Raw genomic sequence first — 52,589 nt, 5'->3', positions numbered from 1 at the left:
GTTCCCTCAACTCCCTCCCGGCCGCCGCAGGGCCCGGCTAGGCCGAGAGGCGTCCCGGTCGCTATGGCGACCAGCGCACAGTCTCCCGCCCACCTCAGCTGCCCCCGCTTCTGATTGGCTCCGGCGTCCAGCCCCCGCCGCCTAATAACAGCAGACTGTGGGCAATGCCCCGCCCTCCGCGCTCTCCGATAGGCCCGTGGGCACGGCTGTAGTTCCTTCCGCGCGCGGTAGAACTATGGCTCCCAGGAGGCTCCGCGGCGCAGCCACCGCCTGTTTACCGGCCGTGCCGGTGCCGCTCCCCGCGTGCAGCCCCGCCACGTGACCGGCCGGGGGTCACGGCCGCCCGCCAGGAGCGGCCTCGTCCCGTCCGGTCCCGGGCGCTCCTGACGCGGCTCCCGGGCGCTCTCGCCCTGGCTGCGACAATGAGGGCGCTGCCCCCGCGCTGGGCTGCCCTGGCTGTGCGAGCGGCGGGCGGGCAGTGGGCGCCGCCCGTCCCCCGCCGCGGTCGCAGCGGCCCCGGTTCGCCCCCGCCGCAGGAGTGGGCGCTGTCGGTGAGCCCACGGGGGCGACTGCGGGTGCGGCTGCCGTGCCAGGTGAGCGTCCGCCCGCTGGACCCGCAGCGCTGCCCGGGCGCGGACCGGGTCCTGGTGGCCGTGAGCGGCGGCAGCCCCGGGCGCCGCGGGCGGGAGCGGGAGCCGGTGCGGGTGGAACACGACGAGGCGCTGGGGCAGGTGGCGATCCTGGCGGACGGCGTGGACAGCAAGACCGCCGTGGACGTCCGAACGCCGGTGAAGTTCGGTGAGTGCGAGGGAGGCGCACGGATCGCGGGGGTCCCACCGGGGGCTGGGCTGGGCTGGGCTGGCTCTGCTGGAAGCCGGTGTTGGGAATCGGCATCGCGCCCTCCCTAGTTCAGAGCGCCCCGTTGGGCGTCCTGCACTTCCTGGGTGTTTGGGTCCGTGATTTGTTGCTGACCCTTTTGCCAGCAGTAGTTCGTGCTAGAACTTGAGCTGGTGAGTGGCACTGGGAGCGCTCGCTGTCATTTGTGCTTGGCAGCTGCTGCTCCAGAGCAACTCGGCTCCGGGGCAGCATCCTCGGCGTGAGCCGGGCACGCCTGCCCTCCTGGGGCTGCTCCATGGAGCGGGGCTGCGGCATCCAGCAGCATCCTCAGCCTGAGCGGGGCACGCCTGCCCTCCTGGGGCTGCTCCGTGGAGCAGGGCTGCGGTATTATCCAGCACCATCCTCAGCCTGAGCCGGGCACGCTTGCTCTCCTGGGGCTGCTCCATGGAGCAGGGCTGCAGTATTATCCAGCATCATCCTCAGCCTGAGCCGGGCACGCCTGCCCTCCTGGGGCTGCTCCGTGGAGCAGGGCTGCAGTATTATCCAGCATCATCCTCAGCCTGAGCCGGGCACGCTTGCTCTCCTGGGGCTGCTCCATGGAGCAGATCTGCAGTATTATCCAGCATCATCCTCAGCCTGAGCCGGGCACGCTTGCTCTCCTGGGGCTGCTCCATGGAGCAGGGCTGCGGCATCCAGCAGCTCCGGCGGGGTTTGTGTGCGCAGTGGCTCTCCGCAAGATCGAAAGAGCCTGGAGGGTAACGGTGCACATGAAATACCAGGAAGGGCTCCCTTGTCCTCTACAAACGTTGCATTATATTTTTGGGCACAGGGCTATAATCTTGTGTGGGTTTCTTGTGTGGAGCACAGTATGGGAGAGCAGCTGTAGTGGCTGAAGCTAATAAACATCTCTGCTGAACTGACAGTAAAGTTCTGACGGTCACCCTGAGTTTAGAGAGCACAAACTCCGAGATCTGTGTTCAGTCACTAATGTGGTTTTTGGTTTTTCCTATGCATTTGGGCAATTTCCTGTGCAGTGCAGAATGTTTCATCAGGCTGGAAAAGCTTTTTGATGTACAATGCACCTGGTCTGTTGTTTTCTTAAAGTTATTGAAGACTGCTGCATTTTTTGATTTAATGCCCTGCTGCAGTTATGATACAAGAAATGATGAATAATCCCACTGTAGTTATTCTTCATACATGTAATCTATGACTTTTGTAGAATCTGATGTTACATACAGCAAAGACATTCTGCACCTTTTATCTTACTTTACTTTTTTCCCACCCTGTGTCTTAGGGAAAACTTCTGCAATGTGCTTTTTTTTCCCTTTGTTTTCTTTTAGAAGGATCTGAACTATATATAATTCAAAATGGAGAAGTCCTATGGGTTTGACATAACATCATTCTCACATTTTCCAGTCTTACTCATCCCTATAATTTAATTTTTTTTTAAAAACACTGCTTATAACTGAAGGGGTGTTTCTTAAATACGTTTATTACAACTTAGGGTCTGTTTTGTTTCCTAGCAACTAATATATGCACAAATATTCTATAACTAAATACAGAATATTTGTGCATATAATCTCACCCTTCCTGCCCTCAGTGTGCTTTGCTCTGTCAGAATGGCTGTACTGATTCCTGCCACGACTCCAGCAGCCACTGTCCTGTCTCTGGTCATAAACAGATGCTCAGGGAAGGGTAAGAACAGAACAAATGTATATGATATTTCATCTAAGCATTCTCTTAGCTGTTAACTGTTTTCATCACAGGATTTTCAGAGCCTGATGCAGCTCAATCCCTCAGTGGATCTCTGCTGAGTGTCCCTTTACACATGGGAGCAGTTTCAGGGTGAGAGCTTCCTGATCAGCTCTTGTCAGAGTCCCACAGTTTAATTTTCTGCTACTTTATCATTTGAGTATGTGGTATTCCAAGGTCCTCCTGCAATTTGTCAGTGAGTTTTAACTAGTCTGAATAATTTGGTGCCATTGATATAAGTTTTCAGCCTTGTAATTTGTGCTGATTTCCAGCTTTTTGTACTGTTGAAGGTGATGCACAGCTTATACCTGAAAGACAATATAGAACTGAGGATATTGTTAAAGACATTTGAAAATCCAAGTTGGTTCTCTTAGACAGATTAGCTGTTACCTCTTTCTTCATTGGCTCTGTCATTGAACTGTAGCTGGACTGTCTTCTCCAAGAGTCTTGTAGCCTTGACTCTTACCTGAGAATTTTCACTTGCTATTTTACAGCTCTTCCTTTTATTTTTTTTCCCTTCCCTTGCTTGACAAGCACAAAGATTACCTTGGCTTGTTTGTAGCACATTCACAGAGTCCATCCCATAATTACTGAGAATCAAACAAACCCAGTGTCTCATTTATTACCCTTCAATTCTCAGGTGTGTCTTGTTACTGTAGTCCTTTACTATTTCAGTTTCTCCAGGATCTCTGAGTGACTGTTACCAGTCACTCTAGAGCTGGTTATTCTCAAGGTGCAGAATTCATTGTGTTAAGATGTGAAGAATTTCAGCCTTCATAAAGGGTTTCAATGTGAGGAATCTTCCTGAAAGTCTTGATAATGAATCCTGATTGATGGAAAACAATAATTTCGGTTTTTTTCCTGTCTCTGAAATTCTTAGTGTATTCTGAATGTCAGCCAGCACTGCAGACAGTCTTAGGGGCTTTCTTCTTGAAACAGGTTTTCTTTTTTTGTTTCTAAGGTTTTGTTTCTAAGGTTCCAGGTTTCTAAGCTGTTCCACTTGGGTTTGTGGTAAGCTTGTGCAATTCAGGTTCCCTGGACCATCTGTGGATTGTAATGTCCTTCCACAAGTGGCTCTTTGTCACCCCATAATTAGCAGGATGTTAGTATTGCTGTCATCCAGGTGCATCTAGAGATATATTTACAAAAATGTAAGGGTATGGGGTTTTGGTGTTTTACGTTTCTACTCAGTGGAGCAGAATTTTTGCTTGCACTGAGATTCTACTTTTAAGTGTCCTTTCAGCTCTAGTTTGGTGTTTTTTTTTAGATCTTCTGAGTATTAGTTTGTGCTTGAGTTGCTCCATTTATTTATTTAGAAAAGAATTATCCATGAAATATCATTGCATAATCAAAAGATCTTATCCCTTGTAAAAACACATCTCAAACCAGAAAGGAGCTGTTGCTCTGCAAACACTTTGGCTTTTCTCTGCCTTTCCTTGGATGTGTGAGGAAGATAGCTCTGTTCTGCTCAGGTAGTTCTGCCTGAGCTCTCTCAGTCCCTTAGCTGCAAGAATTGAGAGGTTGATGTGAATCTCTTTTTCAGTGTTTTTCTTTTCTTCACTTTGGAAGTTAAGGCATTTCATAACAGCTTTTGCAATTTAGCTTGGAGTTTATCCAGGAAGCTGCAAGTTATCAAAGCTCCTTAGAGCCTGAATGAAGAGCATGTGTGGAAGATGCTGTGCTTAAATATGCATTTTAAACCAAAGGCAACCTCTAAGCAGCTTAGTAGGACAAGTACCAAAAGATCCTCTGTTTGTCTTAGTGTCTGTTTTTGAGCTCTGTATAGGATTTCAATACCATACATGATCTGATAATCTTCTCTGATACATCTAACCTTCATCGATGGCAGATGTCAAGGAATTTCTGTTTAATCAAGCTTATTTATTTTTTGCATGTGTTAATTAAACCTGAAACCAGCCCTTTGATTTCTGGAAACTGTACATTGACTGCATGAGTATGCAGAAGTAAGCTGTACTGAGGGCTTGCATAACCATAATTTGAGATAATTCTAGTTAGTCTAGGGCTGCTGAGTCATCTGAAAAGAAATCATTATCCAATCTATTTCAAGTATTATAGCTTAAGGCAGCTTAATAACTGGGGTGCTTAAATACCCTGGGGACCCCTGCTTACATTCTGATACCAAAGTGTTTCTGTTTTCCTAAATACCTTGATTTCTATTACAGTCTTTTACACCACAAAGATCTTCATGCATTCTTTGTGGCTTATTTGGCTAAAGTTGGCTTCAGCCCTTGTCTTTGCCAGGGAGGAATCAAACTGGCTATTTTTGGAGTTTTGGCACTGAAACAGATTGTATCTTGTTCCTCCTTGTTAAAATTTCACTGGCAATATTATCCAGCTTTCAGTCTGTGTCTTTATGGAGTTGTTTATCCTTGGTTTGGGAACTCAGAAGGAAAGAGGCAGAGGGGCTCAATCCCTTGTTCACTAATTTTTGCCATATATAGGCTACCACTGCAGAGGATCAAGGCACAAAGTGTATTCCAGAAGTCCCTGGTGTTTCTTAACGACTTGTTTATGAATTTCCAGATTTCTCTGTCCTCTTTGAGCACCCATCTTTGATAGCTAGGATTACACTACTAGCCTACCTTTTCAAATGATGGCAATAGTATGTTCTACAGGATCAAATGGTTTTTTATTAACCTTATTCTTGTAAAAGTCTTAGTGAGTTTGTATCATGACTAAACTGAGCACTCTCAAGCCTTTTCCTTGTCCCTTGTAAGAGCAGGAGGGTTTCAAGCTGATTGAATTCAAAGATTTGCACAAGCAAACTGGCTTTTGGGACTCTCTTCTCAGAAAGCAAAATAGCAGAAGTCTTGGTTGTAGACCTTGCCAAGCACTTGTGCAGTTGTCCAGTGGGTGAATTGAGAATCTGGGCAAGACAGCTTATTCAAAAACAGCATTTCTTTCCAGTTTACCTCTTATAGCCTTTTTTCTTAAGGAATTGTTAACCTTTGAATGGGGTCTACATCCTTCACCTCTTGGCTTACTGCAGCCATAAGGAGCATGCTTGCTGCAAAGATGTTGTGTTTTAGCTCTGTCTCTTGGAGTCTCCTCCTTTTGTCAGGTGACAAAACTTCCACTTGTTGTTAATTGGAGCTCTCAGTCTCTCATCTTCATGGTCTGCAAGCTTATTGTTGTCATGGTTCCAGGAAGCAGGACAGGAGGACACTGCTGTCCTGGGCAGCAGTGTGACAGTATTGATCTTCAGGCTCTGCTGGGTCTCAGGTCTGACTTGGGAATCTCCTCAGGCCAAAGCTTGTTTTGCACATTCTGATTATTGTTTTCATCTTTCTGATAACCTTAGCAGGCAGTGGCAGTGAAGGAAAGACTTTCACATGTGCTGAAATGAAGGTTTCTTTACCAAATAATCTCCTTTCCTTTAAGAAGTGATGGGGCTCACTATCTCATCCTGTCAGATCTTAGTTCTTCACTTGTGTCTTGCAGCAAACACTTCTGATTGCTGTTCAATTTTTCTTTTTCTTCTTTTTACCTTTTATTCTTAGAAGAACAAAATCACTTTTTTCCTCTCCTGCCTTTACCTTTTGCCAGTCATTGTGGTGGTCATTAATACAAATCATTAATAGCAATAATTATTAATATAGACAGAATTCCCAGACTGTACATTCTCAAACTTCTTCCCATTCCTTAAACCCAAGGTTGAGACAAGCAGCAGGAAAATGCTTTTCCTGCTCCTGTATCTTCTCTACAAGAACTGGTGATTTTTCCTTGTGGGAGTCTGTGAACAGTAGCAAGGTGAGGTGACTCAGACTAGAGGCAAACATGCTTCTTCTTGCCAGGGGAATGTCAGGCTCTGCAAAGGCTGGGGTTCAATGAGGCACACCAGCACTTCTCTGCCTGGTTTTGGCTAGTGCAGCAGCAAGGCCTGTGTATTTGTGCTGTTGAACCTTATCACTCTGCCTGTGGCCTCAGACATGTGCCAACCTTCCACCCCAAAGTGTGGGTCAGGGTGCCCAAGGGTCTGAGTAGAATTTCTAGTGGAATTGGTGGCTAGGGTGGATAGGAGATGGAGTTAAAAAGAAAAAAGAAGAGACTTCACTAAAGGTTCACAGCCTGCTGATTCCTTGCAACAGGTTACAGTAATTCTTCTTAATGTTCTCTCTTGGAGTTGGATGGCTCAAACACTGGCTTACTAAACTTTCAGCATCCCTAGCTGGTAGTGACTACTCTCACTGTTCAAGGTGTGTGGCCAGACACTGCAAGCAGGTTTTTGGTAACTAAGAGGCTGCTCTTTTTCCTTACTATGTTTGGTTACTGTGTAACAATATCAAATACTATGTCAAAGATATCTGACCTTTTTCTTTCTGTTGCTAATAAAACTCTTTTAATTCTAGATTTGGATATCAAAACATCTGGGACTGGCTGTGTGAAGGTTCAGAAAATAGAATGTGATAACTGCAGAATAGAAACAGAGAAGGGGACGAGTGTCTTGCAGTCAATAAAGGTACAAAGAGCCCTCCCCCACTGTTTGAGAAGGGATTGTGTGAAGGGATATAGTGTTAAAACTTATGAACCAGCTCTGGAGATGGGAAGTACTCTGGTATTTCCCATTGCAACACTCATATTGCTGTGTGTGCAGCACCTCACCTTTAATTATTGCATACAATTGCAGCACAAAGTCAAAACCAGTGAATAATGAGGAGTCAGAAGTCCATGTATCTGTGATAGCAAAGGCAGCAGGAACAGTGACAGCAGTAACCCTGATCCCTGTCTTCCCTACCCCTCAAAGAAAAAAAAAATAACCTGGGATTTCCTGTCTAGTAGGTTAATAGTTGTGCCTGCTCAATCAGGACTTTGCAGCTTGCTGCTGATATTTTTGTATGTGGGTGGGGTTTTTTTTGTTTTTTAATAATTGGTATATCAGTGCTATTGACAATCCCTTTAAGTTAATTTTCAATCAGAAGTTACACATTACATGTCCAAAATACCTGACTGAAATACATCTGATCTATACTGTATGTATCATAGGCATGAGGTTGTTTTTTCAGTCTTCAGGCTTCAAGTTTGCTGACAAAAGCTGTTGTAAAATTAATCACAGTTTATCTGACTTAGGTGCTATTTGGAATCAAATTCACTTGATTGGGATTGAACCTGCAGGAATTGGTATAAATTCAAAAGAAGGGTCTCATTTTTGAGATATGAAAAATTTTTTAACATTTTTCTCTATTGTGGTAAGAGATGATTTTTTAACAGGGAAAACTGAGCTTTGGGAGGAGCATGTAGTGTATAATAGAGCTAGATGTGCTCTACTGCTGGGGAACTATAGGCACCTTAAACCTTTCAGATTCTGTGTAATTGTATTTTTACTCTTCTAAAGGTACCTAAAATCTAACAGAAGTTAATAGCACTATGTGATGCCCGTCTAAACTTTTCATTAAAAATTATTATGTTATGTAATAATGACAGCAACAGTGCATGAGAAACTGCATAATATGAGAAAACAGGGTGGTTTTGGCCAGTAATAATGACAGTAATTATGGCATGCCATCACATCAAGAATTTTTTGTGGTATCATGGAAAATGATGGTTTTGAGGAAAGACCACTAACATATTTTCTGTGAATCTTGCCTCAAATACAATCCAAGGTGTGAAATATCTTGAATTTTAAAAATTAAGAGCTGGATTTTAGTCTAATCTTGTTTTTAAGTAGTAAGGTGAATGAACTATTTTTTTCTGATATAGCTTCAGGAATTGTATTCTGTATTATCAGAGAAACAGAATTATTTGGGAGAAACAGAAGTATTAGCCTTCAGGGTTTTCCAAAACTACTAAAAATGTTATGGACCAGATGCTCTAGTGAAGCATAAGAGCTGATTCCCTTTCTGGGAATTTGCTTTACTGAGCAAAGTGAAGTGACAGTGCCCTCCCCTGGATGGATTAAAGCTCTTTTAATATTGGTTTGCTGTTATTAACAGACCTCATTAACTAACAAAGCAGGAGAGCCTTTCTTTTCAGGAGAGAGAAAAGATTGTTGATAAATTATTTTAAATGAAAAAAATATGATCATGTAGGGATTATTCAAGAACACCAGCAAACAGCTCCACAACTGCAAATTTTCTTAACTTGCAAGAAGTTGTTAGTATAAATTGTAATTCAAAAAAACATGCTGGGTTTTTTTTATACCATCTATCTATAGTGTCTTTACAAAAGACTTAGGGATTTGACATCTACTTTGCTTAATCATGCATACTAGTAAGTGAACAGAGAGGAGGAGTCTCTGTGAGGCTTATTAATGGATTTTTTTGTGGCAGTAATGGGTTTTTTTGTGGCAGTTTTGCTGTGGTAGACATTACCCAGGCAGTGAGATTTGTTGAGGGTGGTTTTAGAGAATTGTTTTGTTTTGTTTGGATGGTGGTTGTTTTCTAGTTGGCTGAAGTCCAGTTTACCTTATCCCTTCCAAGTCTCTAGGTCATCTGATAGCAACAGTAATTCCAAAACACAGTTATGGCATTTTGGTCTTCTTCAGAGTATGAGACAGCAGTACTTCTTATTTTTAATTTTTATTTGGTTGTGCTTCTTATGATGACAATGCTACCAGGGAGACCCTTTAATTATGCTTCCATGTTCCTCAATTGCTCCTGACTCCTTCACTGTGCTGCTGATAACAAGAATTTCCAGGCATCTCACACTGGCAGAAGACCTGCTGTGCTTCCTCAGCACACATCTTGTCTGAGCCTAAATCATCCTGCACCAGTGTCCTTCTCTTCTTCTGAACAAATTTTTCTGGTTTTCCTCTGAGGTCTGTTGAGGTTTTGACAGCCTTTTGCCTCTTTCTTATTCAAACCTTTCTCCTTTGCTTAGAGAAGCCCTATGAAAAATTAGTGCTTTTTTTCTTTCAGCTGGTGGAATATTTCCCCTTAGTGAAAAAGCTGCTCCACTACTGTAACAGGTTTCTTCTCCCAGCAAATCCTTCTGTCTGTTAGGTTTCTCTAGAGATACCTACCTCTGACAGCCTGGTTGGGTTTTTTAGGGAGCTATTCTAATAATTTGGGATGGGGGAATTAGTGCCTGTGTTGGGTTTGGTTTGTTTTGGTTTTTTTTTTTTAATTTTTACTGAACTGTTAGTGGCCACACTGGTAAGCCCTTGCTACACACTGGTTTTTCCAATCTTTCAAGTTCCCATATTCTCCTCAAGTTACATATTTGGAGGATGTGCTGTTTAACCATTGTTCTGGTAACAAGCATGGTGTACCTGCCTCAAAGGAGCTGTGATGGCAGATTGAAACATTTAATTCATCATGTTACTGTATAAGGAGAGAAAAATCTATTTATTTAAATCTGATTTTTAAGTTTTTTTCTCTTTTACAGATGGCTGTATTTTATTCTCAAGACCTGGTGGGGTTTTTTGGTTTTTTTTGAGATTGTTTTTTGTGTGTTTCTGTACTTTTTTTTCTCTTGTTGGTATGCAGCAACAGCTTGAAGGTATAAGGGCTGTAGAGCAGTTGTTACTTGAAACCTGGCTAATTTGTTAAAAACTGGAGATTTGCCTTATGGAAAACAATTTTAATTAAAATTTCTGTGCAGTGAAACACTGTAGAATCTGGTTCTGCTTGCAGGACTAAGGCTGCCTTATTCCTGATTAATGTGGTACAACTTGAAAAACAAGATTGCCATAACTAGAGAACCAGTTATCCTAACTGTATGATTTTTAAACTTTTTTTCAGAGCCATAAAATTGATATAAGGACAAATGGTGGCAAAGTAATTGGTCTTGGAACACTTTATGGCAATACAGATATTTGTGCAACAGAAAAAGGGGTAAGTAGGAAGTAAAACTTTGTCTTCAATGTCTCATTCTCCTCATTTGTTGTTAAAGGACTAAATAAAATAAATGTGCCAAAGAATATGTAAATAACTCTCATTGTAACTTCACTGTTTCTTAGGTTTGTCTGTTAAATTATATTATCCTGTGCTTGATTTGGATTGATAAACAGACTGCACAGAAAGCAGGAATCAGTGTGTGATCATTCCATCAGTACAGAGATCATTCTACTGATACAAGCCATCAGCTTGAATTACATAGACCCCTCAGGACATTCTTAAACTTTCTCCTGGGCTGGTATGCAGGCATTTGGACTCTGCAGAAGGCTCAGGAGTTTTAGTGGATAGTGGCTTGATATTTGTAAATGCTGTACACTTCTGGTGTTATGTAAGAATGGAAGAGTAGAAGGTTTTGCAGCTGAGGAAATGTAATCACAGGTAATCTTGCTTTGAAATGCAGTGGGAAGAATCACAAACAGAACAGTTTTGCAGAGAACTAGCTTGGCTTTTTTCAGTAGATGGCAGTATGAGACTAACCACAAACTACTGTACTCTGGTTTTGTTTCTTGACATAAGTAGGCAATTCTCCTTTAGTTAAAATAATGCAGAGCTGAACTCCCTGCAGTTCTCATCCCCAGTCTTGTTTTTAGGTATTGTAATGGCCATGCCAGTGGTTGCATTAGGATTCATTGGCTCTGAGGCATTGCTGTGTGAACTTGTGGAGCCAAGCCAAGGCTGGGCTGTGTGCTCTGTCAGAGTCCATGGGCACCCTTGAAACCAGCAGCACTGGGAAGAATCAGAGTGGGGGTAACCCTCCCTTGCTGGGATAGATTTGAGACCAAACTAGTAAGTTCCAGGCATCCCAAGCCACCTCTGTGAAGGGCTGTGTGACACTGCTGTACACCTTGTGGGTTGGGTTCCCAGGTCAGTTCACTTTCCTAGAGCCAGCTGTGGGCTGTTCTTAATGCCCTGCTGTCAACTAGGCAACTTGCCATTGGATCCTCCAAAAACTGGCAGCATTAATTTATCTGTGTTTCTTTGGAAGTGGGTGTTAGACTGCCTTTTATGTAATAAGTGGAATAATTGTATCTGTATGGGAAAATAGAGTTCAGAAAATTGTTTTACTTTGAGCTTTTAAGTGCTTTTAAAAAATTAGCTCTTTTCAGAAACATCATTTTTCTGAAACAATAAAACAAATGTCATACAGATTAAGTTGAAGTCCTTCTTTGTGATCATAAATATTTGTATGTAGTATGTAATATTACAAGAAGACAATCTTAGAGTTGTAAAGCTGTAGTAACTTGAGCGAAGTGAATCATTGCAGCACGAATTCACAGCTACAGAACAATATTTTGGCTTATGTTATTGAACTTCTCACTAACAAACTCTGTAGTGTGGTTAGGAAGGACAGATTTCTTTTCTCAACTGGCCACTTCTGTTAATAATCAGTCAGCCTTATGTCTCCTCTGTGTGTTTGTATGAGATGTTTCTTCCATCAGTTGCAGTCATCATTATGTAATTATGGCTCTGTCAGCATTTCCAGCCCCCTCCTGGAGGTGGGGAGGGAGAGGATGTGGTGAAAGGCACTAAGCACTTGGAAAATTATTATTTTTTAAGGGGGAAAGTGGGAGAAGACACTAGTAAAACATTTGAGCAATGATAGCAGAAAAAGGCCAAGAGCAGGAATATGTGGAGAAGGAGCTGTATGTGTCTCATTGAAATATAGCAAGATGTTAGTTTTTATCTTGAAAATGTGTTCAGGTGTAAAACCTTCTCAGTCTGACTTATGCAGGTGAGACCAATGGAACTTGAGCATGTGCTCAGTTTCAGGAACTGCTACCCCCGAGGCTCTATGCCCAAGGGAGGGAATTTTTTCCAGAAGATCTGGTGGTTCAATGGACAAAAATAAAAAGATGTGTTTGCCTGGGGAGTTATTAGCTAATCTGTGCCATGGAGACTTTTCTATAACACTTGCTTTGTTGAGCCAGACATCTGTGTTCTGCCAAAACTCCACAAGAGTTAAAGAATTTGGGATTGAAAGCATATTTATTTTCATTGAAAAGCAATCCTATTTTTCCATGCTTTCCCCATCTAAAATACTTTTTTTATGCTTGTACTTGAGCAATCTGACTTCCCCTTCCTCCATGCCCCTACCCTGGTTTGGGTTATTCTGAAACAAAAGTTCTTTGTATTGGTAGTTTTTGTTTTATTGTTTATAGTAACTTCTTTTGATCTGGAGCTCAGACAACTCTTTTTATTGCTGTGCAATTTGAAGAAAGGCAGTTGAGGCTGGTAAAAGAGTTGGTATGTGAGATTATTTTAAAATTAAGTGCTTTATTGTAAACAAAGTAATATATCTAAATAGAGTTAAAACTTGCATTCTGTAGGAAGAGAGGTAGCTTTTTGAACTTCCCTTTGCCTGGTTAGGAATGCCACAAGGCAGCCAGCTTGTATCCAAACTATGCAGCTAGTTTTATTTTATTTCTCTCCTTGAAAGTGTCCTTTGCACTACTTTCATTGTGCTGATATCAGTGATGGCCTTCAAATGGGAAATGTTCTTTGCAAGTCGTTTAACTCTTAAAACAGGTGAGATCCTAGAGCCTAAAACAAGAGTGCCTTTCCCTGTCCTTGCTGCTGTGGCCATGTGTCACCCTAGGACAGATGCAATGTCAATTAGTGCTTAAGATCTGTGGTTATGAGGGTTTTGTTGCAAGCAATAGATGAAAAGTTAAATTGTCTGTTTCAGTAGTGACAAGCTGTGCCTTTGTTACTGGATTTTGTTTCTATCTGTAGCACAGTTCTAAGCAGCAACACCTGCATGATTGTAGGCATTGACTGTCACATATTTCTAATTCTGCCATAGGTTATGCATAGCATTTTGATTTTCTTAAAGTTTAATGGATCTTGCTAAATTATTGGAGATCTAATCAGTATTGTAGCATCATGGGAGAAGTCTCAAGCCAGTAGTCCATTCTGTAATCTTATCATTTAGTAGTTCAGTATGAATGGATGGCTAAGGCCACAGTATCATTTGGCTGTCATATAGTCCATACTAAACCAGCCTCTTCAGTCAGTTTTTGGGGTACAATGCAGCCCTGAGTTTGTGCAGCCCTAGCAGTTATTTGTCAGAATATCTCTTGCTTCATCCATAGCTTATTCTTTATATAGTATTAGACTGGAAGGGTTGACAGACTTATTTTTTTATATCAGGTTTTTTTGCACAAGATGGCAATGCTGAAATGGCAAGGAGGATTTCAAAATAATTTGAGTGAGGCGCAGTTTGATCTAGAAAGCCATGTATTGTTTCACATAATGAATAAGGATTTTGTGCAATTCACTGAAAGTCTGCATAAGCAAAATAAAAAAGAAATTGAGTGGGGGTTCAGGTATGAGCTATTGCATTCTTCAATCATAAATCAAATTTAACTGAGAATAGAATTCAGTTTCATATGGTTGCTGCACAAGCATGTGAATTGTTCTGTTTTGTTCAAATACATTGATGTTTTATCATGTGGCTCATCACTTTTGCATAGATAATCTCATCTGTCACCTTTTATTTTCCAAATCCATAGTGCAACTTTTCTATCCTTTATATTCTATCCTTTCTCTCTGTTTCTGTTGCAAAGAAGTAGAAATGGAGATCTTATCCCTGGTTTTTCAAGGCTCTGCATGTCTTGAGGCTTAAGTCCAAGAATAGAAGCCTGAGTAACCAAGGTAATAGGGAAATTATGCTGAGAAAAAGGGCAGCTGGGTGGGGCTTTTTTGCAAACCTTCACCAAAGATATATCTACAAAGTAAGCCAGTTAAAAATCTTCGTAAATAACTGTGTGTAACAAAGACAGAGGATGTTTCAATTTGTGGTGGCAGAAAATTGATCACCAATGCTCCAAGTGTCATAATGCTGAACGAAGATTCAGTCTTCATAATTAAAGTGAATAATTCATTTTGCTTTTCAAAATGAAGTGTTTAATTTTGAAAATTAAATTAAGCTTTTCTTTTATCTGTTTGTGACTACTTGGGTTCTTCACCTGAACTATGGATGTAATAACTCATAGGAATGTTGTGAAGAATCATTAACTCTTAAGTCAGAGCTCTCAGATGAAAAGGTTGTTTTGTCTTGTGTAGCTTTTAGCTAAAACCTGATTCCATTTTTCCTGCACCAACAACTGCTTTCTATTTGTTTTGTGTCTTAACAGTGTTACCTCCCACTGCTTTTTCAAACCGTGATGACAAATTGTTGATTGTGTTTATTTCTCCTAGAGTGTAAATATAGAGAAGCTGCAGGGGACAACCATCAATATATCTACAGAAGATGGGCTGCTGAAAACGAAATATCTCTATGCAGAATCAGCATCTCTCTCTTCAGAGTCTGGTGATATTATGCTGGGAAGTGTTCATGGTAAGAAGGAAGTCTGTCACAAATTAAGCTGCTTTGAAGGTGTTCAGTAATGTTCAGTAACAAATGGACTAATGCAGTGGACTGTCACTAAATCAGCTGTGCACAGTATGCAAGCAAAACAGTTCTATTTCTCTTAGAGACAATGGATTTTTTCCACCTAGCAGACTGTATTTTTGAAAACAGTTTCACAACCACACTTGTTAATAGCAAAAAGCATATATTATATGAAAGAAATGTCACACATACTAAGAACATCAAAATATTCTAAAATTCAGCAATGAAAATGATACTAAAAGTTGTCAGCAGGCTTTTCTTCCCCTCTCCCCATCCTTTTTCTTCACAGGAGAAGCAACTCTTAGAACACCTACTGAGAACTGTTGTAGGAGAGAGCCATAATTAGAAGTTTTTATTAGAAATAGCCTGTGTGTTTGCTGGCACCTTATATTAAGAGTGGTGACAGTTTCTGTTTTTAGAAGAAGTTCTTAGAACTTAGCAGTCTAAACCATCCACCCTTTGGTGTCATTCCTCTAGATCTAAAACTAATAAACTACAGAGTATTTTATTGAAGCAGCAGCCGAGGTTCAAATCTGGTGTGGTTTTCTAATTTGGCAAAACTCCCACTGAATTCAGACTGTGCTATAATGCATTTGTGGTGATTTAACATTGAGTAAAACAAACTGGAAGATGTACAAAGAAAATTACTCAGCTCTGTCAGAGTTCCAGATTTTCAGCTATATCCCCTAAAAAGAATTTGCTACAATTGCTAAGAAATTATGTTGTCATCTTGCTTGAGAAATTATTTCTTTCTTCCTTGAAGGAGCATCTCTTCTGTCCCTTTATATTAAATGTGAGAATGGTTTCTAAACCTGTTAGGTAGAGTTAATTTTAGCATTCACTGACAGGAATAAGCTGCTTTTTCTCCTGTTATTGTATTTTTCTAACATGTAGGTTTGTATTATTTCTGGGACTTCTGTCTCATAAGCTGTGCTGGTTTGGCTTTTTCTAACTTTATACAGTATAATGATATTGTGGAGTGATCAGTTTGTGAGCAGGTTCAGTCTTTGTGCACATTCAAGAGTTAATCTTTATTTTCTTGTTACAAAAATGAAATCATAGCTGCTGTAGTTAACTTACTTTCTGCAGTAATGCCTGTTGCCATTAAGCTGAAGAACAATGTGAAAACAAATAGAATTGTATCCAAATTATGCAGACATTTCTTATGTTACTTCAGGATTATTTTTATGACCTCTCTACTAAAAGGGCCTGGAACACCTAATGTTATTTTAGCTGTATGTTTTTTAAAAGATTTTACAGTAACATTTGCTTGGTAATTTTACCCTATTCTTTTTGAGAAAAAAAAAATTTCTGTTCAATATCATGTTCCCCAGTCATGTTTTAATAGCCAAGGCTTTTAAAGTACACAAACATGTATTAGCAGATGAGGTAACGCCTACTATAAATTTCTGCTAGGAAAAAATGGTGACTTTCACTTCTGATTTTTGCTCATGAGGTAGCTCAGTTGCAGTGGTTTTGTCTGTAAACACCTGGACAGATTGGTTTTTGGGCAATTGAAGTCACCATTTCCCTACAGCTGACACTGGAGGTGGCATCAAACCAGCACATCCTGCACAAAACTAAGCTAAATTCCATTTTGCACTGGGAAAATTGAAGTTAGGGCACCACAGACTTTACAAACCTGAGACAGATTTTGTGGTTGAAACTCAGGCTGTAATATCAGGACACTGGTAGAGCTGAAACTTTCACAACTGCTCATTTTAATGCTCCTCCTGCAAATGAGTGATGCATTGTTTTGAAAGGAGTTTGTTTTGGGTCATTTTCATCAGCTTCTGTACCAGGCATTAGAGATGTCGGGTGCTATTAAGCTTTTGAGTTGGCACCTGAAAAAGAAATTTGCTCCTGAGGAATTTCTTCTTTCCCTGAGAGCCAATAACATTACAGTGAGCCTTCTCTACCAATGGGCACATGGGAGGAACAGGAGACCCCTCTTTGCAGCAGTCCCAAAGTCTTCGGTTGAGTTGCATTAATTATTAATTTGTTTTATAAATCTAGTTTAAATTTGGATTAGATATCAAATTTCTTCCCAACTAGTGTTTAAAATAGGCTCAGTTAGACCAAGCTTGCTCAAGTCCTTGTCTAGTTGAGCTTTGAGTATTTTCAAGTTTTTCAGAGTTTGTATGACCTTTCTGGACATCTTAGTCTACTCCTGAATTATTTTTCTGGTGGGGAATAAAACCTTTTTCAATCATAATTTCCATTACAGCTTGTGTCCGTTATTGCTATTGCTTCCTTCTTCTTGCTGCATCACCATGAGAAGAATGTCTTTTTCTCTGTACCCTCCCACTGGGTAGTGAAGGCCACAAGAAGACTCCTTCTCAGCCTTCTCCTTTTAAAGCAAACCAGACATGCTCTCAGAGCATCTCTAGCTTGGTCTGGGTCCCTGATCTTCTCAGTAGCCTTCTCATGCCTTATTTAAGTGCACCAGTGTCATTCTTGACTTGAAAGCACAGAACTGGACACATTATTTTAAGTGCAGCCTCACAGAAGGTGTTGACATTGTGCAGCATTGGTGATTCTGCCATAGAAGTATGTATCTAAATGGAATTTGATTTCTACATGCTGAATATTTTTCAGGGCTCTACTTATCAAAACAGGTAAGAAAACCCCCAGAAAAACAAAGAACAGACTCAGGGCTGTGTGCTGACAGAATATGATCTACCTGCAGCTGCTCCATGGGAGCTGCTGGCTGACAAAACCCTAGGTCTTTTTGTAGGTTGTACCAAGCTAAGGGCCAGTCATGATAAAGTGAGGGGAAGGATGGGATAATTATAGCATGCCTTTTAAAACCAGCAAAGAGTGAAGCCAAACATCTTTTAAGGTCATTGAAAAATGCTTTTGTTTCTGCTCTGATTTTTGGTATTTTGTACAGTATGTGCTTGAAAAGATGAATTTAAGGCTGTTGATGATAGGCTGCTTTTCTAGCTTTCAGCCCATGAACCACTAAGAAAAATACAGGTCATATACAGTGGAATGCACTCTGCCCTAATGGTTTTTTACTTACAGTGTAAGTCTTTTTTACACAAGATAGGGTAGAGCTTAATCCATCTGCAAATTTTAAAGCCTCTTCTGAAAGATCTGAAAATGATGGCTACTGTGTATTGCTAAACTGCACTCAGTTTCTGTGATCAGCCTTAGTCTTCATTCTGTTTTTCTCTGGGGAGGATGAGAGAATGGCAGGGATGACATGAGGTGGTTTAGTTTTTAATTTAGAGCATTTTCTGTGACACATTTATGCATGGAAATGTAGAAGTTTCTGCAATTTAGTTAGACTGTTAGTAGTATAGATGTCTCTTCTTAGGAGGTACATCTGTTTTCCTTCCAGATTCTCTTGATGTTGTAGGTGAAAGGGCAGAATATGTATTTTAAAATTTTAAGGCTGGAACACCTGTGCCTGTTTAAAGTGATGCAAGCTCAGTAGAAGACCATTCTATACTTTGTCCCTTACTTTGTTTGATGTTCTCCACTTTGCTCAACACTCCAACTGAAGTCAGTGGAAATGTTGACAAGGGGGTGTCATGCACAAAACTCTTAGAAAATGTAAGAGTTTTTTGTGTTCTTACAAAAAAGTAAGTTTGGAGGGAGTAGATGTTCAGTGGGTCCAGGAAGCTGCCTTTGCAAATTTCACACAAGATTCCCTCCAGCAGAGATGGGGTATAGGTATATAAAAGAGGAAAATAGAAACTGTTTGTTATTCATGCAATTGAACTTAAATCATCAGTAGTGCTGTTGCAGGCATCAGAGCAATTAGCAAAAAATTGCCTAAAGTAAACTAAGGCAATATTGTGCATTAACCTTGCACATGCCTCTCTATATTTTTTTCTCCCTCAAATCCGGGTGGTGTCTTTGAATTCACCCAATGTTTTTTTTTTGTCTGGAATCACTTAATTGTTACCCACATGTGTTGAGACTTTTGTTTGTAAAGCAACAATATTAATAATAAATAAATATTGTTTCAATTATATGTTTTTAACATTTTTCCCCTTTTCATTATAGGTAATACCAACCTTCAGACCAAAAGAGGGAGTATCACAGTAGGTAAGTTCTGCCTTCTCTCTGTCTCTTTTGCTCTTCCTTTCTTTCTAAAGGCTAAATATTCAGGTATTTAAGTAAAGTAAAAAGGAGGTGATTTCACCTCCAGATGTTTCTGCCTCCTTTTCAGGAATAGCACTGATAAGTGTGGCTGAATAAGACCCTTTCCAAACTCAGCCTTTTATGATTGGGCAAGGCACATGATCTCCCTGGACTTTTCACAAGTGAGACTGAGTCTAGCTGTCCTCTTTTAGCTGTAGATGGGGTAAAAGGACATGAGAAAATGTTGAAGTCTACATCAAATGCAGTTGTGCCCTTACTGTAGTTCTCTCTCTTACATTTTTTGCTATCAGTGATTAGCTATGTTTAATTTTTATATCAGGAAGGTTATTATTGATGTATTACTTATTTGGGGAGGTGATGGGAAGGCCTGTGGTAATTTCAGTATTTTCAAACTATTATGCCAATGGTTTTCCCTTCAGGAATGAAAACAGCTCATAAACCTTTCATTGGGAACCTGGGCATTTATATGACAGGATAACTCAGAGCTATCAGTTATCGTGCACCTTATATCAGTGCATTTTATAGCACACAAACACCAAAGTGAGAAAATCAAATTCCATTCTTGGTATGGCAGGAAATTGAAGTAACAGAATCTTGGACAAGGCTCAGTGTATCTTTTGAATGTGGAAGGATTTCCTCAGGCCCAGATCTTGGAGATTCCTGCTGATGCTGTTAACTGCAGTCACTCTCTAAGCATGTTTCAGGGACCATCTCTAAGATGTGTTCAGGACTGTTAACAGCTCTTGTTATGTTTCTAAGAGCTCTGTATGAACATTCCTGGAAAATGAATGCAAGACACATTCTTATGAGTTAGTCATTAAACCACAGAATTAAATTCAACTTGCTAGGCTGTTTTTCCTTCTCTTAAATAAACTCATAGGGTATGAAGAGTGTTTAAATAAAGGTTTCTTAATATAGGAGGTAGCTTTTTCCATCAACAGATGATGATTATTTTCCTCAACTAACCAGGTTCAGCTTTAGCATTGAGACACTCTTACTGTTGAAGAAAGTATTTTTCAGATTTCAATTCTGACAGCACTAGATAGACTTCATCTTTTCCTAAAGAGCACTGAACATCCCTGGTATTTTAATTGATTTTTCTAAAGGTAAAAGACTTTGAAGATCCAGACTTTCAACTCTAAAAATGTGAGATTACCTCCTACTCAACCAGTTTGCTGAAGGCCTTATCCCTTATTTCAGTTGGAAGGGACCTACAGTGATCATCCAGTCCAAGAGCCTGGCCAAGAGTTGCAGTGTCTTGTTTAGGGGCTCTTAAACTCTAACAGGCTTGGGGCACAAGCCTCTCTGGGAACCCTGCTCCAGTGTTTGACCACTCTCTCTGTAAAAAAATCCTTCCTAAAAAAGAACCATTCCCATGCAACCTTTCACTGGGCACCCAGGAGAAAAGCTCAGCACCTCCTTGTGCCCTTCCCTTCCCCAGGAAGCTGCAGAGAGCAATGAGGTCACCCCCAGCTTCCTTTTCTCCAAACTAGGCAAGCCAGGTGGGTGGGTTGGTTGGGCTTTTTTGGAGCAGAGTAATTTATCAAAAAGAGACTGTGGCCTTTACAACTAATGGTTATAGTTTAGAATTGGGCTAGAAAATAGATCATTAATAGATAAAAATATAGCCTGGATAATTTAGGAAAGGAATTGTTTTCTGGAGAGTTTTTTTTGCTTTGTGTGTTGCATCATTTGTTCTGCCAGGTCCCATGGTGAGTATGGTCAGGACTGCTAAGGATTTTTTAGTTGTGGGTGCAGTTTAGTGAATTCTAAATAATAATAATGAAGTCTATTTGGTGAATACATTTCAGTTTCTTATAATACTTTTCATATGACAGTTTTAGAACAATGAACTGAACCAAGAATTTTTGCCAGTTTCCTATCAATAAGAAATAATAGATTGATTGAATTCCTGCTTAGCTATCTTCATCACACTTCAGATACCTTGGAATTTCATGTTCCCTCCAGTCTATAATCAAATAACAATAGATATTTAGTGTTCCTCTAGAGATTGATTTTTGTCACTGATTTTACCATAAACAAGGTCAGTCTTTAGGTGCTATTAAGAAAAGCATGTTTTTGCTTAGATTAAAGTAGAGATCACTTGTGTTGAATCCTTTCTTTAGTGCTAGGCTGATCAAGTGAAGGGAGAAGTGATGCTAAATGTTACCTTTGTAGGCCTTTCATTGCTCTTTTTGTGCAGTCAAATTATGTGACTTAGGTTTTATTCTTCAGGCTCTTTTTATTTCCATAAAACTTAACAGAGACTTTGTTCCTTCCAAGGACATCTTGCTTCACTGTGCCCTTTTATTTTATCTTTTTTTCGCTAGTACCAGTAAATTCTTAAATAGCTAAAGCTGCACAAGACTGACCATCTGTTCCATTTCCAGTAAGAGGCTTTGTCCTTGTTCTCCCCCTTGAAAAACCTGGAGCAAACCTTTTCCCTGTTGGTCCTTAGCAAACTCTGAATTCAAACTATACATTTTTTCCTTATTTTTACCTTCAGCTATTCACATTTATATCAGATAGCACTGATATAAATGTGAATATATTTATATCACTGGGTATATATTTGAAAGTATATTGCCTTAGGTTTGATCTGTCATAACCATAAAATATGTATTGTGTCCATTGCTATTTGTTATGTATTTTATGCTATCAGCCTCTGCTTTTTAGTATAGGGTAATTTTTCACTGTGGAAATATTTATTTATTTATATTTGGGCACAATGTTGTGCCTTATTTGGGGGGGGGGGGGGGTTAATCCATTTTCCTTTTATTCTCCTTTATTTGTTAAGAGTTAGAGACACAAAACAGAATTTTTATGGACTTTGCAGAAGTGATGAACTATTCCATGTTTCTTGGTATTCTCAATTGTATCTACACATTTGTATTTAATATCATACCTGTAACATTTATTAAATAAATCATATTAATTTGTTTCCATAAAATATCTTTCATGTTATTTCCATAGGTCAAAGCTTAGCAGTTGTTTACTGTCCAGTATTGTAGTGTCAGGTTTAGGGTTTGGGTAGTGCTGCCAAGATTCTTGGTGGTTTTGAAACTCTGCTGAAATTTCTTCAGCCATAGGAAACTTTGTATTAGTGAGCTACTCTGAGAGTCAAAATCTGGCAAGTTGTCCTCCCAAAACAGAGCTCCTCAATGGAAAAGTGTTCCATTTCCCTCAAGGTTGTTTTTGGCTTTCCTGGTAAATCTTGGTGCCTTGGTGAGCCTGTCCCTACTGGCCTCCTCCTGCATCCTTTATTTGTGTTGATGCCTTCTGCCAACACTACCCAGTCTCTCACAAAACAAGAATTCTTTTTATTTTAATATGTATTAATTGAAGATCTTGGAAAGAACACTTGGTTCAGTCTTGCAGATTGACATATTATCTTCCCACTGGGAAGAATCTCACAGGAGCTGCTTTTGCATTTGAGGAGTGGGAAGAAGAGAAAGGCTGTAGTGGATAAATGTTGTCCCTCTGAAGCACCATCAGCTGGTGATATGGGGACTGTTTGTAGTTGTTCTCCCTGGAGAGAGCTGCTGTTCTGTCACAGGAGACTCTTCTTCCTTCCTGGAATAGATAAAGGAACTTATTATAGGTTCTCTTTAAAGCAGAAGTCAAAGGCTGGATGTTTCCTGTATCTGTTGCCAGCAAAATCTCTGTCAAGGTTATGTGGAGTTGGTAATTGGCTGTTACTAAATTTGATGGGGAATATCTGCAAAAACAGCCTTTGCATGAAAACTTCTAGTGATCACTGCTTAAAATGTGCATTAAAAAGGTTGATACATGTCAAATTTTACACTTCTAATGACTTTACTTTTCAACTATTATGAACAACCTTTTAAAAAATCATCAGTTAAAATCAATATTTCATCTTCACTGAGACAAGCAAAACCCTTCATTATTAATGAAGAGTTCATTTTCATTTTTCAGATTTTGAACAGACCTTCTCTAGTACAGTCTTGAAATGGCAGAAGCATTCACATCCAGTTCTAGTTATTAATGTTTTCTTTTTAGCCAAAGCTCTTCTCAGTTTCTCAGCTGACTAAGTATGGATTAGCTGTGGTTTTTTGATTACTTTTCTCTCCAAAGAAATCTGCTTTAGCTGTGGGATAAAGATTCTTTTCTGTGTTTTTGCTGTTGTAAGCAATGCACTGATCTTTGGCATCTGTACTTGAAACCTGGGATCAGAAAAGCTCCCCATGAGTTTACTTAGAGCTGAAACTGTATGGCAAGCATAAAATGTTAATATGAGACATCCTTGTTAATGAATCAAGTTCATTCTCTCATTAATGCTTTTACTTTTTAAAAATCTTTCATTCAAGTTTTGGTTTTTAGCTACTTCTGACAGTTTGACTGTTGGGGTTTTTTATGCCTATTCAGAAACCAGTCTCTAGCAATGTCTCAGGGTTTCTTGCCAATACTTTAATTTCTAGCATTATCTCTAAAAATACCTCTCAGCAACTGCCTTTTGCTCATGTACCAAGGTAATTTTTTATGCTCTTCTAGATTTTATTTTTCATAATTTCTTTGCAATTATTTTTGGGTATAAGCTTGTTCAGTAGTTTGAAAGTAAACTCTTCAGGGCTTCACTCAATATTGTGGAAGTCTGTATTTAAAATTGGAATATATTGCAAATAAAGACTACTCAATTGTACACTTAAAGCTTCTTGAAGACTTTATTTGTAAAAATGCTTCTTTGCAAAGTTTTATGATCATAAATTTCTGCTAATAAGGTATAAAAAAGAAGTTAGGCCTCTCTATTCCAGGGCACAGAACAAATGCTGTTTTCTTGCACGTTAGGCATTTGTTGATAGTTCAGATGTAGTGAATCAGACTTTACAAAGCCTGTGCTCAGTTGTTCTGTGTAACAAGATGTTGCAGTGCACAGCTGCTTGGTTTGTGCATGGGGCAGCTTTCCTGGCTAAAGTTCTCCCTGCACAGGCTCTGAGCAAATGAACTCCTTTGGAAGCTAAAAGAGATCTTAGTGTTCAAGTTTCATGCTTGGCTTTCACACAGAGCTAAAGACATTGCTGTAGAAAGATGTGCACTGCAGCTGGGCCCTTGTAGAACAACTGCAGAGCTGCAGCCTGAGGACCAGAGTGTGCCCCAGGTCTGGAGTGGAGTGGGCAGATAAGGTTTTTTTCAGAAACCTGTTATTCTAAGTGAAGGCTGACAGTCTTTAAATTATTATGATACTTCTCAAAGGCAAAAGGATTGATAAAAATCAGTTTGGGGTAAAAAGGTTCTGGCAAATGTTTACTTAAAAAGAGTGAATGATACACAAGTTCTTTGCTTTTGTTTTTTAGATTCATCAGATGGAAGTCTAAAAGCTTCTACATATCATGGGACAATAGATGTTTATGTCAGTCAATTAAGAAAAGTGGATCTGAAATCCCAGAAAGGTTAGCAAACTAAATAAAATATTTTTTTTTCTGGCAGATTTTGATGTAAAAGAAAAGGAGATAAGGGTTTGTTTTGGGGTTTATCTATCTGTAAAAAATAGTTTGTGATTGTTGGTTATTTACTTCTTCTTTTTGCATCACTATTGGAAGATGTCTATAAATACTTAAAATACAATAAGCTCTGTAAGGGACAAGAATACTTAAGATGGATTAAATGTGTTTGTGTTTTTCAATGTTTTTCTTTTTTTTTTTTTTTTTTCCTGGCAATATGCCCAGCAGAATTCTGCAGAGTTGACTAGGGTTACAGTGTTCCTTTGCCTTGAGCACAATTTTCTCCACCATGCTGTATGTGCAGTGATCACTGACACACATACTTGTATTTTTCTTCCTTCTGACTGAAATGTCCTACTATGAAAATTTGAAGACAGAAAAACAAAGATGAGAGAGCCTTACATTACCATTTTTTCTTTATTTTCTCTCCTGCTTACTCACTACAATTTCTCTTCTTAGTTAAAAGCTCACACCTAAAGTTGAAAACTTTAAATTTTTGTTTGGTTTGTTGAAACCAAACAAAAATCTAAAATGCAAACAAAAAAATCCAAAACGAGCCAAAACACGCCACAGCCTTTCTATACTTGACTTTAATGTCATGTCAGACACTACAGGTGGTTTAAGCACTTCTGTCTCCTGTAAAACAAAGCCTGTGCTCTGTTAAAACAGAATGAGACTCATTGTGTCAATGAATTGAAATCACTTGTGCATCTTTCTGTACAATCTATTTTGGCTTCATTAGTGCAAAGAAGTTTATTTTTATATTATTTCTTGGTTACCTTTACTATCACTTATTTTGCTAAGATAACGTCTCTTTGAGCTAGAGGAAAAGAGGAATGTCTTTAATAAAAGCTAATTAATGTTATTTTCAAAATATTTTCTAACATCTCTTCTGGCAGCACAGTTTAGTAAAGGCAAAGTTGAAGCTCTGTTTCTGTTTACCCTGTAAATTCAGAGTAACTGCTGACAGCTGCAGTGTAGAAAATGTCCCACTTGTGCTAAATGAGCTGCATGTGTGCTGGTTTTTGTGAGTCATCACTGAGCAACTCTCCAAAGAGGACCCAAAGATGAAGACCTTTTCCCTTTCTTATTCTAAGGCTTTTGTGTATCCAGCAAAATGCAGGCCTAAATTATACTGGAAGTTATTTGTTCATCAGAGCTGTCACAGGAAGTGATTCTGCTGTGTGTATATTGCTCAGCTAGGGTTGCTTTCTGGTGCTTCTTAGATGTTATTCTTACCATGTTCTGCTGAAGCTTCTGGGATGGATGTCAAGAAAATGTTTTATATTTTTCTAAAGTAAATGTTGAAATTAAGCAAAAAATAAAGGAGCACATAAAGAGGAAGCATCTTCTGAATTTTTCAGGTTTTTGATCTAATGTGTAGGAGAGAGCTTTCAGACTTTGTGACTGAGTTATTCCAAAGGTGACTAATGTGGGCAGGCTGGGGGCCCAGTGTCTGCCTTTGGTCTGATGCATAGATGCCCATATTTAGGGGAAGCAGAAGTCAGACTTTCTGGTTTTAATCTCAAAGTAGAATTATTCAGGCCACCAAAGCTGTAATTGTGCTACTGGTTTACATTTTAGTGATGCATAGTCCAAACTGGTTAGTCAGTTCTGAGACTGCATCTCTTGGAGGGTGTGAACAGCTGGCTCTAAACAGTAGAGCAAAGACAATTGCCAGTGTTCACAGACAGCATCTCATCCTTCAGAGGAGCAATTCTTCCATCATGTGCCATGCAGTGACTGCATTGTTTGTCAAGTCTGATGCCCTGTCCTTGCTCTGGAATGTCAATATGCAACTAAAAGATGAACTTAGTCATAATACCTGTGAGATCTGTTATATTTGCTTCCCTTGATCATTCCTGTCATAAGATCTTCTACCAAAAGGCATTGCTAGAAGTGTATGTCACTATGAATTTTCATGGCTGTGAAGGAAATACTGTGATACCATTTTGACATACATGTGACATACTCTGTTTATGATAAATGAAGATACTTTCATTTATCCTTTCAATGACCAAAAAAAGAGGTTACTTTTCCTGGAGACTTAAAAAAAAAAACCCCAACCAAGCACAACCAAATGATGATTTTATTCAAGTTAGTGAAATAATGGACTATTTCATGCTTTGATCTCAGGGTTAAACTAACTAGCTTTCACTTAAATTTGTACCAGGTTCAATTACAGTCAAGGTGCCTGCATCTCTCAAAGCCTATTTAGAGCTGTCTGGAAAAAAAGTGGATGTGAGTTCAGAGATCCAGTTAAAAGAAACACAGAGTGCCTCCAAAGATGATCATGTAACTCTAAGTGGTAAGGCTTACTAATCTTGGCTTCCAATAAATGTCTGTCTGGCCTAAGTCAAAGGCATCTACATTTCTTTATTAGTTTATTGCCCTTGGCAGCTGCTTGTTTAATCTGCTCCACGTTCAGATGTTTGCTTGTGCTCTTGTACTCCCATGTTACTGGATGACTTTAAAATTTTATTTGGTAAATGACTTGTGAATGTAATCAACTTCTTCTAACAAAAGCCTTAGAGCCAAATTCCTCCTTAGTGTTAGTCCAGTGGATTTGTGGGAGATAATTCAGGGCTGAATTTGACCCATTGCTTTGTTGGCTTAGAAAGTCACATAGACTTTCCTAGGCAATCTGTTATATTAAAAATATAATAATAAAAATAAGTCTGTCTGTTTCTGAGTCAAAGGGGGAAATAAAAGGGGTAATGGCATATTTATAAATGTACAGTAGTGCAGGATAGGCTGAGAAATGATGGCTGGGAGATGAGAAGAGCAGAAGAAGCTGGAGCTGGAGGAATAGAGAATAGAGTACATGAAAAGGTACCTGCAACTACTGGAAGTATTCTTGTAAGGCATTTAAAACTGAACTTAGAATCCTGAGTTTTGCAGTTTCCTGCTTTAGAAAACAGTTGTACAATTCACTGTCAGGGTGTGTATTTCTCTCCCCCACTCCAGATGTTGCTATCTGGAAGTTAAGGCTGTTGCTTTTAGCAATTACAGTTTGCTCTAGAGAAAACATTAACTGCATGTGTCTGAGGGCTCCAGCTCTATGTTTGAATGTGTTATGTCAGAGTGACCTGCTGTGACAGCAGATTGGGTAAGTTTGAGTTTTAAACCTAAGAAAATATGCACAAAAACTCTTTTCCTCCCCCATGTAAGATGGGGATCTCAAAGTAAGGAAAACATTGGAAGTGTAATTTTATAATTTTAGTATGCAGCCTGCTTATATATCCCTTCCTGCCTAGGAACAGTAACTAGTACTTAAATTTAGTAGTGGTTATTAAGTACAGTTTCTACAAAAACCATAATTAGAGGTTGTCAGGCTAGAAATCTGTGGAAGGACCCCAGGTTCTAGCAGGACTTGGTGTAATGAGTCACCTCAGCAGTAAAACAAGACTTGTCAGTGAATGAGGACCACCAGCCAATCAATCATCTTGCTGCTTTGGCAGCATTAAGGATAAGAATGGTGGTTCAGATATCCACAGCTGAATGACTCCTCTGGTTTCACAACCCAGTCAGTGTTTGTGTGGGACAGTCATCACTGAAGCAGATGCAATTTTCCAACCCGCTGTTCTGTATGGAAATGATCTTGGCACTTGAGGCCAAAAGCAGAAACTCTGATTAGTTAACTCTCAAATATACACGTCCCAAAGGCACAGAGATCATCAAGAATTATGCAAAGGCAACAGCATCAGACCAATGATCATCAGTTATTTAAAGAAGTTGCAGCATTACATAGAAAGGGAAATACTTCCTCCTTCTATTTCTCTTTACCTTACAGTGTATTCTTTCTGCACTTGTCCCCTCACTATCAACAATTGCTTCTTCCTAAAGGTGATATTTGGTAATTTTCTTGTATAAGTAGATTTTCAAATAACTGAAAATCATTTAATACAATTTCTGTATCCTCTGTATTATTAATTGTTGAAGTTTCAGGTACAAGGTCCACAGCTGTCCTGCTGTTGTGACTGAAGAAAGGCAAAATAGAGAGTGAAGAGGGGCTTTGCCAAGGGGTTAAAAACTATCACAAGAGCCTGGCAGTTTAGGAGTTTTATGCCTTTGAGTTCAAAGATTAGTTTAAAAACAGATGATTTTTCAGAAAATCCAGTTCTCCTGTGAATAGATTTTTCAGAAAATCCAGTTCTCATGTGAGTAACACAGGCACTGTGACCTTTTAGGAAGCTTTATTTGCCTCTGGGAATATGTCAGTGTGTTAGAGAGAAGGCTGTCCAGTGGGAAGACAAGGCAGGGTTCTGTGACTTGGGTAAACATGCACCTCTTCCTGCACTTTGCTGCTCCAGGAAAGCCTTCCCTGCTGCTTTGGAGCAGTTTTCATGTGCACCATCACCCCCCACTCCCACACTGAGGGGCAGTCAGTGCTCCACAGCCCCACCAGCACTCCCATCCAGGCTTTGCCAGCTAGCCAAGGAATAGAGTGGGATTTAGTGAAAGCAAGCTGATGGAAGTCTGGAGTGAGTGCTCTAGAGACAGAGGCATGGGAGTGTGAACATGGGTTTGCTCCTTCAGGAAAAGAAGGGGCTTTCCTGCAAAACTGAGACACTTGCTGAGGAAGGGAGGGAACTGGAGAGCAGTGACAGGGAGTTTTTATTCTTTGAAGTAATTTGCAAGGGCAAAGCATCTGTTTCCATTGGCATCAGTAAGGTGGTCTTGAAAGCAGTATGTGTGCCATAATGAAATGTTACAAAAGCAGAGTTCAGGCTAAGCACTGATCCAGCTTCCATCAGTGCAAGTCTTTGGCTGCTTTTAGAGTGCTTGAGTAATTCCAGTAATTTCTGATTGTAATCTTGTCAAGGTGTTCTTTCTTTTCCCTGGCAAGAAGAGAAGCCCTTCCTGCTCAATGTCTGCCTTCTCCCTGTCTCCAGGTGTGCCTGTGTTCTTAAATCTTATGCTTGTGGAGGTAATTAGCTAGAGGTACTACATGTGGTAAGAGGGAGAGTAGCAGGCTAAAAAGTGTTAAATATTCAAGCAGAAAATGAACTTAGAAGACTGTTATGTTAAAGAGGTTGCAAACATGTTGAAGGTCAAGGTTAAAGTTCATGAAATTTTGATTTGCATGCTTTTTAGGCCATTTTCCCATAAGTTAAGTTCTAAGTACAAAGGTAGGAGCAATTACCTGTGTAGTCCCAAGAGGAGCAATATTTAAATAATACCAGGAAACAATAGTGTTACACCATTGAAAACAAACAGCATTTTAACATGATTGTTCTGTAAAACTCAAAATAATCCTTTGGCTTTACATGGCATTAGTAATACATTGCTGGAATGTGTCCAGTTTTGAGTAGTGTGCTTTGAAAGTGTAGAGTCTCTACAAGAGAGTATGTGATCAGAGCCCAAAAAACATGATTAACAAGAGAAGACTGAAAAGTTCTGGTTTTGTCTCAGAAGATAAAGGGAAGAGAAGATGCATTTGTCTAGTACATAAGAAGTTCCTACAGAGAAATAAGGAAATAAATTGTTCTGTAGGACTAAAAATTATAACTTGACCTTATGGTAAAGGAAACTTGGTTAAATAGCAAGGTAAACTTGCTTGTAGCACTTGTCTGGGGAGGAGTAGGACTGTGAGTACTGCAGGTTGTGCAGACCAGGTGATGTGAGCATCTCAGACCAGATTCAGTGCTCCCTCAGGAGAGGCTTCCAGCCCTGTTTTCTCTTGGCTCAGGTCGATGTGAGCATCTGCTCCCACCCACCCCACAGTAACAAAGGAAGGGTATCAGGCATGTGGGTGGATGGGGGACCAAATGAAATGCAGCCACTGGACACACTTCAGCCACTTTGGTTGCCAACTTGTGTGCTGACCACTGTGAACTTGCTGAAGAAAGTCTTGGAGTCATTCAGAGACTTTATTTGAATCCTTGTAGCAACTTGTGTCAGTTTGCAAACCTAACTGTCTGGAAAATAAACCATGTAAATCTAATCTCTGAGTGATGCCAGGGACTCACCTGATTTTGGATGTTTCTCCATCCCTGCCCCAGTTCTAGTGCCAAGTTCATTTCCAGTGGCAGCCTTTCACCTGATGCCATCTGCTTGGTGCTGAGGAATCTTTTAGCTTTGCAGGCAACTCATCTGGTTTGCAGCAGCTCTGTGAATTTCCATGGTAAATGTCCCACCATGTCCCAGGTGCTCCTCAGAGGCTGTAGATGTTTGTTGTTACTGTGTCTCCCTGTTTTTACCTTCTCAACTGGCAAACCTCTCTGTGTTTTTCTGTCCTTATGCTTATACAAAGAGCATATGCTTTGGTTTTCTCCCAAGTGGAGACATACTTGCTCCCAGTTGTTGTCAGCATGACAACATTTGCAGCAGTTAACAGGACTTGCAGGTTTTGGTACTAATCCCATCCTGGCTACAGCACAAGAGCTTTGCTAAGCCACCTGAGAGCAGTGTTCCTCTGAGCCATGCCTCTGGTGACCATGCAGGTCATAGGACTCTCCCATGTTAATTTATGCCTTCCCTCAGATGTGTAAGCAGGACATGCAGAGGAAATCCCCCATTGACTTCTCTAACTCCTTCTCCCCTGTGAAAATTTTCACATTGCCTCTACCTAATTTTCACATTGCCTCTACCTGAGTATCCAATTATTCTTTTAATGCTGCAGAACTTCTTAGCTGACCTTCTTCTTCCTGTGCCTCTGGAGAGTCACCCTGTCTGTAATTACCAGATTCCTTTGAAAAGATGGACATTGACACTTCTGTCCTATCTCTGACTTTTCAGGTTTCTCTTACTAACATGCCTCAGGCCTTCTCATCCTGCCTGGTTCTCTCCACAGATTGTGGTGAGAAGCACCTTTCTCCTTACAACAGTCATTCATTGAAATATTACAACTTTCACATCTGCCTGATGTTCCCTGCTGGAGCAAAGGGGATCTAGCCAGATGTTTCCTGCCATCAGGAATAATTACTTCTCACTGTTCACTCCGTGGTCCCTCACACAGTAGTACTGGGAGAGCAGCCTATGGAATGCTGTGGCCTTCCCTTTAGGATTGCTTTGAGGCCAGTGTGCCAGAGGGGGCTGACTGCATCAGTCTCTTGTAGCATGCACAAAGCTTTGTGGATGGATGTGGTTAAGAGTCTTCATTATGAGAAATTGTACGTTGTTTACTCCAAGGTAATGTCTGGGGTTTTAGCTGCCTGGAGTTCAAGGGTTGAATACAAACACAGCTGAAGGGGCAGTGAAAAACATGAGACAAGCAACTTGCCTTTAAAAGGGAAATAAGTGAAAGAGCTTGTATTATGTCAGTCTGCTGAAACTTCAGGTTTTATCTGAAGCTTCCCAGCTGCACAAGTGCTCCCACTGTGCAGCTGTCTCGGGTTTGTTGCAGTCAGCATTGCAGTTCTGATCCCAGGAGTAACACTATCTGCTGTCTTGCCCCCCCTGTTTAGAGTGTTCTCAAGGCACTTCAGAACTTTCCTTCTTTCTTAGAAGCAGTTTTTATTGACTCTTGGCCACTAGAATTGAGTGGGAAGAGCTTTGTTTTATAATGTCCCTCTACACACTGCCCTCTGTGAAGCCTTGATCCTTAAGCAATATCTTAAAAAAAATAAACAAAGACCCAGGTTGTATCTGGAAACAATTACATTCCTTCGAGTCAAATAGAAAGTTCATCCAACTTTTATTAAACACATTAGATGAGATGCTATCCTACAGATTTTTATTGGTTTCAGCTTGCATTCAACTCAAGCTGTTCACAACCTTTTGATATATACCACAGTCCTAACACTACCAATGAACAGCACTTAGAATGTGATCCTCTTCTTGTGTTTTGTGGTATGAAAATAGAGCTCTCAGCTTCTCCAATCTCCAGGAAGGCAAGTAAACCAACAGTCAGTACTTGACTGTAAAGTTTTGCCAAGGTGTTACCTTCCTTTACACCACACACTGGGGAGGGGGAAAAACAGAACCTTTTTCCTGGGCTTTAAATTGCAAGGTCTACACAGCATAACAGTGTTTGTGTCTTCTCCTGAACTTGTGCTGCTGTCTTGACTGGTAGGTTTTGAAATTAATTTCACCCCCCCCTCATGCTCAGTTCAGGAGGTTGTTTGCTTTTGTGATTTAGTCAAGCTAGTAAAGTCTTCCTCAAAATCCACTTATGTTCTCATGGTATTCAGAGTACAAGCAGTGAGTACAGTTAAGACCCAAGCAGTCATCAAAAGGTCTCCAACTAAGCCTTGTTGCTTGATTAGTGCCTCATACACAAACCTATTTAAATATAGGAAAAAACTTTGAACCTTCTACTAGTGATGGGCTTAATAACCTTAATATTTGCCTCACAGGCAAATTTCCAGGAGTGTAAGGAACAAAACTTTTTTCTACATTCACATAGCAAAAACAGAACGAGAAACAGAGCTCAGACAGAAACTCGGCTTTAAAATGGCTCTTGTAAATTTGTTCCTGTGTTCCCCAAACTCTTCTTTAACTTTTTTGCCAAGGTGTAAGCAGTCATGAAACCATTTACAGCACTGAATGTGTGCTTCAGTGTCTGTGTCTTGTACAGAAGTACAAGCCATAGTCACAAAAACATGAGAGAGAGAGGAACTGGGACCAAGCACTCCAATATGCACTTTCTGGAAATATATCTCTGCCCTGCATTTATTGTGTCCTCTTTCCCTAGGAGAAAAATATGTATTTTTAGTGTTTGACAGCTCTGTTAAAGATCAGCTGAAATTTTCCTTTATACTTCTTTGTTGGTTCAATTTTTTGTCACCTGGAGGCTGTTTCCTGTTTAAAAACCAGACTGATGAAATGTTTTAAGTGCTATCTATGCTTAAAAGACAGATTGTTTTAATTTTTGTTCTATACTCTCTGATACAATACTGTTGAAAATCAGTGATTGAGGAAAGCTTTGAGGAACTGAACTTTCAAATTTTAATGGATTCCTTATACACCACATTTGTCCAACTTGGTGATTCATCACAGATTTAAGTCTGCAATTAGATGATGAGTAGAGGTCTGTGGATTCTGCTTTGCTGTAGGAATGGCACTGACACTGAGTGTGGTTGAGACTGCTGCTGTCTGGAGCAATGAGGAGTGCAGAAATTGTATTGAGACATCCCCTTGGAGACACCTGAAGGCATGTTGTAGTCTGATAACAAGGGACACTGAAGTGACTCTGACATTGTTGGACTCCTCTGAGAATCTGTACTTCCAAACCATACCTCAGCCTGTTGTGAATTGCTGTGGGTTTGGCCCATAAACATAAATGAATCCCTCTTAGAGCTGCTCAAGCACTGAAATGCTATTGAAAAATTCTGGCACATGGGCCTGAGTTGTGGAAACCAGTGCAGTGATGTCAGTTGGAGTTTTGCCACTGTTTTTGCTGTGGCCAGAATTTAACTTCAGCTGTGTTACAGGTCAGAGCAGAGCGTGTTTGCAAAATTGGCTCAGAATCTGCATCCCTGCCATCCCTCTTGCTATTCCAGGCTCAAATTATTCTAAACTTAGAATTCATGCAATTAAATGAACACTAAAGTAATAATAAATGATATTTTGTTAAGATAAACCAAAGTGAAGGTTGATCTTGTGATAAAGGCACTGATTTGGCACTTTAAAGATCACAGTTTAATTCCCAATATGGACACAAATCTTTTGTAGAAATTTGGAAGATCACTTATTCTCTCTGGGTCTCAGTTTTTTGGTTATAAAATGGGACTGAGTTGAACTCTCTTCTCTGTATACAGTGAGCTTTTCAGAGCATGCCTGTGAATATAAAGTTTATGTGAAACCTGTAAGAAGACAGATACTTCAGGGTTATGGGGTTTTTTTTAGGCCACTATCATAAGGAAACAGTAATACTTGCAAAGTGTCTGGGCCTCTGGACAATCAGGTCTTACCATGGCTTTTAAAATCTTTGAAATTACTTAGCCAGATCAGTATCCCATGTAGAGTCATGGTTTGAGCAGAACTGGCTATGGGGCACTAGGTCACCACTCACTCCCCACCATTGGGATGGGGGAGACAAGCAGGAGAGTGAAAGTGAGAAGTCATGGCTGGGATAAAGAGACTTTGAGATTAAGACAGTTTGATGGCTAAAGCAAAAGCTGTGCCCACAAGCCAAGCAAAAGAAGGGATTCTTTCACTACTTCCCAGGGCAGGCAGGTGTTCAGCCATCCCCAGGAGAGCAGGACTGTATCTCATGTAACAGGTACTGGGTCAGACAAATGCCATCACTCTGAATGTCCCCTGCTGCTCCTCCTGCCAGCTCTGATACAGAACATGACACCACAGTTCAGAATGTCCCTTTGCTCATTTGGGGTCAGTGTCCTGGCTCTGTCCCCTCCCTGCTTATTGTGCACCCCCAGCCTCCTCACTGGCAGGGCAATTTTAAAAGGAGAAAAGGTCTTGATGCTCTAAAAGGGCCACTCAGAAATAACACATTTTATATATTGTCAACACTGTTTTCAGCAGAAATCTAAAACATGGTTCATCCTAGCTGCTATTTAAAAAAAAAAAATAACCCTATGCCAGAGAAAACCAGTACATGAAGGGCTTGTGTGGCAAGGCTGTGGTCGTGGGAGTGCACTAGGGGTGGCTTCTGTGAGAAGCTGCCAGAAGCTTCCCCTGTGTCCTACAGAGCCAGCACCAGCCTGCTCCAGGATGGACCCACCACTGGCCAGGGCTGAAGCCATCAGTGATGACAAATAACACAGTTAAAGAGGAAAAACCCTTCTGCACACCAGCAGCTGGAGAGAGGAGTGAAGATATGTGAGAGAAACAGCCCTGCTGATGTGCAGGCCAGTGCAGAAGCAGGGACAGGAGATGCTCCAGATGCCAGAGCAGAGATTCTCCTGGAGGTCTGCAGGGGTGCAGAGATCCACCTGCAGCTTGTGGAGGGCTCTGTGTCAGAGCAGGGGAAGAGCATCAGGAGCTCTCCTTCTGCAGAGGAAGGAGTGGCAGAGATAATGTGTGAACTGAGAAAAAACCCCATTTTCTGTCCCCTGTGCCTCTGGTGGGGAGGAAGTAGAGAAATCAGCAGTGAAATTAAGCCTGGAGCAAAGAGAGGGGTGAGTGGGAAATGTTTTTAAGATTTGGCTTTATTTTTTATTATCCTTCTTCGAGCTGATTTGGAATGAATAAAATTAATTTTTCCCCAAGTCAAGTCTGTTTTCCCTCTGACAGTAACTGCTGACTGACCTCTCCCTGTCCTTATCGTGATCCATGAGCTTCTTGTTATATTTTCTCTGGCCTGTTGATTTGAGGAGGAGAGTGTAGAGTGGCTTTGGTAGGTACCTGACAGCCAGCCAGGGTCAACCCACCATAACACATTTCTTAGCTTAGAAGAAGAAGTGCAGCACTATAGAATAAAAACCACTACTCTATTGTAAAGATGTATTATGGGAAAGTAGATTAATGTAAAAAAAACTGTGTCAAGAAGGAAATGTCTCTGCTAAAAGTACACAAATTCTACCAAATAAAAGTGCTGTAAGTGCTTCCAGGGAGCTTGGAAAAAAATGACAATGTGATTATGATATGTTTACTGTGTGTCAAATTAAACTAAGACAACTCTCTTTTCCAGGTCACATGAATCAAAGGGATGAAACAGACAAATGGATTAAGGCTGACACACAAAACGGCAAAGTGTGTCTTAAAAGCCAAAGCTGGATCCAGTCTGTCAAGCTGAAGAGTTCTTAAAGGTGAAATAGGGCAAAGAGATTAAATCAAGAAACTACAAAGGAACATTTCTGTAAAATTACGAAAACTTTTGGATGAATATTCTTAATACAAAAGAGAAACTATTAAAAAGGAGAGCATTTTAACCCAAGATTTGCCTGTGGCAGTGCTGGTGCTAAACAGTCTGGTTTACTTTTAGTGCCTTTTAGGAACGAGATGATCTTGTGTATTCAGAATTCATATAATTGACCCACTCACCATATCAGTTTAAAAGCTGGTAGCTTTCAAACAGAACTTTGGAGTTGTCATTTAAAAATTAAAAAAAGCATTTTTAACACTTCCAAGATGACATGCTTTGCAAGCTGTGTTATACTTCTAAATGAAATGTCTTAATACTGTGGGAATTCTGCTGGTTTATGCAAAATGCAGACAATTTTCTTCAACCAAATTGTATCATGGATAGGAAAAAATCACTTTTAGGTGGTTCTTATGTGGTCTTCTCATTTGGTGGTTGAACCCTGAGCCGTTTCTGCCTGGGTGATGGGTACTTTCTGTGTAAAAATACTTCTGTGAAATGACAAAACTTGCTCTGTGTCATCCTGAACCTCTGGTTTGTGGATAGAAAGAAGAACTCCAACTCTGTCTACCACTGCTCATCTGCAAAGAAAAGCCTTTAAAATAAATAAAAGTACCATAGATCTGGCTGATTTCAAGGAGGAGCACCCCTCCAACTGGACTTCAGAGGAGAGTCCACCTGAGCATTCCCTGAAGGAGAAGCTGCCCTAGAAGGGAAGTGTTGCCCTCGTGCCTGAGAGCTGGAACCTCTTGGTTTGCTCTGTCTGCAGTGACTGAGAGCCCTGTCCTGCAAAGCTCCAGGCAGCCCTGGGGGGCAGAGAGGGAGGTGAGGGGAGCAGGTAAAACTGCACAAGGGCAGGTCTGATTTTTGTGGAGGGTTCTGTGTCACAGTAAAACAAGCACACACTAAAGTAAATGGGGCTTTTAAAAGCCTTTCCATGCCTCTCTATGGCACCTTATAAAAGCAGTAGTGAAATTTGTGTTTTAAGCTGAAATGTCAGAGTCCCTGCCAGCTGAGGGGATGGTGAGGAGCAGGAGAGAATTCAGACTGCCAGCTCAGACTTTAAGTTTTGTGTATATGTGTGTGATCTTTAAGTCATAATGGTACATTATGAAATTATGAAATTAACTTCTTTTGCCACAGGATTCCCCAGGAGATATAATTGTCCCTGGCTAATGGACTTCAAGAGTCAAGGGCAGCATATCTACTGTAATTCAGGGTGGTTAAAAACTCCCCTTCCTGTTTTTTATTGTGTACTGCTTGTTGGGATGAGGTGGGCTCTAATGCATATGACAAATTATATGTATTTTTAATATAAATAGTAATATATAAAACATTTCTAGTAGTATTACTAAAGGCATTACAATATTACTAGATATGAGTTATTATTTTACTATTAAAAGCCACAAAAATAATAAATTATAATGGTTTTTGATACCCAGAAGAATATTTGAAATTAATGATTTCTGTGCCCTGCTGCAGCCAAAGTGAAAAAAGCACCTCAAAATTCACACCACATGAAAACAATCTAGTAGGTACTTCACAAGATTGAATCCATTTAATGGTCCCATTATTCACCTGAAATACAAAGCCTGTCAGCCTCTGAGATTAAGGTTGTGATTTTTGAGACTGCTGCATCAGCAATTTAAGGGAGAACATAGTAAGAAAATATGTTATTTGTTCCATATTCAAAAGAAAGCAAACTCAGACTTTGAATTAATTTGCTAAATCTGGCAGGAATTAAACATCAGACTTGTTAGTTACTTGCTTAAATAAGTTTTAATCAGCCAGCAGAAAAATTGTGCTACCACTAAAGCTACTGATTATATTCATTCCAAGCTAAAACATGTTGAGACCAGCTAGAATGTTAATATGAAGGTCAAGAATGAGTTGAAGGAGGACAAACCCTGCCTTATGAGTTTCCCCAAAGGCATTGAACAATGTCTTGTTCTGCTCTAATGAGGTGAAACTGTATTTATCTCTAGACAAGGGAAGATTAGTAGGTTATCAGCAATTAGAATTTGAATGGCAAATCCCTTGTGTGCCCATATATCTTTTTTTGTCCATTTGATGAGAAGACATTCTTGTAACTGGAGCAAATTTAAACTTTAACACTTTTTTCATCTGTGCTCCCTTTAATTTGGTTCTCCTGCTCTCTCAGCTGCCAGCCAGCCCACAGTTCAGACCTGCAGACAAGAACATCAGCTTGTTCAGAGAGCTGGACTCAGCCCAAGAGGCTTTTATGAGAATGAGGGCTCTGGGGGCACAAGTGACTGTTGAGAAGAGGAGAACTGTGCTCAAGTGCGTGGCTGTAGTTGTGTATTAAAGAATCTGTAGTCACTGCCTACTCACTGCTCTCCACTCCTCAAGAAGGCTGTACTTGATGAGTACCAGCCACAGCAAGAGTGAAGTTCTCTGGGGAGTCAGTGTTTATGTCCTGGAGAGGACCTTCATGGCAAACAAATCCTCTAACACATGCAGATTTATTCGTTGCTTACTCTGCACGGGACTACAAAAACTTTCATTATTGAAAGATGAAGACAGCTTGAATCAACATCTGAGAGCCAGCAGTGCTGTCTGGTGCAGCTGTCTTGCTTGAAGGCATTCATACTCCAGTGAGAAAGATTTGCTATGCTTCCCTACTAATGCAACAAATGGCCTTTTATTAAAGTGTGATTAGTTTTAAGAAAAAATAATACAGTGGTCTTTTCATGCTCTAGAGAAAAACCCTTGAACTGTAGAGATGCTGCACAATTTCTTCATTTTTCATTTTGAAGAATTTGTTTTTTCAGGCTCTGATCTGTGTTTTTTGATGAAGGTGGTTATGTTACCATCCCAGTCATATCCAAGCCAGGAAGGATGGTCAGCATCGTTATGTTCCTGTTTCTCCAGTTCAGCTGGGTATTCCAAGACAGCTTGTCTGCAACAAGAGTTTAAAAATAACAATGACAAAACTTTTCAGAGGCTGTTTTTACAAAGAGCACTAAAAAGAGTTTAATGAGGATAAGTTCCTTGTTTTAACTAAAGCTACCAATATTATAAGGGTGTTGTGGAAAGTAAACCAGAAGATAATTGGTTAGGTCATAGAGTCACAGAGTGAATTAGGTTGGAAGAGGCCTCTGGAGAGTGTTTCAACCTGATGTTGCTTTAAGTGTATCCAGCTAGACCAGGTGAGTCATGGCTTTGCCAGATGAGTTCTGAATATCTTTAGGGATGAAGGTTGGACAGTCTCTGGGATCCTCTTCAAGAGTTTGGCCAGCTTCCTGGTTAAAAAATTAAAGTTTTCTTGTAATCAGAATGTGATCAGAATTTTCCATGTGCCATTTGTCCTATCAGTGCACCTTTGACACTGGTCTGGCTCTGTCTTCTCTTCTGTATGCTCTGATAAGAGTTAGAGGCAGCAATAAGGTCTCCTCCATCTCAGATCTTCTCCTGGAACTTAGCAAAGCAATTCTCTGAAGGTTCTTCACACGTCACATGCTCCAGCACTTTAATGGTCTTGGTGGGCTTCATCCACACTTGCTCTAGGGTGTCAGCATCTGCCTGAACACAGATCTGAGAGGATGATGTCACTGGAATAGTAACATTGTCTTTGGAAGAAAATATAAAACCAAAAATAAATAAACCAGCTACATCCAAAGGTATTACAGCATCTCCAGCATGTTTTCTCATGGCTCTGTAGGAAGGCTATAGTAACTGTGCAGGTCTCTCTGTTCTTTCATTTGAACCTGTGTCTATGGCACCTCCAAGTATTTTCACCCTTTCCTCATTCATCTTCTGCTTTATTTTCGACAGTCTCTCTGCTGTAGGTATCTTCTGTCACCCACCTCTATTAACAGGTATTGTTTCAGAAATGGAGTTGAGTACACAATGGGCAGTGCTACAGGAGCCTTGTGGTTACCTGCATTTGCTGGCACTGGCTCTGGACCTGCCCCAAGGCTGTGTTTGGTTTTGCAGCCTCTCTGAGAGCTGAACCAGAAGAGAGTTGTCTGTGATGCCCAAACCTACCCGTGAGCCCTCAGATCCCCCTCAATGTTTTGTGACCACTGCCCTTTTGCAGAATTAGAGCACAAAACTAATAAACTAGATCAAAATTTGAGAAAATCAGGCCTCCTGAGTGAGACAATAAAAAGAAGAAGAGCAACTCTCCTTTATTTCTCGGCAGCATCAATCCAGCAATTTTCAGTACCTTCCCAAGTTGAAGAAACAGAACCTACCACTTGCAGTCCTGTGAGTGTCTCTTTCTTTCCATGCCTTGTGTGAGCTGGTTGCCAGCCTGGTCCTGCTGAGCTGAGCACCCTCCTGCCCAGCCTCCCCCTGAGCTGAGGTACTCCAGGGCTCCTGGGGAAGAGCCAGCTCTGCAGCTCCCATCCTCTCCAGCAGATCCAGCCTGATCTGGTGTGTCACAGCCACAGCAAGGCAATCTTTCTTCCTGCTGGCCAACTCCTAAGCTCTGGAAAAATATAATATACAGCATCCAGACAATACTGGAAAAAAATCCAAATTGAAGGGCTCTGTTATCTGCCAGTAATGCTGCTACAGTGTTTTTTGTGTTTGTTTCCCAAAGTGGAAATGCTGGAGATGGTTACAAGGGCAGATGTGCCCAGCTGTAATGCTTGCACCTCTACAGCAGGAAAGGGGAAGTGGGCAGGAGTGGAAAAGGGACAGAATTAGTGAAGCAAGAAGGGCTTGTTTTCAAGCCCTGCAGGATATTTTTTTTATAAAATGTCCAACACTGACACACTCTATGAACCACAGGAACACAAGGCTGCATCTGTTTTTATATTAGGGAGGCCTGTGCCATTGAGGAATGTGTGCACAATTTATATGAGCTATAAGCTCTGACCTATAAAAAATCAACTCATCCAAGTCCAAATTCCTGTTTTTCATGGAAACTGCAATGTATAGTGGCTGTCTGAAGCATGTATGAGGGGAGCTGTTACTACTTTTTTGGAAACTTATGATGTCCCATGCCTGGAGCTACAGTTGAGTGGTGTGCCAGAAACAGCCATTCATTAATCATCAACACATGGTAAAAAGATTGTTTATTTAAGATATACTGTCCTGTGACAGAACTTGATTATTTTATTTATTTATTTATTTGTTTATTTACTGTCTTAAATGAGCCAATTGATGAACAAAAGTATTTCAGCCAACAATTACAGTTATCTTTGGCAAAACAACTGTCTCTTGGTATAAGTCAGACAAAGTACTGGCCCAAACACAGGGCTTGAGCAGCACTGGAATACCTAATTGAATCCTTACCCAAAGTTTGAATCCACTTTACTGGGAGGGGGTAACTGGGAATTACAGTTCTGCAACATGTTCTGAATCCTGAGCCATTCCGAAATTCCACAATTTTTCAGAATCCCAGAATGTGCTGAGTTGGAAGGAACCCACCAGGACCATAAAGCCCAACTCCCAGCCCTGCACAGCACCATTCCCTAGAGCCACCCCGTGTGCCTGAGAGCATTGTCCAAACACTTGAACTCTGTCAGGCTGGTGCTGTGACCACTGCCCTGGGGACCCTGTTCCTGTTTGACTGGGTCCATCATAATAAAAAGCAGAGATTTTTGGGAAAAAAAAACAAAAAACAACTTGTTGAGCTGAGGTTACAGAAACCAATCAACAGTAAAAAGTAATGGAAAATAAAAACTCAAACATGGGAGAAATGTTTATAGTGCAGGTACAGGAGAAGTTAAGCAAGTGGAAGCAGGGAGCTAATGGGAAAAGCAGGAAGCATTCTGCAGGCATGCTCCAGGTTACAAAATGTGGTAAGAGTACACGGGATCTGAAGCATTCTGAGGTCCATGTCAGCTGCAGTAGTTTTATCATTTTAGGACATCCAGTTCATGTGCACTCAGTGGCTGAAACATGGCACTCCAGGAGCCTCTGTGTCACTTCCAAAAAGAGAGTTACAATCCGTGAGAAGACAGTACTGTATTTTTGTTGCTTGTTAAACAGAAGACTTAGGAGTAATTGTTGTTGGTCTTTTACCAAATTGTGTGTAGGAGGTCTTAATTTTCAGTTCCATGTTTGTTGGATCTTTCCTGCCCTGAGACCTGAATATTTGGATAACATCTAAGAAATTCTGTGAGATCTTACAATCTCCTTTCTAACCAACAGCAGCCATTTGAAAACACAACAACAAAACCAAACAAAAATTAAAGTCTTCTCCAAATGTCAAATGTATTGTAACTATTAAGACCTAATGTAATTTTTGTTTAAAAGGCAAAAATTGTAAGAGGAATTGTTGATGAGTTTGTTGTTAATAGCGTAGTCATGAGTTTAGGAGAAATGTTACCAGTTTTATTTTAGTGCAGACAAGAAAGAAGGAAGCACCTAATTTTGAATAATTTAAGATCTTTATGGGGAACCACGCTGTTACAGATGAGATGTAGTTTGGGGAAATTACAAGACTAGCTGGCTTCTCTGTCAATGACACGTTTCCTTTCTCATTTTGCATCTAGAAATGTTAACACAGAAAGTTTTACAGGGAACAGAAGTGTTTCTCTAAAGATGCCAGTATGTGATTTCCTGTAGTCTTAAGGAGTAGTCTTAAGCAAGTCAAACTGACACCACCTTTTCCTACATTTTAGAAAGCAGTGAGTTAGGTTGTTTTTCCTCTAGCAGAAGAAATCAGTTGTACCAGCACTATGTACTTCCAGATTAGATTATCCATGATTCTTTCTGCCATTTAGAAACTGGATTAACTGAAAGGTCATTAACCTCTGGATACAGAAGTGTGCTGCAGGATACCAGGCCACAGACCTTTTTTTCCTTCTACCATTTATTAAACCTGGAAGCAGGGCAGTATTTTGGCAAATATAATCTCAAAATCTTCCTGATACTGGAAAGAATGAATAATTGAAAACCAATAACTGTTTCCTATGAAGCTGCATTGGATTGAAACTTGAAGAACTTTGTGGCTCCACGTGTTTTCTATTTTAATCTATCAAAACAGAAAAAATTGAAAAATAATGTGCACAATACAAGAGATATGACTCAATACTTTCAAGGTTTAGTCTATTAAGAAATGTCTGCTAGGACTGGTTAGTGTTTAACAATAAATAATGGGGAATTCCTTTGGAACAATGAAGTAATTTATTATGCCACGGATATTTTAGGACAGCTTTAAACTAAAAACATATTTCTTCTATTGCTTATTTAGAACCTAAGCCACTAGCATGTTTAATTCTCCAGATGAATATGATTTTGACATAGACCTCTTCCACCTCCTTAAACAGGGAATGAAATTTCTCTGCAGTGTGGGTTTCACACCCTCAGAACATAAATTACACCTGAAACCAGCCCTTATCTTCTGAAAATCTAAGAACCTGAATATGGTTTTAACAGTTAGTCTGAAAACAGATCTAGGGCCTGATTTAGTTTTTCTGAGAGTCTTTTGCTTGTCATTCTTCACTAGAAACATACAGGTTGTGAAAGAAGCACATCGTTTTATAGAAATATGTGACAGTGACAATACTGTCATTGCTGTTGATGTTGTTGAAAAGCCACTGCAAGATAACTAACTCTAGCATCAGGGCATATTTTACTGTGCTTTTGATGTAGGTATTGGCAGAAGATAAAGGTTTTATCATCATTGCCATATTGACCTTGAACTGCAATTAAAAAAAAAACCAACGATTTTCCGAAAGTGGGAAACATGCAGGACATGTCAGAATCTAGCTGTGAACTCACTTTTATCTTCTGAATATCATTCCCAGTATGTTCTGTGGCCTGGCAAAGTCTAGGGTGAGATGTCTTTGGACCTGTTGGAAGGAAAAAGGAGAAAATATTCAGGACTGCATTCTTCTGCATAGCAATCCACCTAGTAGGTGTTGTCCCAGACTCAGATGGTGCAGGGTAGGAGTTTCCTATCACTGAATATGTGGTGTGAAGGGTTAGAGACTGAGGCTGGCAAGGAAAAAAAACACCCACTCTCCAGAAAATGAGATTAGAGAAAATAAAATTGGCAAAGTTTACCTAGTTCTAAACATCACAAAAAGGGCAAAGATAACACAGGGTGGAGACATGTGTCTCATGGTTGCCTTTTTGTTTTGCAAAGATGTGTAACTCTCCAGGGTTATCTTTAGAGTAAAAATAACTGGTTGGGAAATTCCTTGGCTGGGTTAGAAGAGTTTAATCAAGACCTTTGGAGAACCCATTGCACATGGGACTCTTAGGCAGAAGCAAAATCCTGGGTCATCCCAGGCCAGAATAATGCAAATGGGTTTCTGAGAAGTCATGTCAGCTCCTTGGTGGTGGCTCACCCAACACAAATTGGAATTTGCACAAATTTCTGTTCCCATTACATCTCACTTCTACAGGAAGATGGATCAGCAAGCAGAATCAGAAAGGGCTGGCACACTGTTGCTGCTCTAAACAGAGATATGAAGTCACAGAATAAACAAGTCAACAACAGTAATCTGAGGATAAAAGATAAACACTCGAGGCTTAAGATGAGAAAAACTGTAAATCAAAAAATATTAAGAGATTAAATGAATCTGAATTATTTTTTTTTCAATTACTACTGTTGCCTGCCAATCCTTCAAAGTACGTTCTGTATCTAACAGGTGTTTAATTAGAAGTGGAGATTTTAAGGAGAAAGTTCTGAGATGACACTGAGAAAACTACATCTGAGAGAAGTGAAGAAAATAAGACCAATGACAGCAGAATTGTTTGTGGTAAGACAGGGAAATAGTAGAGGAGGATTTGGAAAGTGTGAAGCACACTGGAAATACCTTTTGGGTTATTAAGTGTGTGTATTGGTCTTGTGCTCTCTAAAGCAGCTATTAAGCCCTGGAATGGCTTAGCAGGAAGAACAGTACTTACAGAGGACAGTTAGAGCTCTCCTAGTACAGGCTGTCCATATTGGATGGTATTTTGTATTTCTTACTCTCATAAAGTTTGATTAAGTTACATACTCAGAGATATCAGCCATGTCTAAACTTCAGTTCCTTTCCAGTTTCAGGCCCTGTGGCATGTCTGGCCACTGTGCTGTTCTAGGTACAGGGCCTACTCTGTAATACTCTTAACCCCCATGGAAGGGTGGGGGACATTGAATACACATCTTTTGAGACTCACAGGACTCAACTCAGTTCTCCCAGTTTTTAAGAAGGGTAAAGAAGGAAGGCTTCAGCAATTACAGGCCTTCCAATCTCACTTCAGTGCCTGGTGAAATTATAGAGAAGGTTATTCTGAGAGTAACTGAGAAATATTTGAGAGACAGTGCAGTCACTGGGCACAGCCAGCATAGGTTCGCAGGGGGGGAAGTCCTGCTTAACCAACTTTATTTCCTTTTATGACAAGGTCATCCACCTAGCTGACCAAAGGAGGCCAGTAGACATGGTGGGTTTGGATTTTAGCAGAGCTTTTGATACTGTCTCCAAAAGTATCCTGGATAAACTGTCCAGCACTCAGCTGGCCAAGTCCATAAAACTCTGGGTGAGCAACTGGCTCACAGGTTGGGCTCAAAGGGTTACAGTGAATGAGGTTATATCAGGTAAGTGGCCAGACACCAGTGCTCAATTTGTAATGTTTTTATAAATCATCTGGATGCAGGAATTAAATGTAAAGTGTGCCAGTGATACTAAACAAGACTCCCTGCAGGGTAAAAAGGAACTACAGAGAGATCAGGACAGACTGAAGAGCTGGGCAATTACCAGCTGCATGAAACTGAACAAGAGCAAATACTCAATTCTTCACCTGGGATGGGGAAACTTGGTTATACACACACACTGGGGGATGAAAGGCTGGAGAAAAAGCCCTGCAGAAAGGGATCTGGGAGTCTGGGTCTGTGGAAGGATGAACATGAGCCAGCAGTGCCCTGGCTGCCAGGAGGGCCACCTGTGTCCTGGTGACATCAGGCACAGCATCACCAGCTGGGCAAGGGAGGGGATTGTGCTGCTCTGCTCTGCAATGGGGCAGCCTCACCTCCAGTGCTGGCGGCAGTTTTGGGCGCCAAAATGTAAGAAAGACATTAAAATATTAGAGACCATCCTGAGAAAGGTGACCCAGATGGTGAAATATCTTGAGGACAAGAATGACAAGGAGCAGTTTATGTCACTTGGCTTGTTCAGCTTGGAGAAGGGAAGGCTGAGGGGGAAGTGCTGACCAATGATAAGGCACAAGCTATGTCAGGGGAAGTTCAGACTGAACTTTAACAGAAGGTTCTTAGAGGTTGGTCAGTAAAAACCAGCCTGGGAAGGTGGTCACAGCACCAGAGCTTGACTCCCTTTCTGTTACTGTGCTGTGTTTTGAGCCCAGGCACAAATCTACTGCCATATATTGACATTCAGTCATTGGGAAACAGGCCCCCACAGACCCTTGGAGTGAGCTCAAGGACAGTGAGATGGCTGAGAGCAATAATCCCAGCCTGGTTTTCTCATTCATGTTCCCATGCGCCCTTGAGGTAGTGTCCTTTGCCAGCAGAAACATCCCTAAGAGGGCATTGTCTGCCATAAAGAGATGGAATCTGTATCTGCTCACTTCTGGCTGACACTGGAACGTGCAGATAACCCTGCCAGACCACAGGAGTCCTAAGGCACCAAGAGGGACAGCCCCTAAATAAAGAAGCTAGATGGGTTAAGCCAGATACCTAGTGTGGCACCATGATGTCAGTGAAGAAAACAATCTCATGTTTTGGGGTTTGCAACCTCCTCTGAAGTAAGATTAGGAAATATTTTCTTGGTAATTTTTCTACAGTACAGTGTCATGAGAATCTGGAGTAGCTCACAGCCTTTCCAAAGATATTTCAGGTGTTGTCAGTAAGATGAATGCAACCTGAGATGTCCAAGAAGGGGAGATAGTGGCAGGCTGCAGCCAAGTGTTGGATACTTGTGTCAATCATCTGTAAATGAAGCAACAAGACATGCAGAATTTAGAAGATTATTGAATAGATGAAAAAAGAAAAATGGCCAGAGCACAACTTTAGTGTCTGATTGGCAGGAAAACTATGTTTTAAAATTGAAGTAAGGTTTCTGGCACAGCAGAATTCTGACTCTCTGCAAGAGGCTCCACAGAAACTGTCACTTTCTAATATTAGATGTTAGTTAACTGTGATTACAGTCTAGTTTTAAATATTGTGGGGTTTTTTCACCTACTGAGAATGGTCTAACTTTCCCACCCATATAAGTGCATGGAGCACAGAGAAGCCTTTAGTATTTGTGCTATTGCATTGCTCTCTCTAAATTATGAGGATGCACTTGTATGACTTTTTAAACTCAGTTCTTTGTTACAAATGAGTGTCTCACACCAAGATTTTTGAATGTGTGGTTGGTATTTTTAGCTCTGAAGCACAGGTCCTTAGTTTCACCTCACAAGTCCATTTTTCAGGAACTGATACTCATGGCCTTTAATGCTGGCAGTTGCATTTGAGAAAAACATGACACACAGTCTGCAAGGTACATAAGCAGCCATGCAAGCTAATAATTGCTCCACTGACCTCAATGGGACCAGTCAAGAATACATTATGCACATACTTTAATTACCTTGTTCAGTCAGGACCAAAAATCAAGAGGGCACATGGTAAAAATCTGTCAAAGACATTTGATTAAAACCACTGGAGCGGGGTGGTAGAGAGATGAGGATTTTACTTGTACTAAACAGCCAATCTCATGAGACTCTGTAAGAGACAAGGCAGCAAGATAAAGCTGGGGCCTGGGGTTGTGGAACAAAAAGTTAGCACACTATGACAGTACTCCTGGTATTTGGAGCAATGTACATGTGCTTTGCTTATTCCAGATCTATTTATATGCTCAATATTAAGATCTGCAATAGATTAATAAATAGATCAAAATAGTTTTAAGTAGATTCATATTCTTATTTTTAAAAAAGTTGCTGACTCTGAAGTCAGTAACTGGTATCAGATGCATTTAGAAAAATCTACATTTGTCATGCACTGGATCCTATTCCCTTTAGAGGACTGAATGACAGAATTCATTGTTCATTCCATTGTATCTTCAGAACTTAGCTATTTAAAAGGCCAATTCATTTAACCAGATATTTATTTTCAGTTCTTGCTGTATATTTTCATGTGTAGAATATTTCCCACAGCAATTTCATTTTTTCCTTATGAAATAAGAATTATCCTTGAATCAGGCTCATTCCCTGAGTAAGGCTCAGAACAGAACTGCTGAATATTTTATACAATCAACATTTGCAAAATGACTTGTACCTGCCCTAGGCATACAGAACCATGACATAGAGACTCACAGCACCTCCACTGAAGTCACTGGAGCTTGTTGAAAGACAATTGATTTGCCTCAGAATATAGGATTAAAATGATTAAACTCTTCTAATTTTAGAGTAACATGCATAGCACATACAAAATATCCTTAATGTACATCTATTTCTACATTAATTTAGTATTTTAATATTATATATTAATATTACTGTATTAATTTTAAAATTATTTGTCTTTAAAATAAGATCCCTGATGTTACAGGACACAGTAACGTATATCCTTTGGAACAGGTTCATTCCAACTTTCATCTCCTGACCATTTTTAAACAGTTTCTGAGTGGAAAATATTTTTTTACTTAGCAGCTGGATACCCTCAATTTACACTACAGATTGCCAAAGGATTTGTAAGACCCATTAACTTTAGCATGCACAGGTGTACCCATCTCATTTTATGGGGCTGCAAGCTGGATTCAAGTCAAAGACTTGTAAACTTATGGGTTTATGTGGAAGAGTCTTAATGTTCTTTTCTGAAAATAGTAGGGTATTAGCATTTAACAGATTGGCTTTTAAAGTGTTTAAAGAAAAGATACCAGGTAGGAACAAAGTGTTGGAAGGGGATTACTGGGTCACTGAGCTGACTCATTTTTCCCATTTGCAGGAACTGCAAAGTATGACCCAGTCCATTCCCTTACAAGAGCCATACTAACACCCCTTAACAGTTTGCCCCCTTCCCAGAAAGCTCTTTCATAATTCACTGCTGTGATAACCAAAAAATCTCCCGGCTGCCAGCCTAAATGTATTTACTGACATTTTATGGTGTTTGTTTTGTTTTGTTTTCCTGTGTTGGTATGTCATGTGCTGGGGAGACAGAACTGGTGGCAGCAGTACATACTTAACTGCTTTGGGAAGACCTCTGCACACAACTTCTATTACCACTGTCATTGTGGAAAAATAGCTGAGTATCTATCTAAACCCAAAGGACACAGAAGACTAGGACCCATGTAAATAATAATTAATGGTGTACAGTAATATCTGTAAGATATAACCCAAGGGCTAGTGTAAGATAGAGAGTGGCCTCCCAGATCTGAAACACAGCCAGTGAGCTTTGGCCTAGAGGCTGAGAAATTCATGTACAATTGGAAGGCAAACAACTTGATCAGAGAATATCTAAATTTAGGGCTGGCTAATTAGTTGGCCAAATAATCTCAAATTAGTTGAGCAGGGGCTGTGTTCAACCACTGCAGGGAATGAGGGGGTGTGTGGAGGACTGGAAGAATAGTCAGGGGTTATGGAGATGGGTGTTGGTAAGGAGCAAGGCAGGGACAAGTGATGGCTGCAGACTTATTGTGGGAGGAAATAGGACATGGGCAATTCAATGGGGAAAAAATGAGGACAACTGGTTCATTGAGTGGCAATATTTTAAAGGATACTTCAAGATAAACACTTCCAAAAGTAGTAATAAACTTGTTCATTGCCTTGTGATAGTGACAGAAGCAACATTATAACTTTTCCCATAAAATTTAAACAAAAAATGAAATCAGCATTTAAAAATTTTTGTTTGCATGCTTATTTTCAAAATGAAGCAAGTATTTTGTTTTGCCGTTAAAAAATATTAAAACTGCATAAGTAAGTAAACACACAAAAGCCAGAGCTATTAAGTCAGAAAGTACAGGGAAGGGATATAGGCTTTCATAATTTCAAAAAGGAACAATTCAGATACAGCAAAAAGATAATTGGGATGCCAGGCTTTAGTCAAAAAGAAATTATACAGAAAATACAAGGAGCAAAAATCCTGTAATAGAAGTTCATGGTAAAGAGGAACTAAGTTTCACTACAGACAAATTTTGATCTAAATAATTTAATTTCAACCCTGAGTGCTTGCTCCACCTTTTAGGCACCTCTTTTATTTCAAAGTAGCCACTGCCTTGCTGTGTTAAGACACAAGTATTAAGTTCTAATGCCCCAGTTTATGCTTTACCTGGGTTCAGAAAAGCACTGGGGAAAAAAAAAAAGCATGACAATATAAAAACGAATTAAAACAAAGCCACGATCCTTTCAAAGCACCCAAACCACCAGAACCTGGGAGAGTAGTTGCAGGAAGTTATATATAATGTGAAAGCTCTTCTCTCTTCACCCTTGTTTAGACATCAGTCCCTGGAGAGAAAAACTTTTACCTGGTACAGTGTGGACACCTTTATACTCTAACTGCAGCCATTAGAAGAATGCCAAATACTCCCAAGAGCCAAGACTCAAATCTTAAATCTCACAGAAAAGCAGCTGAATGATGCCAGCAGGTCAAGTTTCTGGATGAAATAGTAAGTAATTCTTTGCAATAGCAATCCCAGAACTATCACCCTATTTCTTGTCTGTACCTTTGGGCAACCTCCTGTGCTGACAGATGTCAGTCTGTGGCACTGAAATGCCATTGTTTTCACAGCTTCATCTGTCAGCTGGGGGCAGCAAGAGGCATGGCAGTGTTCCAGGTGTTCTGTGCCCTTGCAGAGCTCAGTTACAATGCTTGCACATCAATCCTTTGATCCACTTCACACCCTTCAGTTCTCCGGGTACCCTTCATTAGTAGTGAAGTCATTCTGCCATTGACTGGGAATGTCACTAGAAAAAGAAGAAATGCATTAAGGGGCTATTTTCAATTGTTTATATATTATGCTGTGGGTTCATTAGACTAACATTTATGTAAGTTCCACTGTATGTATTAAACCATGTTGAATTTGGGTTCTTTAAATTGAGCACAACCCAGAAGGTAAAATGTTGAGCTTAAAGAACCAGGCCCAAATGAATTAATTCTACTGCTCTCTGCAAATGCCCAGTTTTGTGCATAACAACTTCTTCTTTTTCAAATGAACAGAAAACTGTATCTGAAGAAATCACTTTTTTTTTGGAAGGGAATGGATAAGAACTTCAGGACTGTCACTCAAGAGTTCTGGGCTCTGATTTGCTCTGTGGAGCAAATTAACTGTGATACTGGCTGACTACTACTATCCTAGCTTTCAGAGTGAATAAGCATTTGCAGATACTACTGACTCCAATTACAGCCCCTTTATAACTCAAATATTAGCTTTTTCATGTATTTTGTAAAGCAGATAGTCTTGGAAAATAACAATTGAACTCCTGTAAAAGGTCACTTCGATTCTTAAAATACACTTTTCTCCTTTGCACTCTGAAACTTTTTTTACCTTTCAGCCTGAATCTTTTCCAAGCCTGAAAACCATCACTTCTAGGCTTACAAAGAGAAGTTAGACCTTCTACTGAAACCTTATCTGGAAACCTCTTGAAACGAGATGCCTAAAATCACATTTCTTCACTTCCATGATGTGAAGATCACAGGACAGCCTGCAGCTCTACCAGAGGTTTAGCTCCAGTCAGAATCTCTCCTCTTCTGTCATGTGCAGCCTCAAACCCTGGTGCCATGCCTTAAATGTGTCACTGAGCTAGGTTCCAGCCTGCTAATCTTGGCCTGAGGCCAGAGTAATTTGTCATTTACTGGAATAGCAATTTTACCTCTACAGGGAAAACAAGGGAGTACACATAGTAGATTGAATAAAAACCACTGGTTGCATGAAGCTTTTCAAAGCTTTCAAGAATTAGTCCTGAGGTAAAAAGACTAAGCACCACATGGATAAATAAAATGTGTGCACACACAGAGAAATGCATGTATTTATTATGCACAAATGTTAGATATGTATCACTCTGAGAAAATCACCTCTGCAGTAATCAGCCACGAGTACACAGCTAATTTTTCCTTATCTTACATAGGAACTCACACAATAACATAGGGTTGATCACTAGAAATTGTTATTTTTATTATGACAAAAGATTATGTATTTCTGTGTGATTTTCATAAGTCTTACCTAAATAGATGCAAAGAAACTTATCAGGTCTGAAATTTGTTTCATAGACTGTACTTTTAAGATTTTTGTCCATATCTTCACTCTGGTTTCATTTTCTTTTTGTCTATTGGTACAGCTATATCACGCAGTTTTTCTAGGCTTTGGGTCCTTGTTTTATTTTACAAAATATTAAAAGTGTCAATGTTTGAATCTAGGATTGGGTAAAGCGGAAAATTCAGAATTTCTATTAATTGGCTCCTCTACCTTTCCTATTTCAATTTTGGATTTTTGGGCTGTTTTTCACCTGTAATACAGAAACATTCTACACCCAGCAACTAAATGTTTTTCATCTATGTGCAAGAGAAACTGCACTTCTTTCAGAATTAGGCCTCAGATGTGATGACAATCACTACATTCTCAGCTAGGGTATGT

The 52,589-nt window shown here is 40.2% G+C and overlaps 2 protein-coding genes across 2 annotated transcripts; one reads left to right on the top strand and one right to left on the bottom strand.

Annotated features, from left to right (window-relative positions):
• Nucleotides 1-320: 320 nt before the first annotated feature.
• FAM185A (family with sequence similarity 185 member A) lies at nt 321-36,198 on the top strand. Its single transcript, XM_059847410.1, has 8 exons — nt 321-798; nt 6,960-7,069; nt 10,290-10,382; nt 14,646-14,784; nt 18,856-18,897; nt 24,267-24,362; nt 26,587-26,721; nt 35,953-36,198. Exons 1-8 carry the CDS (start codon nt 423-425, stop codon nt 36,066-36,068), a joined length of 1,107 nt encoding a protein of 368 aa, XP_059703393.1. The 5' UTR covers nt 321-422; the 3' UTR covers nt 36,069-36,198.
• Nucleotides 36,199-37,566: 1,368 nt separating this feature from the next.
• LOC132328182 (F-box and leucine-rich repeat protein 13-like) lies at nt 37,567-50,834 on the bottom strand (the record flags this gene model as incomplete). Its single annotated transcript, XM_059847938.1, is given in 5 exon segments — nt 37,567-38,945; nt 38,947-39,043; nt 46,813-46,885; nt 46,888-46,975; nt 50,682-50,834. Coding segments are annotated over 5 exon segments (474 nt in total), but the record flags the coding sequence as incomplete, so codon positions are not given.
• Nucleotides 50,835-52,589: the final 1,755 nt, after the last annotated feature.

This window comes from Haemorhous mexicanus, chromosome 5, assembly GCF_027477595.1.
Source record: "Haemorhous mexicanus isolate bHaeMex1 chromosome 5, bHaeMex1.pri, whole genome shotgun sequence".
In the NCBI taxonomy this organism is placed as follows: Eukaryota; Metazoa; Chordata; class Aves; order Passeriformes; family Fringillidae; genus Haemorhous; species Haemorhous mexicanus.
Note: the sequence above shows the minus strand (reverse complement) of the source record. Positions and strands in the feature narration are given on the sequence as shown.

Bases quoted from the DNA above. Each gene is read 5' to 3' on its own strand.
- FAM185A (XM_059847410.1), top strand. From the start codon at position 423: ATGAGGGCGCTGCCCCCGCGCTGGGCTGCCCTGGCTGTGCGAGCGGCG. The intron at 18,898-24,266 runs GTAAGTTCTGCC...TTTGTTTTTTAG, and splicing joins AAGAGGGAGTATCACAGTAG to ATTCATCAGATGGAAGTCTA. The intron at 24,363-26,586 runs GTTAGCAAACTA...AATTTGTACCAG, and splicing joins GGATCTGAAATCCCAGAAAG to GTTCAATTACAGTCAAGGTG.